This window comes from Jaculus jaculus, chromosome 20 (genome assembly GCF_020740685.1).
Source record: "Jaculus jaculus isolate mJacJac1 chromosome 20, mJacJac1.mat.Y.cur, whole genome shotgun sequence".
NCBI lineage: Eukaryota > Metazoa > Chordata > Mammalia > Rodentia > Dipodidae > Jaculus > Jaculus jaculus.
Window position 1 is genome coordinate 28,428,276 of NC_059121.1, and position 55,766 is coordinate 28,484,041.

The 55,766-nt window shown below is 45.4% G+C and overlaps 2 protein-coding genes and 1 pseudogene across 2 annotated transcripts; all 3 read right to left on the reverse strand.

Annotated features, from left to right (window-relative positions):
• Positions 1-7,419: 7,419 nt before the first annotated feature.
• Positions 7,420-48,193, reverse strand: Nim1k (NIM1 serine/threonine protein kinase). The gene is made up of 3 exons (XM_045139048.1): positions 48,135-48,193; positions 10,403-10,671; positions 7,420-8,291 (listed from the first exon to the last, which is right to left on the reverse strand). Exons 2-3 carry the CDS (start codon positions 10,589-10,591, stop codon positions 7,542-7,544), a joined length of 939 nt encoding a protein of 312 aa, XP_044994983.1. The 5' UTR covers positions 10,592-10,671; positions 48,135-48,193; the 3' UTR covers positions 7,420-7,541.
• On the reverse strand, positions 31,590-32,076 carry LOC101605728 (phosphopantothenate--cysteine ligase-like). Its single transcript, XM_045139049.1, has one exon. It carries the CDS (start codon positions 31,890-31,892, stop codon positions 31,605-31,607), a length of 288 nt encoding a protein of 95 aa, XP_044994984.1. The 5' UTR covers positions 31,893-32,076; the 3' UTR covers positions 31,590-31,604.
• Positions 48,194-49,684: 1,491 nt separating the features above from the next.
• LOC123456340 lies at positions 49,685-49,784 on the reverse strand (annotated as a pseudogene).
• Positions 49,785-55,766: the final 5,982 nt, after the last annotated feature.

Genomic DNA, 55,766 nt, shown 5'->3' on the forward strand with positions numbered 1-55,766 from the left:
AAGCCAGGTACACAAGGTGGTGCATGCACCCTAACCCTAACCCCCACCCTAATAATATATATATAGGGTTTTTTAAAATTTTTTATTTATTTATTTGAGAGCGACAGACACAGAGAGAAAGACAGAGGGAGAGAGAGAGAATGGGCACGTCAAGGCTTCCAGCCTCTGCAAACGAACTCCAGACACGTGCGCCCTCTTGTGCATCTGGCTAACATGGGACCTGGGGAACCGAGCCTCGAACCGGGGTCCTTAGGCTTCACAGACAAGCGCTTAACCGCTAAGCCATCTCTCCAGTCCATATATAGGTTTTTTGAGGTAGGGTCTCAATAGCCCAGGCTGACCTGGAATTCACTATGTAGTCTCAGGCTGGCCTCAAACTCATGGCGATCCTCCTACCTCTCCTGGGATTTTTTTATTTTATTTTATTTAGGTTTTGCTTCATTTTTATTTATTTATTTGAGAGTGACGGGGGGGGGCAGATAGAGAGACAGAGAGAGAATGGGCATGCCAGGGCTTCCAGCCACTGCAAAGGAACTCCAGACGCGTGCGCCCCCTTGTGCATCTGGCTAACGTGGGTCCTGGGGAATCGAGCCTCGAACTGGGGTCCTTAGGCTTCACAGGCAAGCACTTAACCGCTAAGCCATCTCTCCAGCCCTCTCCTGGGATTTAAAGGCATGTGTCACCATGCCCGGCAAATAAATTTTTTTGTTGTTTTTGTTTATTTATTTAAGAGTGACAGAGAAAGAGGCAGAGAGAGAGAATAGGCACACCAGGGCTTCTAGCCACTGCAAACGAACTCCAGACGTGTGCGCCCCCTTGTGCATCTGGGTAACGTGGGTCCTGGGAAATCGAGCCTTGAACCGGGGTCCTTAGGCTTCACAGGCAAGCACTTAACCTATCTCTCCAGCCCAAATAAAATATTTTTTAAAAAACACTGAAGCTGAGTGTGGTGGCACATGCCTTTAACCCCAGCACTTGGGAGGCAGAGGTTGGAGGATTGCCATGAGTTCAAGGCCACCCTGAGACTACATACTGAATCCCCAGTCAGCCTGTGCTAGAGCAAGACCCTACCTTAAAAAGCAAAACAAAACAAAATCACTGAAGTAGAAATTGACAAAGAATGTAGGGTTTTTCTGTGATCTTGACACAAAAGTGAGCTTTTTCTTCAGCATTTACAGAATGGCTCATCAGATTTTTCTTTCCTCCTTAATTGGGGGTAGGAACAAGTAGCTGATGGGCCTGCAATTTTCCCCAAAACTTATTTCTAGAAAGGTAATGTTTTGATGCTAAGGATTATGAATACAAATTGCAATTTTTTTCTTTTAAGCAAGGTGCTAGTTTATTAAAAAGAAAAGGGCTGGACAGATGACTCGGTGGTTAAATGCTCTTGCCTGGCAGCTGTGTTCGATTCCCCAGGACCCACAAAAGGCCTGATGCACCGGTTATTCTCTCTGCTTGCAAGTAAATACAAAGAAATACAGTATCTTTTAAAGCTAATACTTTGTTTCCTAGAATTCTTTACTCAGAAACAGGCCCTTCCCACCATATGTTGCAGGTCTGTTGTTCAGGCCAGTAGACTTCTGTTGCCTCCCACCCCAGAGTTGCCCATAGGAACCCCATTGCTTGCTAGTGGCAGGGTGTCCACAGTTGTCCATTTCTAGAATGTGGTAGATTACCTTATGATAAGACATGATAAAGGTTAAGGATTTAAGATGGGAAGATTAGTCAGGTTATCAGGAGAAGATCAGTCCTACAATTGCAGGGGACCTCAGCTACATTCAGGAAGATGTAACTACAGAAGGTTGAAGGCAGACTATGAGCCAAGACATGGAGGTAGCTTCTAGGAGCTGTACAAGGCAAGGAAAGGGAATTCTAAAACCTCCAGAAAGGAAGAAAGCTCCAGAAACACTTTTTTTTTTAGCCCAGTGAGACATATGAATTCATGTTTCACAAGATCAGTATGTTCTTGCTGCAAATTGAGAGAACATGGATATGTTCGTACACAAGGCAGTGGAAGCCTGGGCATGTGGAGGCATTAGATCCTGTGTATTTGAACAAGATGGTGTCAAGATAGACTTCATTTGGCCAGCTGTTAACTACCTGCCTAGGGAGGCTGAAAATGGCAAAATGACAAGCTCAAATCAGTCAACTGTCAAAAGCACACTGAAAACCAGAGACCTTTAAGGCACAGATTAAGGGGATTCCTATCTCTTGCTGCAGAAGGTAACTACCTCCAACAGGCCCAGGATTTCATTTTAAGGTTCAAGAACGTGGTCACCATCCTTCTTTATGAAAGAGAGGAACTCTTGAGACTCAAGTTAGTACCAGTGGACAATCCTGGAAAGGCTGTGAAACAGGGTTCCCCAGTGGACTGGCAGAAGAGATTCCTTCTTGCCGAGACCCCGCTGTAGGCGTTTGCTTTCGTCAGTGCAAACTTGACACTTGGCTTCCTTTACCTCCTCCTGCTTCCATTGTTTCCAAACCAAGAGTCAAAGTGAAGTTTCAACCCAGCCCAAGGGAAGCATTAAACACCCCCCCCCCCCATCTGTGAAAGTGACGCTGAAGGCATTCTAGAACCTCGTAAGTTCTGTCAAACTGGGCAAGCGTGTAAGGGGATCTTTGGTGGCTGTTGGGTCGGATGTGGAGGGAAAAATACAAGACAAGATATGGAAGAGTTTATGATTATAGGAACATTTACTTATGACTTGGAATGAGACACCTAAGTTGGTCTTAGTTTACTGGTAAGTGGTGACTGAGGTTTAGACTATGACCAGGGCAAACAGTAATTGAGGTAGCAGAATGGTGAAACCACCTTGGCATAGTACTGAAAACACTGAGACTCCAGGAGATGCAAATGTTTGAATTCATTATGTGACACTGAGTAACCACCCATCTGTTCCCTAAATGCCATCTGTGGCAAGCACTGTATTGCATGGCAAGAGAACAGAGCCATGAAGCTATGACCTGGGCATTACCAGATCCAGAGTCAACAATGCAGAAGGCACAGCAGTGACTCATCCTCTTTAGCATGCCAGCTATTCAGGATATGGGTTTGTCGTTCCTGCCTACAGTGTGTCCTCTGATGATCATGCTAAGACCTAGAGAATACTTGATTCATTGTTATGGTATGATGCCATGATAGCTCAGCATTGTGTCAAGAACTTTTTTTTTTTTTTTTTTTTGCTGGGCATGGTGGTGAATGCTTTTAATCCTAGCACTCAAGAGGCAGAATTCCAGGTCACTGGGTTAGAGGGAGACCCTACCTCAAAAAAAACAAAAAAGAAAAAAAGAAAAAGAACAACAACAACAAAAACTTTATTTTCAAGGGGAGAAAGAGAATGAGAGGAGTGTATGTGTGAGAGAGAAATAACGCTAGGGCCTCTTGCTGCAAACAAACTCCAGACACTTGTCACTTTCTGCACCTGGCTTTACATGGGTACTGGGGAATCGAACCCAGGCTCTCAGGCTTTGCAAGCAAGTGCCTTAGCTGCTGAGCGGTCTCCAGCCCAAGGTGGTCAGTGTGTACATGACTGCTGGCCCCTCTTATTTCTGTGTACTTCACCACTAAGCCGTCAGCACAAACAACATGGAGTACCGCAACTAAGGCTCCAGATGCATAAGAAGCCTGCAAGCTGGTGTGGTACGGTCAGGAAAATGCACATGCGTTAGAATGCCACATACATGTCCCTTAGTGTTAAGATAGGTAGGTGCGGGAACCACTACACCACTACAATGACTCACTTGAAGGTTTTGTATTTCCAACAGCTTAGATAAGAGGGTTTGGTTCCCAAAGGGCAGGGCATGCTCCCAGTTAGGGTCCCCCAGAAGGGCCGTGCTTAGTAGGAACCCATGACTATCACATGCCATTGGGGTTGCCCATGCAGGTTTACAAGCAGGCAAAGAATGAAGGTTTTATACTAGTCAGGACTATTGACCCTAAGTATCATGAGGAGCTGAAGATGAATATGTTGGGAGCAAAATTCTGCCCTGACTCTGAAAGGTCTGGGGGTGAGGCCTCTCAGTCTGGTGTAGGAAGCCCTCCAGTTGATTCCCATGGCTAGAACTTGAGAAGCGTTGCTGCACCTCCGTCGTCTACCTTGAGTCCTTCCAGGTCTGACCTCAAGGAAATGCATTTAACAGAGGGATCTAAGGCGGGCCGTGCTGGACATCCTCTGTGTGCCACTTCAGGTCCACTGACACACTATTTTCAGACATGTTTGGACAGCTTCATGAAGTTTTATTTGGCACAATGCTGTGATCTCTTCTTCTTCTTTTTTTTTTTTTTTTTAAGTATTTTGGGGTCTGGAGATACTGCTTAGCACTTAAGGTACTTGTCTGCAAAGCCTGAGGACCCAGGTTAGATTCCCCAGTACTCACATAAGCCAGATGCACAAGGTGTCACATGCATCTGGAGTTCGTTTCCAGTGGCTGGAGGCCTTAGCATGCCCATATTCTATCTCATAAATAAATAAAATTTTTACAGCTGGGGAGGGTAGGCAGGGAATTACACAAAAATTAAGACAGCTTTAAGAATCAGTTTCTGGGCTGAAGAGATGGCTTAGTGGTTAAGGCACTTGCCTGCAAAGCCTAATAACTCATGTTCCAATCTCCAGGTCCCACATAGCCAGATGCAGTGATGCAAGCATGCAGTGTTGTGCATGTGCCACCAGAGGGCGCAGGCGTCTGGAGTTTGTCGCAGTAGCTGAAGGCACTGGCTCGCACATTCTCTCCTTCCCTCCCTCTCTCTCTCTCTCCCTCTGTCTCTCAAAATTATATATATATATGTATATATATATATATAGGCTGGAGAGATGGTTTAGTGGTTAAGTGCTTGCCTGTGAAGCCTAAGGACCCCGTTTCAAGGTTCGATTTCCCAGGATCCATGTTAGCCAGCTGCACAAAGGGGCACAGGCATCTGGAGTTCCTTTGCAGTGGCTGGAGGCCCTGGAGGGCCCATTCTCTATCTGCCTCTTTCTCTCTCTGTCACTCTCAAATAAATAAATAAATAAATAAATGAAAAAACAGTGTCAGTTCCATGGAAACCCTCATTTTGACTAGCATTCTACAAGATATAACCACCCATTAAGAGGGAGAAAGGACAGTCGGGACAGTGGCAAAAGCTTAACCTTATAACCACAGACTCTGGCTGGTAAATCCAGGGCCCCAGATTGGCTTACTCCCCACAGTGAGCTGCTGGCCAAGGAGATCTATGAGGTCCCCAAAACAATGTAGGCCATGGTCAAAACACTTGATTATCTGCCAGAGCTAAAAGGTAAGACCCTATTGCTAAAGACACTGCAGGCTGTGGTTACAGGACATTGAAATAACATGCCGGGACCAAAAGGGAGACCAGCTCCTCCAGGCTAGCCCTCTTGGTGTTGGAGAGTCCCCTTGGAGCCACCAGAGGACAGTGGCCACCCACAGCATGAGTAAGCAGGGGACCCTGCAGACTGTGACATCACCAGCGAGACAAGAAGCGCACACTTGTGCAATCGTGGCACGCAGCCTCTGCAGGTGAACAACTGTTCTCTGAACGTGAGGCTTGCCCAGCGGGATCTGTATTTTTACTTATTTGTGTGTGTGTGTGTGTGTGTGTGTGTGTGTGTGTGTGTGTGTTTGTGTGAGCACTCACCAGGGCCTTTTGCCACTGTGAATGAAACTAGACACATGCTTCACTTTTTGTGCCTGGTTTTACAAGGGTAATGGGAATCAAACCCTGGCCCACAGATTTTGCAAGCAAGTGCCTTTAACCATTGAGCAGTTTCCCCAGCTCTGTGACCTCCACTTTCCTGCCCCCAGGTCTCTGACACAAAGGAAGCACATAGCCCATCTGACACCCACACAGCATAATCTGGCATTGCAGGTCAAATGACGCCACTGGGTGTCCTTGCCCAGTGGTGAGCCGTAGCTAAGAGATCAGTCATTCACACCCTGGGCAGCCCCTTAACTTGTGATGCATATAACTCAGAGGATCCTGGAACACTGGCCATCATTGTTTTCCCTGTCCCTCACTCCTGGGCTGAGGAATCCCTTCCTAAATAAATTACATGGGCCAGGTGTGGTGTTACACACCTTTAATCCCAGCACTGGGAGGCAGAGGTAGGAGGATCACTGTGAGTTCGAGGCCACCCTGAGACTACATAGTGAATTCTAGGTCAGCCTGGGCTAGAGCAAGACCCTACCTCGAAAAAAAAAAATTACATGGAAGACTTTTAGGCTCTTTTGGAAGGCCATTTTCTAAGCAGCAGTGGCTGGGCATGCTCTTAGCATTTTCCTGCTGTTCATTCAGCTTTCTTTCACGTCGTATTCATCTCAAAGACACCCTGTTTGGAGTTTCTGGATTGCATCTATTTGATATTTTTCATTTAAAAATAAATATTTGGGGGCTGGGGAAATGGCATAGCAGTTAAAAGCATTTGTCTGTGAAGCCTAAGGATCCCAGTTTGATTCCCCAGGACCCACATAAGCCAGATTGCACAAGGGGACACACGCATCTGGAGTTCGTTTGCAGTGTCTAGAGGCCCTGGCATGCCCATTCTCTCTTTGTATCTGCCTCTTTCTCTCTCTCAAATAAATAAACAAATAAAATATTTTTTTTTTAAAAATAAATAACTGGGCTGGAGAGATGGCTTAGCAATTAAGGCACTTGTCTGCAAAGCCAAAGGACCCAGGTTTGATTTCCCCAGTTCCCATGTAAGCCAGATGCACAGGATGGCGCATGCATCTGGAATTCAATTGCAGTGGTTGAAGGTCTGGTCCACCCATTCTGTCTCCCTCTGCCTTTCTCTCTCTCGTGCTCTTTTAAAAAAGAAATAGTTAGCAAGTGTGTTTGGTACTAGAATACACTATACAGGAGAGAAGGATCTGTCCTGTCACACTTTACCATTTCATCAGCACCTTTAATAGTGCCTGGCATATAGTAAGCACTGGAGATTATATACGTATATAATTTTTTTTTTTTTTTTTGGTTTTTTAAGGTAGGGTCTCACTCTAGCTCAGGCTGACCTGGAATTCACTATGTAGTTTCAGGGTGGTCTTGAACTCACAGCAATCCTCCTACCTCTGCCTCCTGAGTACTGGGATGAAAGGTGTGCACCACCATACCCAACTGGATAAATACTTCTTTTTAAAAAATATTATTTATTTATTTTACAGAGAAAGAGAGAGAGGGAGAATGGGCATGCCAGGTACTCTAGCCACTGCAAACGAAATCCAGATGCATGAGCCCCCTTGTGCATCTGGCTAACGTGGGTCCCAGGGAATCGAACCTAGGTCCTTTGGCTTTGCAGGCAAACACCTTTACCGCTAAGCCATCCCTCCAGCCCTGGATAAATATTTCTTGACTAAATAAATGAATGTTGGAGTTTAACAAAATTCCAAATCAAGCTAGAATCTGAGCTAACAGATTTTTGGGAAAAGTTCATATCTCAAAGTTAAATTTATTTAAAAATTACAAAAATGTCTCCATCCAAGTTATTCATGAAAAAAATAAAACATAAACTCAGCAGCTTTGATCTCAGCTGATTACCAGCAGATGTCATTTATAAAATGGAACAAAATTTGGAGGTATGTCTTATGCCTTTGCAGACACGGGATCCTTTCTTTAGGTCTCTTTCCTTAGGCTCTGGTAGTGTCGTCACTGGCACACTTTCTGAAGCTCTTTTCCGGTGCACGCGATGTAAAACGATCCGGTAGACCCCAGTGACTGAGCTTCGCGCATCTCTCCCTGGGTTATTTCGGATGTGCTCTTCTGTTATGCCCAAATGTTCCAAAGTGCTTTTCACCTCGTGTTCTTCTTCTTTGAGCATGCTGGTTTCTGACAAATGGTGAGGGTCCAGTTGGAAAGGTTCCAAAGGCACAGGGTAGGGCGCTCCTCGCATCCACTCGTTGTTCATGATACAGTTGACCCCATACCTGTCTGTGGGTACAGGCTGAAGGACCCCTCGGATCAGCCTCTGGCAGGACTCCGACACGTGTGAGGGCACACTATAGGTGCCCTCAAGGATGCTCTTCTTCAGTTTAGCCACTGTCTCTGCCCGAAATGGCATTGTGCCAGTCACCATGAAGTACAAAAGCACTCCCAAGGCCCAGATGTCCACATAGACCCCAACATAGTGCGCATCCCGGAAGAGCTCAGGGGCAGCATAGGGAGGAGAGCCGCAGAAGGTGCTCAGCATTTCGCCCTTTTTACTCACTGTGCTGAATCCGAAGTCACCCACCTTCACACAAGTGCTACTGGTATAAAATACATTTTCTGCTTTCAGGTCTCTGTGAATAATTTGGTTTTCATGCTATGGAAAAAGACATGAAAAATTAGTCAATTTTGAAGTAAAATACAAAGATAAAAATGTAAGCCAGAGCCAGGCATGGTGGCGCATGCCTTTTATCCCAGCACTCAGGAGGCAGAGGTAGGAGGATCACTGTGAGTTCGAGGCTACCCTGAGACTCCATAGTGAATTCCAGGTCAGCCTGGGCTAGAGTGAGACCCTATCTTGAAAAACCAAAAAAAAAAAAAAAAAAAAAAAAAAGTAAGCCAGGTATAGTTGTACGCATCTTTAATCCCAGCACTCTGGAGGCAGAAGAAAGAGGATCACTGTGAGTCCAAGGCCAGCCTGGAACTACAGAGTGGTTTCCAGGTCAGCCTGGGATAAAGCAAGACCCGATCTTGGGAGAGGGGGGGTATCAGTCTCTCTACGGCAGGCCAATGGAGCTCAGCGTAAATCAAGGTAGCAAACCCTGATGTAACCTGGAGTTTAATGTAAATTGGTCAATGGTTCTATGGGGTAAGGACTAGAGTTTATTAACACTCAGGAATTAGCTCCAGAAATGAGGCCCAGATCCTACACAGATATACATTCTGAAATAGCAAGTCTTAATTTTTTTTTTTCAAGGTAGGGTCTCACTCTGGCCCCAGGCTGACCTGGAATTCACTATGTAGTCTCAGGGTAGCCTTGAACTCATGGCGATCCTCCTACCTCTGCCTCCCAAATGCTGGGATTAAAGGTGTGTGCCACCACGCCTGGCTGCAAATCTTAATTTTTGAGGTCTTGTTTTCTTGTTTTTCTCTGAGTTATTTCTTGAGACCAAGCAGGAAGATTGGAGCCTGCTCCAGCCTCCCACCCACGCTTCTTTAGATGGACTCCTTTAGATGGACTCCTTTATACAATTCACGAGGGAGAAGGTTGCATTTGGCAAGTTTCTTGCAACAGCTCCTATGTAGGTAGTAGGTGCCTGTCCCCTTTAGCCCTTACACTGTAGACTTCAGACAGTATTCTCAGAACCCCTGACCTATTCACTGTCAAAGGCTTGGGAAATAGGTTAATGTTACTTTTCCTAATGGGTCCCTGGGGGTTAAAAATCTAAGTTTTGTAAGCCAGACAGCCTGGTCACGCCTACACTCAAATACACCAGTGTATGATACAAATGATACTTCTTAGTAAAATGGGGCACTGATAATTACCTCATAAGGCAATTGTGGGAAAGTTATTTGGTTCAGTGCTCAACATGGTTCTTGCACATAAACTCAGTAAAATTTGCATCTGCCCAGGCATGGTGGCACACCTTTAATCCCAGCACGTGGGAGGCAGAGGAAGGAGGATCGCTGTCAGTTTGAGGCCACCCTGAGACTACATAGTGAATTCCAGGTCAACCTGGGTTAGACTAGGGAGACCTTACCTTGAAAAGACATGTTAAAAAAATGCATCTATAACTATAGTTCACCCCTCCTCCTTGCTGGGAGAAGTGACAGAGCCCCGCTTCTGAGGATTCACACCTGTACCCTCTTCTGCTGGCTCTTCTGCTGCTTGCCTATCCCTTTACTGGCAGTAAGTGTGCAAGTCACATTCCTTCCGTGAATCCAGTGTAATTTGTCTGTTACTAGACAGGGCACAAAAGAATTAGCTCTTGAAGGAGCTAGGCAGAGTGTGGCAGGAATCCAGCGTTTTTTAGCTGAAGAGATAGAGAACTGAGTAATAACTTCTCTCTGCCTTTCTCTCCCCCTTCCCCTGCGCAAATAAAGTAATAAATAAAATATTTTTAAAGGGGTAAAGGGCATCCGGACAGGGTTAGGAAAGCAGGGCCAAGAAGCATAAGCAGTGAGGAGTCAACCATCTGGTCACTGAAACATGAAGCTGCAGAAATGAGCGGCCAGGGAGTGGGGGATGTTCACTCAGCTGCTCTGAGAGGCACCTGCCAACTTCTGGAAAAGCTGGGCCTCTGGGAAACGGAGCTCCCTGGATGTTGTTCTGGAGGTGAGGTGCATGACTCCAGCCAGACTTCTCACTCTTCCAGAAGAGACGACTGTCTGCCCTTGCAGAATAAGTCCCACTATGATAACTAGAGGGGAAACTAAGACCCAGGGCAGGTAGGATGGGAGCAAGGTTCTCCAGTGGCCCCTGCTTACCATGTGCTTCACGGCAGACACAATCTGAGCAAAGATGAGCTTGCTTTCTGGTTCAGAGAGCCTCCCCTCAGTGCTGACCTTTCCAAAGAGCTCCCCTCCCCCTGCGTACTCCATCACCAGGTGCAGCCTGGACAGGGTCTCCACAACTTCGTAAAGGCGGATAATGTTGGGATGGTGGAGTTTCTCCATGCTTGAGATTTCCCGGGAGAGCAGCCTCTGTGTCTTCTGGTCTAACTTGGTCTTGTCTAGAATCTTGATGGCCACCTTTTCTAGAAAAATAGATAGATAGATAAATAAATAAATGTCAAAGAAGTTCCAGAATGTTTTATTTATTTATTTACTTTAGTGGGAGAACCAGCATTTAGAACTGGAAGGGTCCTGAATGGGCCCCTTTATTCAATTAGATACGGAGACAAAGCAATTCTTTTGTTTGTTTGTTGTTGTTGCTTCCAAGGTAGGGTTTCATTCTAGCTCAGGCTGACCTGGAGTTCTCAGGGTGGCCTCAAAGCAATCCTACTATCTCGGCCTCCTGAGTGCTGGGATTAAAGGCGTGTGCCACCACGCCCAGCTGACAAAGCAATTCTTGAGTTCAATATCAGGGTCCATACTCAGGCTTGGGTACCAACTCCAGCCTCCCAAGATAAAGGCAAGCTCCTTTGTTCAGCCCTGAGGAGCTCTTTTCTTCAAACCAGTCCTATCTGTAACATAATACCTACGATCCTGTCCACCATCTCCAACTTCCCACATATGATTTAGTCCAATAATTACAGAACTGCTTTTAGCTCTTTAAAAAGAAAATTCATGCCTGGAGCCATTCCTTTATCTTGATATCCTGTCAGTCCCTCATCATTCTCTACCCTTCAATGCTAACTTCCCCTCTGACGATGACCTACTCCAGGACGCCGCCGGACGCCTCTTGTGCTCTGGGAGTCCACAGCCCCATATCCTGCAGCGTCAGCACACTGACCTGTAAACATCCTCGCCCCACCGTCCCTACTCTCCCTGCATGGACTGTGAACTTGACCTTGTCAGTGCCTGACATGTGCTGTGAAGTCTGGCCCCGCCGTCCTCAGGGTTCATGAAGTGTTGGTGAAGACACAAGGAAATTGGCCCACAGTTGTGCTGCTGGAGGGAGGATTAATGGTTGCAATGGTTCTGAATGTAGTTTGGTATCGTATGTTGAAAAGCAAAGCTACGTACTTTTTCACTTTTTAACAACTAATCTTTAAAAAGAAATAATCTGAAACATGTACAAAGGTGCAAGTATTACTGAGCACTGCGAATAGCCAGAAAGAGATAGATAGAAAAGTAGCTCACCTACTCATACAGGATTTGGGGGGCTCAGGAGGGGTCCCCCAAATTAACCCCAAGTTTGGGTTCTTTCCTACTTTTAAAAAATAATAAAGACAAGCTGGGCATGGTGGCACACGCCTTTAATCCCAGCACTCGGGAGGCAGAGGTAGGAGGATCACCGTGAATTCGAGGCCACCCTGAGACTACATAGTGAATTCCAGGTCAGCCTGAGCTAGAGTGAAACCCTACCTCAGAAAACCAAATAATAATAATAATAATAAAGACAGAGTCAAGAAGGAGAAATTATGAGATATTGTTTATTTAGGGAGCAACCACAACTTGTTGGGTTTATTTAAGCGAGAAATCACAAATGGCAGGGTTATTTAAGGGAGATTGGAGGCTAGAGCAGAGTCACAAACAAGTGGGAAATAGGAAACATGCTGTCATGTGGAAACACTGCATGACTTATAAGGTCCATTTAAGAGAAATTGAGGTTGGGGGGGGGAAACTGGAGTAGAGCTGTAAGCACATGGAATAGGACTTAGGTGTATATATAGGGAGACCTTGAAGGAACACACTTTGCATGCGCCATGTGCTTTCCTGTGGAGGGAAGTTAAGAGGGCAAATTGTTATGCTCAAGAAAAAATTAGAGGGACAATATCAAACCAGGCTGGGCATGGTGGCACACGCCTTTATTCCCAGCACTTAGGCAGAGGTAGGAGGATTGCCATGAATTCAAGGCCACCCTGAGATTACATAGTGACTTCCAGGTCAGCCTGGGCTACAGTGAGATCCTCCAGAGACCAAGAAATCCAGAGGAGAAATGAGTCATGAAGAAAGTTACATTCATGGTTATCCCAAATTTAAAGAAATTATGCAGGTAGCAGATCTAGAGTTAGAGAAAGCACCTGCATGGTAGATCTGGGGTGTAAGGGAAATATACACATGATAGAGTCAGAGACCAGAGGAAAATCATGTACGTAATCAAAGTGAGAAGTGACCCCAAACTATAAAGCAGAGGCAAGCAGAAAAGTTCCCCCCAGAACAAGAGAGAGTGTTACCAAGCTGGGTGAACAGGAAGCTAGACTCATGTGTGTCCCTGTGACAAAGAGAAGAGACAGAACCAAGCAGCACAGCCAATAAAAAACAGAGCAGAAAGCCGGGCATGGTGGCGCACGCCTTTAATCCCAGCACTTGGGAGGCAGAGGTAGGAGTATCACCGAGAGTTCGAGGCCATGTCGAGACTACATAGTGAATTCCAGATCAGCCTGGGCTAGAGTGAGACCTTACCTCGAAAAAACAACAAAAAACAAAAACAGAGCAGAGCTGAGGGACTGGGCTGGAGCTAGCAACAGGAAGACTGCAGCCTTTATAGGCAAGGGGAAGACCCAGCTGGATTTTAGGGTTAGAGGATGGATCCCAGAGCCAGCCCACCTGGACCAGCTCATCTAGGTAGCACACTAGAGCACGGGCAGCAGAGGGCACTGAAGACCAAGCTCTGTCAGACATGAGCTCTACTTCTGCCAAGAATTCTTTTCTTGTGCCAGGACAAGGTGGCATTTGGGAGGGCATCTTCTTATTGGACCTCAACCTCTAACTAAAACTGCCTTTACAAAGGCTAGCTTTCTCTTATCCTCCTTCACTATGTTTATAATGGCACATCCAAAACAACAATGTATGCATAGGAAAAGATGTTAAATATATAAGAAGTGAGAAAAATACAAATATTCATGTATATAGAACAATATGGCAGGGCATTTTATCAAAATGTTTATGAGCTATTTTCTAACTATGGGATCACAGAGGGTTTTATTCTAAATTTATTTATTTGAGAGAGAGAGTAAGGCAGATAGAGGGAGAAAGAGAGAATGGGCATGCTAGGGCCTCCAGCCACTACACCACCTCTGCTTTTCAATCTCAGTATTGATTGCCTTTACCTGTTTCTCTAAACTAAATTCTTTAATATTCTTTTTTAAAGCTTTATTTCATTTTTAAATATTTTTATTTATTTATTTGAGAGAGAGAGAGAGACAGAGAGGAAGAGGTACATAGACAGAAAGAATGGGTGTGCCAGGGCCTCCAGCCACTGCAAACTCCAGACATATGTGCCCCCTTGTGCATCTGGTCTAAGTGGGTCCTGGGGAATCAAACCAGGGTCCTTTGGCTTTGCAGGCAAATGCCTTGACCGCTAAGCCATCTCTCCAGCCCTAAACTGAAGTTTTATACAGCCAGGTGGGTGGGTTGTTCTTGAAGGATGTGACAGTTCTTTTGTCAACTTGATCGGATTTAGGAGTCAAAAGACAAGCCTGTTGGGTGCTCCTGTGAGGTTATCTCCAGGAAGGATTAACTGGGGGAGGAAGTCACTTCTCAAAGTGTGCTACAGATAAAGAATCTCTGAAGGAGCACAGACCTCTTCACCTAGCTACCCAGGCCACTCACTTGGCTGCCCTCACTACTCACTTGCGTATGCATCTACCTGCTTTGAACTATCCTTCGCAGACACCGGAGCCAAATTTCGCCAGCCTTGGAACATGAACTGCAGACGGTAGTTCTCTAGGCATCCAGCCTCGTGGACTGGGCAGATATTGGGCTCCTCCACAATCGAGCCTGTAGACAGCTACTGCTGGACTGCTCAGCTCACGTCCTGAAACTAATCCAACAAATCCCTTTGTAATACATACTTGTTCTACTGGGTTTGTTCCTCCAGAGAACCCTGATTACCACAAAGGACTAGAAGGATGAACTCCACCTTCAATCTCTATAGAAGGCTCTTCCCCTCACTGCCTCAGACTTTTCTGAAGGTGCTGACTTACTCTGTTGCGCTCACCTCTTAGTATTGTGAGTGCTCAAGAATCGAGTGGCTGAGGGGTCACAAAGCTCCCAGACATACAAGGCTCTTCCTTTCGCCCCTCTTCATTTTCATGGCTCTTAACAAAGGCTTTCCTCCTAGGCTAGGACCGTAGTTGGGCAGGACAGGTGCTATGGGAATGAGTGCACCCTTAGATTTTGCTGCCTGCGTACCTTCATTGGCTTGCCCCACATTAAATCACACTGTAAGCATGCTTTTTTTTTTAATTCAAGATAGTATATTGATCTGGAATTCACCATATAATCTCAGGCTGGCCTCAAACTCACAACCATTCTCCTACTTCTGTCTCCCGAGTGCTGGGATTAAAGGCATGCACTATCACACCCAGCTCATGCTTTTTAAAAAATTAAATATTCAGCCGGGTGTAGTGGTGCACGCCTTTAATCCCAGCACTCTGGAGGCAGAGGTAGGAGGATCACCGTGAGCTCGAGGTCACCCTGAGACTCCATAGTGAATTCCAGGTCAGCCTGGGCTAGAGTGACACCCTACCTCATAAAAAAATAAAAATTAAAATTAAATATTCTATATGATTCTACATTTGTGCTATAAGTATTCCAAATTGTTTCAGTGGTAGAAACTGCTATTCTGTGAAGAATTCTGTCTCCTTGTCTCCAAATATACTCTTTCAACACGTTCCATGAGCAGCTACTGTGTAATATACTGCCTGGTTTGTACAACCCAGTGAGAGAGAAAGACGGATCTGATTAATGAATGGGAAAGGTCCTCTGTTATTCAGAGCAAGTTGTGATCATGAGGTGCAGCACTGCCTGAGGTGCTAGAGGACCTCTCTGCTGGAGCCCCAGAATAGGTGCAGTAACCCCTGAGCCAACCTACAGTGCTAAAGAGGCAGCTACCCCAGAGCTTTGGAGGAGGTGTTTTAGGGAAGTACTGCCTTTAGACAGCAGGCTGTACGAAGTGTCATAATGTGACTCCCACTACGGAATGATCACACTGCTGCAGTGTGGGTGCAGGGCAGGAGTAGGCTGGCAAGCAGGACCTGGTTGTCGTCACCCAGACAGGACCCACTTGATGGTGGCCGATTTGAGAAGTCAAACTTCTCTCATGTGGTGAAAAGTGACACAGGCTCCATGTAGTAGCAACAACATCAGTAAACCCAGTCTGGGAAACGGAGTGTCTCTACTGTGTACTCATCTTTTGGGCATATTAATCAATTTTCTTTTTTAAAAAAATATTTATTTATTTAAGAGAGTCAGAGGGAAATAGGGAGTGAGAGAGAGAGAATGGGTGCGCCAGGGCCTCTAGTCATTGCAAACAAACTCCAGATGCATGCGCCACCTTGTGCAGCTGGCTTATGTGGGTCCTGGGGAATCAAACCTGGGTCCTTTGGCTTTGCAGGCAAGTGCCTTAACTGGTATGGTACCCCTCTAGCCCCTGTTATGTTTCTGTATTGCTGCCAACATTCTATTAGATTTAGTAGTGAAACTAAATGTACCTTCTAGAAGTTCATTATCACATCAGGTAACCAGGTTTTTGAAATGCTGTGTCTACATTCTTATGTCTTCTTTCCTCCTCCTTGCGATTTTTTGTTTTTGTTTCTTGAGGCAGGGTCTCACTCTAGCCCAGGCTGACCTGGAATTCACTTTGTAGTCTCAGGGTGGCCTCAAACTCACAGCCATCCTACTTCTGCCTGAGTGCTGGGATTAAAGGCGTGCACCACCACGTCTTGCCACACTTGTGATTTAATTCTATTTAATTCACCACTAATGGAATTGGTGTTGGAAACATTTTTTAGTAATTTTGTCTACTTTTACACCAGTGTCTTATTTGTTAGGACGGAACCTTAGAGCATGGCTGCTGTCATTACCATCGTGGTCATGGACAACACACCTTACCAAAAGCAGCTGATAGGAGGAAACGGTTTATTTTTGGCTTACAGTGTCAGTGGGAAGCCTCATGATGACAAGGGAAAGATGGTGTTGGTAGAGGCTGGATATCACCTCCGTGCTACAGCAGGTGGAAACAGCAGCGGGGGCTGGATAGGAGATATGTGGCCCAGGGAGTATATGGGGAAAGTGTCAATGTAATGGGAGCATAAAACAGGGGTTCGTTCCTAGTTTGGGGGACAGAGAAGCTACTTAATACTTTCCGTAGGGCTTGACTGAGAGTTACCTGGCCGGGCGTGGTGGCGCACGCCTTTAATCCCAGCATTGGGGAGGCAGAGGTGGGAGGATTTCCAAGAGTTTGAGGCCATCTGAGACTCCATTGTTGGGCCTTGAGAGGCCCGGACGCAGGCCTCGTGGAACTTCCTGAGCCTAGCTAAGGTTTGGCGACCTGCCTCCAGCCAGTTAGGACTCAGCAGGGCGCCAAATTGCCTCTGGCCTGCTACTTCTGCAAAAAAACGTTAGAGTTCCTACGCGCATTTAGAACCAACCACTTCAAAAGTCGACTGGCCCTCACACCTCATCCTTTCCTGAGATCTCACCTTCGTTCTCACGCTAAGCACCTGCCTGTTACAAAAAGTGAGATCCTGCTTCAACTGGTCTCCCGACTCCTTGTGTTTCTCTCTGGTGACTAGGAGGGGACTGGGCCCCCAACACTCCCCAGCCCGCTCAGCCCCCAGAGACCAGCGGGATCAGCTCTCCTACAGCCCTCTGCCGGAGGAGGACCCAGCAGACCCCAGCATTTGGGAGGCAGAGGCAGGAGGATTTCCAAGAGTTTGAGGCCACTCTGAGACTCCATAGTGAATTCCAGGTCATCCTGGGTTAGAGGGTAATCTTACCTCAAAAACAAGAAAAAGAGTTAGCTTGAAGAAAGCAGGGAAAAGGCAATAAGGAGAGATTCTAAAAAGACCCTGATATCAGGCTGGAGAGATGGCTCAGCACTTAAAGCCTGTGAAGTGTAAGGACCCAGGTTTGATTCCCCAGGACCCACGTTAGCCAGATGCACAAGGGTGCACACGCGTCTGGAGTTCGTTTGCAGCGGCTGCAGGCCCTGTTGTGCCCATTCGCCCCCCACCTCTTTCTCTCTCTGTCTTAAATAAGAAAACATTTTTAAAATTTTCTTAAAAGGATCCTGGTGCCTTAGGGCAATGGTATATAATCTGTTTTGTTTTGTTTTAGTTTTTTTGAGGGAGGGTCTCACTCTAACCCAGACTTACCTAGAACTCACTCTATAGTCCCAGGGTGACTTCAAACTCACAGTGATCCTCCTACTTCTGCCTCATGAATGCTGGGATTAAAGGCATTAGCCACCATAGCCAGCTCTACAATCTGTTATTTTATTTATTTATTTGAGAGAGAGAAAGAAGCAGAAAGAGGGAGAGAGAATGGGCATGCCAGGGCCTTCAACCACTGCAAATGAACTTAACCACTAAGCCATCTCTTCAGCCCTACAACCGGTTTTGATTAACTTTATCAATAAAACATTTTGAGTACTATTCTACTATGCATACATTTATTTATAACTTAGATGCATGTACTATTTTTTTAATTATTTTTTTTATTTTTATTTATTTATTTGAGAGTGACAGGCATAGAGAGAAAGAGGCAGATAGAGAGAGAGAGAGAGAATGGGTGCACCAGGGCCTCCAGCCACTGCAAACGAACTCCAGAAGTGTGCACCCCCTTGTGCATCTGGCTAGTGTGGGTCCTGGGGAATCAAGCCTCGAACCGGGGTCCTTAGGCTTCACAGGCAAGCGCTTAACCGCTAAGCCTTCTCTCCAGCCTGAGATGCATGTACTATTAAATACACACTTTATGCATAATAGATATTAAAAATATACAATCATAAACTGGATGGAAGTCCCAGTATTTTCTTGCCTCCTAGTGGATCATCTTGGGCATGCCCTGGGATATGTGTGCCCTGCCTTAGAGACTACTGCCTTTGAAGAATTAAAGAAGAGAGCAAGTTACCATATGATAAGGAAGGAAAACTGAAGCCCAGATGAGGTTAGTCAGCCGGGGCTGAGGCCATGTGTACTTAGCCTCATGTTAAGAGGCTATAGGAGGCACAGGGATGGGTGCAGGGAGAACACAGGTGTTTATTTTTTTTTTTGAATATTTTGTTTATTTGAAAAAGAGACGCAGATAGAGTGCATGGGTGCACCAAGGCCTCTAGCCACTGCAAACAAACTCCAGATGCATGCACCACCTTGTGCATCTGGCTTGCATGGGTATTGGGAAATTGAACTTAGGTGCTTAGACTTCACAGGCAAGTGCCTTAACTGCTCAGCCATCGCTCCAGCCCCAAACACAGTTTTGTATAGATAGCACACCTGTCACATGTGGGCAGATCCTGCTGAGCTCTTACCCATGCTTTCTTGGGCCTTACCATTGCAGTGCAGGCGGCCTGGCCTTTGTCTCCCATCTCTTCACTTTTAGGATTCTGTACTTTCAGAAGCCTGCTCTATCTACACATTTAGTAAGAGAGAACTACAGGGTGCTTGTTTTACTGGAGGAAAGTTCTTCAGTAGTAGCAATAACCAATCACTGGTAAGAATTGATATATAAAGACTCCTATTCACTTGATCTGCTTATCATAAAACTTAGGCATAATTCATAGCAGGTTAACTGGTAACTCGCTTAGTAACATATCTCTTATTGGCTGCCTTGGCTTGTGCATCTAACTTCCTCAGTCTAGGAGCATTTTACTAAGATCCCTTTCCTCCTAAAGTACTGCACTTAACCCCTGTCTCAGGATCTGTTTCTGGTAGAGTCTAAACTGAGACAACACCAGAGTACAGTGTATCTGCAATTACCAACGCAGAGAATGTAGAAAAGAAGTCTAGGGACTCTTGTCCACTATCCAACATTTGGAAGCCAAAGAGATGAGAATAGCCAAGGAACTTGGGAAGAGACAGCAAGAGGCAACCCCCGAGGGAATGAAGTCCTGGAAATCAGGAGATGAGGGCACTGGAAGGAGGAACAGGAAGCTTGAATTTAGGAACTCGAAGTCACTGGTAAAGCCGAAAAGAGCAATTTTAGCACCATTTTCTCTGAGTTCAAGAGATAATAAAGGGAAAATCGAGACAGAAATGTATAAAGGAGTTTTACTATGGAGAGTGTCAGAGAACAAAATTTGATGTGGGAAGGGGAGAAAGTTAAGAAAGGCTTTCTTGTAATTGACTTTATGGATGTTTACATCAATTAAAAAGTGTAAAGACTGTAAGTATATCACTTAATGCATTTTCTAACCACCACCAAGAGCAAGAAAGAGGACATTTCTTTTTTTTTTTTTTTTTTTTTAGGTAGGGTCTCACTCTTGTCCAGACTGACCTGGAATTCACTATGGAGTCTCAGGGTGGCCTTGAACTCACTGTGATCCTCCTACCTCTGCCTCCCAAGTGCTGGGATTAAAGGCGTGTGCCACCATGCCCGGCTAGGACATTTCTTTAAAAAAAAAAAAAAAAGTTTATTTTTGAAAGAGAAAGAAAGAGGCACAGTGGGTGGGGGGCACCCAGGACCTTCAGCCCACTGTGAACAAACTACAGATGTGTGTGCCCCTTTGTGGCACATGTGCGAAATTGCATACTTGCTTCATGGTGCATCTGGCTATGTGGGACAGGGAGATTCCAACATGAGCTCTTAGGCTTCACAGGCAAGCGCCTTAACTGCTAAGTCATCTCTCCAGATCTAAGAACCATTTCTTTCTTTCTTTCTTTCTTTCTTTCTTTCTTTCTTTCTTTCTTTCTTCCTTCCTTCCTTCCTTCCTTCCTTCCTTCCTTCCTTCCTTCCTTCCTTCCTTCCTTCCTTCCTTCCTTCCTTCCTTCCTGCCCACCCACCCGCCCGCCCGCCTCTCTCCCTCCCTCCCTCCCTCTCTCCTTCCTTCCTTTCTTTCTTTCTTTTGGTTTTTCAAGGTAGGGTCTCACACTAGTCCAGGCTGACCTGGAACTCACTATGTAGTCTCAGGGTGGCATCAAACTCACAGCAATCCACCTACCTCTGCCTCCCAAATGCTGGGATTAAAGGTGTGTGCCACCATGCCCAGTACCATTTCTTTCTTTTTTTGGAGAGACAGAGAGACAGACAGACAGACAGACAGAATTGATGTGCTAGGGCCTCAGCTGCAGCAATCAAATTCCAGACATTTGCACCACCTAATGGGCATGTGCAACCCTGCGCTTGCCTCACCTTTATGCATCTGGTTTACGTGGGATCTGGAGAGTGGAACCTGGGTCCTTAGGCCTTGCAGGTAAGCGCCTTAACTGCTAAGCCATCTCTCCAGCCAGAAAGAAGACATTTCTAGTTTCTCATAGGTCCTCTCTTTTGCCTTTTCTCTGCTGAGTACCTGGATCTCTTCCTATAGTTACTCTGCGATGATTGCAGGTACATGCATATACCGCCCACGTGACCTTCCGTGTGTACCTTGATTTGTGATTCCTTCCTTCCTTCTTCCCTCCCTCCCTTCTTTCTTTCCTTCCTTTAAAATTTTTTTTTCAAGGTAGGGTTTTGTTCTAGCCCAGGCTGACCTGGAATTCACTACATAGTCTCAGGGTGGCCTCGAATTCATGGTGATCCTCCCACCTCTACCTCCCAAGTGCTGGGATTAAAGGCGTGTGCCACCACACCCAGCTTGTGGTCACTTTCCTAAAAGCAGCAGGCCATTGCCTGTGGTGATACAGGCCTTTAATCCCAGCACTCAGGAGGCTGAGGTGGGAGGACTGATGTCAGTTTGAGGCCATCCTGAGACAACATAGTAAATTACAGGTCAGCCTTGGCTACAGTGAGACACTACTTTGAAAAACAACAGCAGCAGAAAAAAACAAAACAAAACAAGAAAAACAGCAAAACTTCTTCATGAAGCCTTAACGCAGATGAGTTAGTTCCCAATGCCCTCCTCGTGGAGGTGGCAGCTGTGAGTGGCCCCCAGGGAAACTACTGGTGCTGCGCCCTCTGCTGGGTGCGCCTCAGCACCATGGAGCTTCCATGAGAAGCTAGTGTAGTCATCAAATGTTTGTTGTTTATAATGCCTGCAGAAGAACTATAAATTTCAATGTGGGACAGTGTCCGAAGACAAGTAGACTGTAACTAGAAACTCTAAGATCTTCATCACAACTTTGACTTCACCACTCAGCCATGACCTCCATGTATCTTCAAAACAGTACTTCCAACTCTTTACTTTCAGATCTATTTCTTCTCCCAGAATATGCTATCCTATGATAAATCACTACATCTGGAAGTTGAGTCAGCTCCATTTCTACCTCTCCCTTACCCTTACCCTTCCTGCTCTTGCCTATGCAATAGATCACAAGTTTTCAATATTTTAAAGCATTTTCCAAATGCACGCTCTTCCACCCTCGCTGTCAGTTCCTTAGTTACTATGGCTGTTTCATCATTTATTGGAACTTCTACATAAATATATTTTGCTCTCCAACTTCAGTTCACCTTCCTCATTGAAATCAAATCATATTAATCACTTACAGTCTTCAATTCCTCCCCAATAGTTGACAAAATTCAAACACACAAGAAGATTCTTTGTGAGCAAGCCACTGCTTGTCACATGCCTCATCTCCAGCACTTTGCAGGTGCCTCCTGCTACTGCCTCTGCTCCGCTACTTGTCAACACTCTGCCTGTGTCACATTTCCACACACTGTAATCCTGTCTCCAGTCCTAGAACTCCTGCCCCTGTGTCTGGTGAAACAGGTTTCTAAGTGTCAAGACTGGTATAAACTTTCATGCTCAGCATGCTCTTCCTGCACTCTGCCCGGCTTGGGGGGCTCACCCACATAGCCTCACGCTGTGGCTGCAGTGGTCAATCGCTCCTGTTGTCTGTGCTGAGCAGTCATGAGTGCCTACAAGACTGGTATAAACCTTCATGCTCAGCGTGCCCTTCCTGCACTGTGCCCGGCTTGGGGGGCTCACCCACATAGTCTCACGCTGTGACTGCACTGGTCAATAGCTCCTGTAGTCTGTGCTGAGCAGTCATGAGTGCCTACAAGACAAGGGGTGTAGCTTATTATCTCTGTAAAATCCAGAACAGAACATGTGCTTGGGGACGTGTATTATACAGCATTTTAATTTAACATATTGCTTTTCAGAGATAGGGTTTCACTCTAGCTCAAGCTGACCTGGAACTTACTATGTAATATCAGGGTGGCCTCAAACTCACGGCGATCCTACCTCTGCCTCCCAAGTGCTGGCATTAAAGGCGTGCGCCACCATGCCTGTCTTTTTAATATATTGCTTTTGAAAATGAACTAATGAGGGTAGGAGAGGTGGTTTAGTGGTTAAGACATTTGCCTGAAAAGCCAAAGGACCCAGGTTTGATTACCCAGGGCCCACGTAAGCCAGATGCACAAGGTGGCACATGTGACTGGAGTTCGTTTGCAATGGCTGGAGGCCCTGGCGCATCTTCTCTTCCTCATCCACTCTGTCTTATTCTTTCTCTCAAATGAATAAATAAAAGTAAAGTATTTTAATAAATGAATAAATAAAAAGGAAGAGAAGAAGAAATGATTCTGGAAATTTGAGCCTAAAGTAAGCGGGAGGAGGAAAGGCAGCATAGAGAAAAGCACATGTACTTGCAACCTCTTTATTTTTGTTGATGACAGCAGATGGGACATAAAATATTCACAAGCTCAGTGCGTCATCTCTTTTGAAATTTCTAATCAGCCTAAAAGGAGATTCATGAGGGCTCTCAGCTTGCCTATCAGTTTGCAAGACCCAAGAGAATCTGCACTGTTAGCTATAAAAATAAACTCCAGCCAGCAGAGAGACCCATGTCAGTGTCTTATTTCTAGGGAGCAGCTGGTACATTTTATTATTATTTTTTACGTTTTAGCTACTGTCCTGGACGCTGCCCTGCACTGAAGTCTTATTCATGTGTCTTAGAGAGCCTGGTGACAATTCAGGAGAACCTGGCCACTCTCCACTTTTTGGCCCCCTTTCACTTTCCATCCCGTACCAGAGGGCATACGGTGCCTTTGGGAATGGAGCTAGACCCAAGGAGAGCGTGTCTTCAACACAGGGAACTGCTGTGGACTCCAGAACTTGGGACATGGCTGTGTAGTTGTCTTTAAATGGCAACAGTAAAGAAGCCTTGCCACTCAAGTCCCCGTGTACACACAAGTCCCCGTATATACACAAGTCCCCGTGTACACACAAGGCCCCGTGTAGGCACAAGTCCCCGTGTACACACAAGTCCCCATGTACACACAAGTCCCCATATATACACAAGTCCCCGTGTACACACAAGTCCCTGTGTACGCACAAGTCCCCGTATATACACAAGTCCCCGTGTACACACAAGTCCCCGTGTACGCACAAGTCCCCGTATATACACAAGTCTCCGTGTACCAGCGACTGGAAGGCAGAAACAAGGAATTCCTGGGTCTCACTGGTTAGCTACTGTAACAAAATAAATGAGTTCTGAGCTCATTGACAGACCCCACCTCAGAGAACACGATGGGGCTGAGGACAAGACTCAGGGTCAGGCACGTGCTTTGCAAGCAGCAGTTCCTGGCTGTGGATCCTGGAGACCCAGCTAAAGCCAGACTGTCATCCCAGGGCGCCTTTGGTGACAAGAGAGGTGGAGATGGGAGAATCTCCTGGCTCCACAGTGGTGAATGAGAGACGTTGCCTCAAGCTGTAGGGCGAGGACAGATACCAAACGTTGTCCCATAACCTATAACACACACACACGCACAGACACACACACACACAGAACGAACATTAAGGTGAAGAGTGACTGAGGAATATCCCTGATATTGACCTCTGGCATATGCATGCATGCACGCACACTGCACACACATACACTAGATAGATATATAGATGATGGATAGATAGATGGACAGATAGATGATGGATTGGATGCTGGATGATAGATAGATAGATCGATAGACAGACAGATGATTGATAGATGCTAGATAGATAGATGAAGAGATAGATAGATAGATAGATAGATAGATAGATAGATAGATAGATAGATAATGGATGGATGGATGCTAGCTAGCTAGGCAGACAGACAGACATAATAAATAAACGTGAAAAAGAAGTAATAAATTAAGGAGATGAGCGTGGAGGGCAGCTGGCACAAGACCTGGGAGCCTAGCTCTTGCCACCTTCCCACCGAGGCGCAGCTGGGTCTCAGTACCTTGGGGAGTCGGCCCTTACCTCTGGTCAGGGAGTGGACGCCAAGCTTGACTTGGGAAAAGTTCCCACTTCCGATTTCCCCTCGAATTCGGTAGAAGCCTACGCGCTGGCCGAGCGTGATCTCGCGGAGCACCTTCTCATCCCGGGACAGGTCCTGCGCCAGCTTCTCGAAGGGCGTCAGCCGGGGCCGGCCCTCCGCGCTGCCCCCGCTGCCCTCCGCGCTGGCCCCGCCGCCGCCCCGCGCGCTCGTTGGGCTCGCCAGGCCCCCGCCGCCGGCGCGCACGGCGCTCATCGCCCCCGGGCTCACGTCCGCATCGCGGCCCAGAGCCACGGTCACGGCCGGCGGACGCAGGGCCGGGGAAGCACCGCGGGCCGCGCGGAGCCCTGCTTGCCCGCCGCCCCGCCCCGGCCCGGCCCGGCCTCGGCCTGGGAGCGGCGGGCGCGCGGCTGGCCCCGGTGAGCGAGGCGCTGCGGGGTGGGGACTCGGGTCCGCGCCGGGGGCTGCTGCGCCGGGCGGTGGCTGCGGCGCGGCCGAGGTCGGCGCTACTTCTGCAGAAGGCCAAGCAGTGGGGCACCCCGGTGCGCACAGCCCCGCGCCGCCGCGTCCACACTCCTCTCACCTCGCTTTCTGCTTCGGACAATCCGCAGCCCAGAAGGAAGTCTTGCAATCAGCCGCAGAAGGATTAACTCCCTGCAATGTCACTTTAGCCGGCCTTTATTTAGATGAGCCTTCCTCTAAACCCTGAGCTGGCCTGAAAGTTTGGCAGGTGATGGCTTATCCTACGAGCAGAGAAAATCATTAGTGCGCGCTAACGTGCTGCACGGGAATACAGGGAGGGTGCAACCGCACCGTAAACATCTAAATCACTGGTCAAATTTGTGACTCGCATAGGTACTGCACACTTCATCACTTACTATTTAACAAGAACAAAAGCGTACACATGTCCCATTATCGACATTTTAGGAAAGCCCTTATAAATTGTCCATAGATCTTCCAAGCAAAGCAATTCTTCTATTTCTTGAAGTTTAGGAAAATATGCATATTGTATTGGGTTACTTCAAATATTCATGTAATTCTGGTTTTTCAGGGTAGGGTCTCACTCTAGCTCGGTTGACCTGGAATTCACTATGTAGTCTTAAAATGGCCTCGAACTCACAGTAATCCTCATACCTCTACATCCCAAGTGCTGGGATCAAAGGCATGCACCTCCATGCCCAGCTCAAAAGTATATTTTAAAAAGAATATAATAGCAATGATGACAAAGTTTCTTATCAATTTTCAAATTTTCTTATATTTATGCAGACAATATATTATCTTCTTTCATGCCTAAATATTCTTTAGTTTGTTACTAAAGAGAGAGAGATAGGCTGAGAATGGGTATGCCAGGGCCTCTAGCCACTGCCAACAAACTCCAGACGCATGTACCACATGCATCTGGCTTATGTGGGTACTGGGGAATCGAACCAGGATCCTTAGGTTTCACAGTCAAACGCCTTAACCGCTAAGCCATTTATCTAGCCCTTCATATATTAATATCCTTTTTTTCTTTTTCTTCGAGGTAGGGTCTCACTCTAGCCTAGGCTGTCCTGGAACTCATTATATAGTCTCAGGGTGGCCTCGCACTCATGATGATCCTTCTACCTCTGCTTCCCAAGTGTTGGGATTAAAGGCATGTGCCACCACGCCCAGCTATAAATATTCTTATACAACCTTTCATATACTACTTGCTTTCATTCTGTTTTTCTGTTATTCTTTTACAAAGTGCTTTTTTTTTTTTTTTTTTTTTTGCCACAAGCACCACCATCTCACTCTAGCCCAGGCTGACCTGGAACTCACTCTGTAGCCCCAGGCTGGCCCACCTCAGCCTCTCAAGTGCTATGATTAAAGGTGTGCAATACCATGCCAGGCCAGACACATGCTAGTTTTTCTCCTATGCTTTTTTTGGTAAAAAGTTAAAAAATATTTCTGATCAGCTGTCAGCCAATAAGTCCAGCTCACATGGAAATGGAGAGTAAACAGACAGCACCATCAGTGATCAGAAATCCTGCCCATGAAGGCCTTCCCGACCTGCCCTGTACACTTCTCAGCGGCACTAATCTCCACTGGAACCGCCTCCACCCCTTGGTTCATGTTCTGAAGTGTCACTTCTCCATTAAGCAGAAGCTGGTCTGACTGTCTATGCACCCTGCTCTCTCCTCTCTCCCCGGCAGAGTGTGACGTCCTATGAGCAGCGTTTACTAAATGTGCACTTAACTTGGGTTTTTACCTTGTACATTGTACAATTCATGATATTTAAATTCTATTATTTATTTATTAAATTTTATAATTGTGTTAAACTTAGAATTACATCTGTGGCTTTGCATTAGCTCAAACAATTACTGTCTCCTTGCAATTGAGAAGTTTATCATTATTATTATTATTATTTTCATTAGTTAAGAGCGAAAGGATGCTACAAACCTATGCTGTTTACATACTAAATACCTTGTACATTTTTCCTTTGGTTTTCTGAGGTATGATCTCTCTGTAGACCAAGCTGAGTTGGAATTCACTATGTCGTCTCAGAGTGGTCTCAAAATTATGACAATCCTCCTACCTCTGCCTCCTGAGTGCTGGAATTAAAGGCATGCTCCATCACACTCAGCCACCTTGTACATTTTTTGAACCAAAATTTTGGCTGAAAACATGACATTGCCTTGGAAATGAAGATTTGCAACCCTGAGGTCACATTTTTACAGTTAGAAACAGAACAGGGTTGCCTGTAAATTATGATGTTGTCAAATAGACATAAATGAGGAAAATTAGGAGACTGGTGCCCAGTTCCACTCAGATTTTTAGATATGGGGACAGAAAAGTTAAGGAAGGATGAAGGATACAGGTTTTAAAGGGGCAATTTAGCAACAACTAAACTTCTGCAGGTTAGAATTTGAGCTGGGTGTGGTGGCACATGTCTTCAATCCCAGTACTCCGAGGGCCGAGGTAGGAAGAGTGCCATGAGTTCAAGGCCACTGTGAGACTACGTAGTGAAATCCAAGTCAGCATGAGCTAGAGACCCTACCTCAAAAAGCCAAAAAGAAAAAAAAAAATTAAAGATAAATAGTTCTTAATTGGGTCAAGCAAATCTAAGATGTACTTAGTAACTGTCCTGTGAGGTGTTAACAAAACCTAAGATCCTGTCCCCAGGAAAAAGCACACCCACACAATTTGCTCCCAATTGAGAATTTGCAGACACGGAAGCACCATCTCTTTCTCAGGCTAAGTGGCTGTCAAGTAACACCAGATTCCTTCAGACTCAGTCAGAAGAAGATCCACAGTTTCTAGACAGAAGTGGAGTGCGCTGGTCCTAATTCTGAAAGCCTTGACTTCAACCTGTGCACAGGGTTTAGACAGGGCGCACCATGCTGTCGCCTCAACATGCCGCCGGCTCCGGGAGGAACATGCCAGCTTTGCGTCCTCTCAGAGCACCTCCTGTGCACTGACCTCTTGACCTCAACAAGATGAAACCCAGAGGGCAGGAAGCTGTGCTTGGCTCGCCTCTCTGCATACCAGGGCTTGGCACAACGTTTGGCACTCACTTAATAAACTTTGTTGAAGTCGGGCATAGTGGCGCACATCTTTAATCTCGGCACTCGGGAGGCAGAAGTAGGAGGGTGGCTGTGAACTCACAGCAGTCCTAGAGACCACATAATGAATTCCAGGTCAGCCTGGGCTCAAGCAAGACTCTACCACAGGAAAAAAAGTTTGATGAAGAAGTTATCCACTGTTAGATTTTGGTATGATTTAGAAAGTATTTTTATTTGTAAACTAATAACACTGCCCCAACATTTACTTTCAGTTATCTCTGATAACTTACTTTAGTGCACATGTCCAAGGCCTGGGCCATCCTCTACTGTTACAGGCACCAGAGATGGAGTGGAGAATCAGAAAACTTATGCATGTCAACAGGGACTTGGGGATAACTTCCAAAGCCTGAGTACTGAGCTCCGATAGCGCAGGGGGTTTATAGCCAGCACAGCAGGCAGCTTGACATCATCTTGAATTTGTTACACTATTGGTAAGTTACTAGTTTCTAAGGTTACATGATTTTGGGGCATGGACAGAAAATTCCTGAGCAACAAGTCAGTGATAAGAAAGCACCAATGTAGAACAGAAAGCTGCTTGTTCAGGGTGTTTGCGCCTACGACTGCCCTAAGCAGATAACACACAAGCAGGGTGCAGCTGCAGAGGTAGGGGGGAGACTCAAGGTCAGGCTGTCTCCCAGGTACAGTTTGTACAGTAGAAACTGTTTCAGTGTTGTCCAGGCCTGGTTTCTTTGTTGAATTTCTTCTACCACACTACCAGTTGCTAGGACTGTTGAGCCCATCTTTGTATGTGGATGAAAGTTTGATGGAATTCCATCCTCTGAGAATTGCTACAGGACTCGCTAGAAACGCAGCTCTCTATCCTAGCACCTGCCAAAGTGTCAGCTCTCTCCAAGCCCTCAGGCCTCACACATCACAAAACCTGCTCTTTTCCACCTCCTACCCAACATCTGGCCCAGGACTTGTTCTCTGCACTCCTGGTTCCCCAACTCTTCCAATTTTGGTTCTCTATCTTGAATTCAATCCAGGCTATGGCACTTAAAACTGGGATTTTACCCTTGCTGCCCTGATTAACTTCTGGAGCTTTCTAGGAACATCTGCCTCTTCCCAATTCCATGTGTAGGGGAGAGATCAGGTACAACTGCCAAAGGCAATCCCACTGTATGTTGGGTTACATATTGGGCACCCCAAAATTAAATTTCTTATAGAATGTTCTTTTTTAATTTTTAAAAACTTATTTTTTTTCGAGGTAGGGTTTTACTCTATCCCAGGCTGACCTGGAGCTCATCCTAGTCCTAGACTGGTCTTGAACTCAGTGACCCTCCTACTTTTGCCTCCTGAGTGCTGGGATTAAAGGTGTGTACCATCACACCTGGCTCAAAATGTTTTTTTAAAAATCAAACCAAAAAAAAAAGGGAGGGGGAAGGCATAGAATAGAGCAGGAGGAGAAAAGGTAAAAGCCCAAAAGGACAAAGAATAAGAGCAGATAGGGCCGGGCGTGGTGGCGCATGCCTTTAATCCCAGCACTTGGGAGGCAGAGGTAGGAGGATCAAGGTCACCCTGAGACTACGTCAGCCTGAGCTTGAGTGAGACCCTACCTCAAAAAATAAATAAATAAAAGGAAGGCATAGAATAGAGCAGGAGGAGAAAAAGTAAAAGCCCAAAAGGACAAAGAAATAAGAGCAGATAGGGACCACTGTAGAAGAATGGTGGGAAGAATGTAAGAGCCAAAGGATGGGATAGGAGCCTGGGAGCTGTCTTCCTGATACAAAATGGCATTCATGACCTCACAGTGGCTGATACTGAGGGCAAAAAATGATGACATCAAAATAGAAGAACTAATTGGAAAGGAGAAAGGGTTCAGTAGAGACAGGCGATAGAGGAAAGGGAACAAGGAGGGTGTTAGAAGGGGATTATGATCAGGGAACATTGTGAATATGTACAGAGATTGTAAAATGTTAAAAAAGAAAACCTAACAGGGCTGGGGAAATGGCTCAGCAGTTAAAGGCACTTGTTTGCAAAGCCTGCAAGCCAGGTTTGATTCCCCAGCACCCATAAAGAGCCAGACCCAAGGTGGTACCTGTCATATGTAGCAAAAGGAGACCCTGGTGGGTACACACACACACACACACACACACACACACACAGAATATAAATAGTAGATATGAGTTGTCAACACAAGGGCAGATGACAGGGAAATAAAACAGTGGCATTGTGAATGATTCAGGGAAGGTGGATAAAGAGAACTGCATTCTAAATTCCTACATAAGGATGTGACAGTGAAATTCGACTTGCTGGGTGCTCAAAAGTTATCAATTTCGGGGCTGGAGTGATGGCTTAGTGGTTAAGGCTCTTGCCTGCAAGGCCAAAGGACATTGGTTTGATTCACCAGGATCCATGTAAACCAGATGCACAAGGTAATGCATGCATCTAGAGTTTGTTTGCAGTGGCTTCTCTCTCTCTCTCTCTCTTTCTCTTCCTTTTTCTCCCTCTCAAATAAATAAATAAAACTAAAATATTTTTTTAAAGTTATCAATCTCTTAAGAGAACAAGTACTTCAATGGTCGGAGAACGTTGCAGAGCCAGTCCCATGGTAATTGTGCATGGAACACTAAGAGGCCAGGCCTTGACACCCTCAAAGCCACATTGTTACTGACTCTGTCCCCACCACTTAACCCTGCTCAGGAACCTAAGGCACAGAAGAGAGAGCATTAGAAAAAAACTTGGTACCGAATCCCTGTTCCCTTTATCTCCCTGAACTTGGAGTTTCCAGAATGGAGGGAAGCAAGAATATAAACTTCCAGGCAGGAGATTCCCATTTTAGCTAGACTAACTCAGGAGGAAAGGCCACCTGAAATCTACATTTGGAGATCCTCTAACACAAAAGCTTCCTTACCATCTACCACACAATCCTTGGGTGTCCAACACACACATACACCTTCCCATCAGTACACATTAGCCACTAGACGAAGGCTTCAGATGAAAGGAATCTTGTCCAACCCAAACCACCATCACAACCAGACAGAAATTGAAGAAAACCATGCATCCATCCATAATTCTCTATTGTATGGAACTGATTTTCAGCATCCAGCCTCCCACATGCCATTTGTAGGATATATATAATTTCACAATAGGCTTTTTTTTTTCTTCCTGAGATAGTGTTCACTTTAGACAGAGTCCAATTTCCAAATCAAGATGACATTCAGGTGTGTCAGGTGGTTTAGTCATTAAAAGACAAATACCAACCCATTATTTGCCTATACACTGTGAATGTACCCTCCCTTTACTCTCCTGGCTCTTACGAAAGCATTTAGCCTAGTTCTTGCGACCTGTAAAAGGCCTGGTCCACAGGATGCTTTGTGGTCCAGAAGGGCCTTTAGCTCAGCTTTTGTCGCATATAAAAGCTGTGTGTCATGACTGAAGATTTTCTACTATCTTTTCTTCTATTACTATGCCTTTGGCTACTTCATCCTCTGACAGCAATAACTTGGTTTCTGAGTCTTTGGTTACAATAACCACGAAGGACTGTCGTGACTCAAGGATCTTAGCCACCACCACTTGATGTTGATAAACTTCCAAAGCATTCCGAGCACGATTAATTATGATGGAAGGGTCAGTCTCCAACTTAAAGGAAATTATGAATGCTTTCGGAGCCCAATTTTTAACCAAAGGAGAAAGCATTTTTGGCACCATCTTCATTGTTATCTCCACTAGAGCATTTATCACTCTGTATTGTAATTATGTCTGTATCCAGTTTCCTGGCTAGACTGTGAGGTCCTTGAGGGAGGGCGATGTCTTAGTCTCTGTATCCCCAATGCCTGCAGTGGGCCACCAGATAACTGGATCTTGTGTTCAGGCATTTCAGACACAGGAATATAGAAATCTGACATGGCCGCAGCCAGGTAAAACATCGCAGAAGAGCCTCGGCCCAGCGTTTGGCACCCGCAGGCCATGAGAACTCCATGACCAGGTTTGTTTTCACCATCAGCATGCTCTGAAATGTATTTTTTAAAATAATTTTTTTGTTTACTTTTATTTATTTATTTGAGAGCGACAGACAGAGAAATAGAAAGAGGCAGATATATATATAGAAAGAATGGGCACGCCAGGGCCTCCAGCCACTGCAAATGAACTTCGGATACAAGTGCCCCCTTATGCATCTAGCTTACATGGGTCCTGGGGAATCGTGTCTAGAACTGGGGTCCTTAGGCTTCACAGGCAAGAGCTTAACCACTAAGCCATCTCTCCAGCCCTGAAATGTATTTTTTAAAGTTTAAATTTTCCCTGTTTATATGTCTAAATAATCATATTTATAAGAACTGTTAGTATTTTAGAAGTTCTTTGGTTAATGAGATAAAGTTCTTTAAAAGGAAATTAAATAAATTAAGTTACAAAATTAGTTTTAAATCCTTAAACAGGTTTAATTAAGTTTAAAAGGGATCAACTATTAATCCTTAAAATGACCTTTTCTTTTTCGAGGTAGGGTTTTGCTCTAGCACAGGCTGACCTGGAATTCACTCTGTAATCTCAGGGTGGCCTCGAACTCACAGTGATCCTCTTACCTCCACCTCCCCAGTGCTGGGATTAAAGGTGTGGGCCACCATGCCCAGTGATTAGTTTAGAAAATAAATAAGGGCCTGGAGGGGTGGCTTAGCAGTTAAAGTGCTTGCCTGAGAAGTCTAAGGACCCAGGTTCAATTCCCCAGTATCCATGTGTTGTAGTCAGCTTTGTGTTGCTGGTAGAAAACACCTGACCAAGAGAAGCTTATGGGAGAAAAAAGTTTATTTTGGCTTGTAGACTTGAGAGGAAGCTCCATGATGGCAGGGGAGACATTGGCGTGAGTAGGGGTAGACATCACCTTCTGGGCAACATCAGGTGGATAATAGCAGTAGGAGAGTGTGCCAAACACTGGCTATATATAACACCTGTAAACCCGCCACCAACAATGCATCACCTTCAGGAAGTTCCAATTCCCAAACTGCCACCAACTAGGGACCTAGCAGTCAGAAAACATAAGTTTAGGGGGACCTGAATCAAACCACAACGCTGTATAAGCCAGATGCACAAAGTGGCACAGGGGTCTGGAGTTCGTTTGCAGTGGCTGGAGGCCCTGACATGCCCATTCTCTCTCTCTCTCTCAGTCTCTCTGCCTCTTTCTGTCTTAAATAAATAAATAAAAATGAAATATGTAAATGATTTTTACATAAATGTCAAATAAAGTGGCACAACACAATCCCAGCAGATGGGCTAAAAGTGAGACTGAGTGTCAGGCAGCCTAGGCTACATGGTGAGACCCTGTCTCAAAAATAAACAAATAAGGGCTGGAGAGATGGCTTAGCGGTTAAGCGCTTGCCTGTGAAGCCTAAGGACCCCAGTTCGAGGCTCGGTTCCCTAGGTCCCACGTTAGCCAGATGCACAAGGGGGTGCACGTGTCTGGAGTTCGTTTGCAGAGGCTGGAAGCCCTGGCACGCCCATTCTCTCTCTCTCCCTGTATCTGTCTTTCTCTCTGTGTCTGTCGCTCTCAAATAAATAAATTAAAAAAAATAAAAAAAATTAACAAATAAGGGCTGGAGAGATGGCTCAGTGGCTCAGGTGCTTGTATGCTAAGCCTAAAGACTCAGGTCTGATTCCCCAGTACCCACATAAGCCAGACACACAAGTGGTACATGCATCTGGAGTTTGTTTGCAGTGGCTAGAGGCCCTGGTGAACCCATTTTATCTTTCTTTCTCTCTCTCTCTCTCCCTCTCTCTCTCTCTGTCTCTTTCTAGCTGCCTATTTCTTTCTATCAAATAAATAAATGAATAAAATTTAGTAAAAGCAAAAGTAAGTCTGGCATGGTGGCACACACCTTTAATCCCAGCACTCGGGAGACAGAAGTAGAAGGATTGCTGTGAGTTTGAGGCCACCCTGAGACTACACAGTGAATTCCAGGTCAGCCTCAACTAGAGTGAGACCCTACCTTGAAATCACACACACACATACACGCATGTGTGTGTACACATATACTTATGTATATATATTTGGGCTGGAGAGATGGCTGAGTGTTAAGGCACTTGCCTGCAAAGCCTAATGACCCAGGTTGGATTCCCCAGTTTCCCAAACCTTTCTATTTAACTCAAATTCAGAAAAGTCTATCAGGGCTGCATGCTGTGCTGGGTGAACAGAGGCTTACTTTATCATCATAAAAAGTTCAAGTACAGGGCTGGAGAGATGACTTAGTGGTTAAGCGCTTGCCTGTGAAGCCTAAGGACCCCGGTTCAAGGCTCGGTTCCCCAGGTCCCACATTAGCCAGATGCACAAGGGGGCGCACACGTCTGGAGTTCGTTTGCAGAGGCTGGAAGCCCTGGCACGCCCATTCTCTCTCTCTCCCTCTATCTCTCTTTCTCTCTGTGTCTGTCGCTCTCAAATAAATAAATTTAAAAAAAAAAAATTAAAAAAAAAAAGTTCAAGTACAGTTGAGCCCTCATTTTGTCTCCTTTACAATATAACTGATCCCTTCACATAGAATGAGCAGCACTCTTACGATTTTTCATTTTCAGTGTTTAAGATCAAATGCAGGCCTGGAGAGATGGCTTAGTGGTTAAGGCATTTGGCTGCAAAGCCCAAGGATCCTGGTTCGACTCTGCAGGACTTACATAAGCCAGATGCACAAGGGGGCACATGCGTCTAGAGTTCATTTGGAGTGGCTGGAGGCCCTGGCATGCCCATTCTCTCTCTCTCTCAAATAAATAAATAAAATATATATTTAAAAGAAGAAGAAAAAAGGTCAAATGCAGAGACTCAAGTATGCTGGACAAGTGTTCTGCTTCTGAACTAACTCTCCTGTCTTTATTTGTTTGTTTTTAGGTCTTTACATGACTCTGTTGTGCAGCCATCCTTGAAAGCCACTGTTTTATAACAGAAGCTTTAGGTAGTCTTTTGTTACCTGTATTTCCTAGTTTCTGCTATAGTTAGGCTTGGCTATGTGTCTGAGTGAGGGACTGTAAGCAGAAGAAATAAATGAAATTGAAGGGTTATTGCCATAAAGAAAAGAGGCATGCCCTATTCCCTTCCTTCTTGCTGGATGGGCGGACTCTGGACACAGTGGCGTGTGCAACGGAAATAACTATACTAGACCATAATGAAACTGGCGGAGACAAAGAGAGAAGAAGCCTGGTCTCCATCATGCTACACTGGGCTGCCACAAGCCGGAACCAGCATGGGCAATCCACTATGGACTGAAACCTCTGAAACTGTGAGCCAAAATAACGTTTTCTCTTTCAGTTGTACCTCTCCAGAGTCACAGCAAAGGACAGAAGACTGGCAGGTACAGTGTGCACCTGCAGCCCCGGCACCCGGGGCGGAGGGAGAGCCATGAACTTGAAGCCAACACAGTCTGCACAGGAGGACCCTGCCTCAAAAACATAGCAGCAACAGGGCCGGAGGGATGGCTTAGTGGTTAAGGCAATTGCCTGCAAAGCCAAAGGACCCAGTTTGATTCCCCAGGACCCATGTAAGCCAGATGTACAAGGCGGTGCAAGTGTCTGGAGTTCGTTTGCAGCAGCTGGAGGCCCTGGCATGCCCATTCTCTCTTTCTGCATCCCCCAAATAAAATAGAAAGTTGAAAAAAGGCCGGACAGGATTTAAAAAACATACAAACAGCAACAAATAGAAGGATGATTAATAGAGTCTATCTTCTTTAAGTAACCTAATGGTTATATGAGGGGGCTTTCATTTCTTACTCCAAATGTTTCTGTATTGTTTGAACATTTTACAGCATGAATACTTACTTTTGTAATTAAAATATATCTGTCTATATCTATCTAGATGATAGAGTGTAGTGGGCCAGGGACAGAATACCAAAATACTAATTACAGAGATTTCAAATTTTGCTTTTCTGATATTGCAGAATATTTCAAATTATGTATGCTTTAGTGCAAATCACTGAAAGATCTTTATGAAGACTTTAAACTATAGTCTGTTAATGACAAGGGAACTGAGACATGAAATAATCAAATCAAATGAGCTTCTGGGGTCATTCAGGGTGAAGAATCTGGATGGGTTCCTATTTGTGATGAAAGTACTCATCCGTTCACTATCAGCACTATCATTTGTTCATTTAACAAAGATTTGTTAAATGTCTGTGTCACTGATTTCTTCTTCCAAGGATGAGTAACCTTGAGTACCTAATGTCCTGGATATCCAGTGTGAGTAAATAGTTTAAAACAGATAATTTGCTATGAGTTAGAGGCCACCCTGAGACTACATAGTTAATTACAGGTCAGCCTGGACCAGAGTGAGACCAGGCACCGATGTCTAATGTGCGGAGTGTAGTCTATGTTTCTAGTGGGGAAATGGACTAGAAGATACCTATAGTTCTACAGTAAAGTAACTATTTTTTAAATTAATTTATTTGACAGAGAAAAAAGGAGAGAGAATGGGCGAGCCAGGGCCTCCAGCCACTGCAAACAAACTACAGACGCATGCGCCCCCCTTGTGTATTTGGTCAATGTGGGTTCTGGGGAATCGAACCTGGGTCCTTTGGCTTTGCAGGCCAACTGCTAAGCCATCCCTCTAACCCAACTATTTTTTTTTTAATTTTTTTTATTAATTAGTTTAGCCCAACTATCTTCTTAAAGTAGTAATTCTACAAATACATCATACTACAATGTGATTAGGTAATGCAAAATCATGAGTTCTGGGCCAGGCTTGGTTACATATTGAGGGTGGGGAAGGGCTTGGGTCTGGCCGTACCTTAACTTCTCTAAATGCTGGGTATAGGTGGCTGCACAAAGGCCTCGGTGACGGCGACTGGTGAAGAGAGAGGCAAATGTAATTACAAGCTCTTTCTTCCCCATAGTAGGCCACAATTTGGGGCTGATTGAAGAGGCAATTTAAGTGTTGCCCACCACGGAGCCAGTAGGCTCTCCAAGCCAATTCTGAGAATTACACTGCTGTGTAGTGCTTGCTAATTAACTGGTATTTCTGGATGAAAAATTTTCCTCAGGGAGGCAAGTGAGAATAGATAATGAGGATTTGTCACCTCCCGGGGCAACTGGGAGGAAAGCTTGTGCTCTGGAGACTAATCATTACTTACACGCAAAAAGATCGGAGTGAACGTGGAAAGCTCCAGATGTGTGCACTGAGGAGGTTTCTGCAGTGTCTTCCTGCTGGAGACTAATCATTACTTACACGCAAGAAGATCGGAGTGAACGTGGAAAGCTCCAGATGTGTACACTGAGGAGGTTTCTGCCGTGTCTTCCTGCTGGAGACTAATCATTACTTACACGCAAAAAGATCGGAGCGAACATGGAAAGCTCCAGATGTGTGCACTGGAGGAGGTTTCTGCCACGTCTTCCTGATGGCACCGCCTTCTGCCCTGTCCCTGTCCTACTATGGCTTGACTCCTGAGTTTTTCATATTGTGAAGTTAAGGCGTGTGGAAACAACTGTGAGCTTTATGAAATGGGTGATTCCTGCGAGCTGTCGAGCTTCATGACAGCCGTCACTATTCATTTACATGGAAGGAAAGATAACATTGTCTGAAGCGTGCAAGAAAAGTTCCACATAAGTGACCACTAACTGTTGTTAGGGTAGGGAAAATGAGATTGGGGGAAGGGGCCTAACTGTTTCACCTTTGTTATTTGAAAAGGGGTGGTGGCATCTATATACTTTGTTTTGCATGCCAGAAGCAGAGGGGATGCCAGGGCCTCGTACATGGGGTGGTGTTTGAATGAGACAACTCTCATAGCTCACATGTTTTGAATGCTTGGTCTCCAGGTGGTTGCAACTTAGGAAGGTAGTAGAGTTTGGGGCAGGTGGATCCTTGCTGGGGGGATTTGTGTCACCAGGGGTGGGCCTTGGGATTTTGTAATCCAGGCCTCTTGCCCGTGCCAGCGCAGCTCACTCTTGCCAGTGACGAGATGTGACCCTCCAGCTGTTTGCTGTGCCCCGCCTTCCCCTGTCATGATGAAGCTTCCCTTTAAAACTAAACCAATTAAACCTTTTCTTCCTGTAAGTTGCTTCTTGTTGGCGCTTTGTCCCAGCAATGAGAAGGCAACTGCCACACATAGTAGGTGCACTTAACAGGTGAGCTGCCTCCCCACTCCAGCCTGCCAGTGTTTGACCTGCCTTGTACCTAGCTGGCTGAAACAGGCTTCCCTACTTCCCATGGTACTCAGATGGACTTTATTCTCTTGGAAACCACCTATGTGATGATTCCAAAATGCAGATTTCATCTTATTGGTGACCTGTTTCTTGAACTCCCTTAAGTCTATGGTGGTTCCAGAGTATTTTGTCCAGCCCTTCTCGGTTATTGTCTGCGGCATCATGTTTGTGTGGGCATCGCTGTCTAGACGATCAGGGAGTGAGAATAGAGATGATTTTTTTTTAAATTTTTTATTTATTTGAGAGCGACAGACACAGACAGAAAAACAGATAGAGGGAGAGAGAATGGGCGCGCCAGGGCTTCCAGCCTCTGCAAACGAACTCCAGACGCGTGCGCCCCCTTGTGCATCTGGCTAACGTGGGAACAGGGGAACCGAGCCTCGAACTGGGGTCCTTAGGCTTCACGGGCAAGCGCTTAACCGCTAAGCCATCTCTCCAGCCCGAGATGATTTTTTACTCATCTCTGCATCTAAACATACCTGGTGCAGAGGTGATCCAACACATTTATGTAGTTGAAATATGAATACATGAACTAAAGTAGTTTTTGTTTGTTTGTTTGTTTTTGAGGTAGGGTTTCACTCTATTCCAGGCTGACCTGGAATTCACTATGCAGTCTCAGGCTGGCCTTGAACTCATGGTGATCCTTCTACTTCTGCCTCCTGAGTGCTGGGATTAAAGGTGTGTGCCACCATGCCCAGCTAAAGTAGGTTTTTATTTGTTGCTAAGCATAAAATTATTTCAAATTCTCTTTTTCGAGGTAGGGTCTTACTCTGGTCCAGGCTGACCTGACCTGGAATTAACTATGTAGTCTTAGGGTGGCCTCCAACTCACAGCGATCCTCCTACCTCTGCCTCCCGAGTGCTGGGATTAAAGGTGTGTGCCACGCCCAGCTCAAATTCTTATTTTTTACAAAAGATTAGTTTCATTTGTTTTCTTAACCATCTAATGATTGAAGTTGTAATATTGACATCCATTTATGTTTTAGCCTCTCCTCTCTCCTTTCCACCCTTTCCTTCTCTCATATTTTCTCCAGGTACTTCAAGCAGAGGTTAAGCCTTCCTGTCTTAGGTCTCCACGACCTTTTGTGTTCTCCATCTTCTTCCAACCCTCCCCGGTGCTTGAGTTGTGCACATCTTTATGTGGCTCCCTGTCCAGTATGGCTCTCTACAGATAGGCTTCTGGTCGTGGTCATCTCTGCACTCTAGGTGCCCAGTATTCAGAAGTCCATAACTGCTAGTTGAATTGGCTTGAATTGAATTTTTAAAGGTGGCATGAATCGCAGATAATTCAAATAGACATTTCTCACATAAACATCCTTGTTATTGACTGAAAAAAAGCACTACAAACAGCCATTTTATAGTAAAAAAAAATTAAAAGGCAAAAAAATCAAAACAAGAATTTTTTTTTTTCGGGGGGGGGGCTGAAACTTAGGTCTAGCTCTAGCCCGGGCTGACCTGGAATTCACTATGGAGTCTCAGGGTGGCCTCACACTCATGGCAATCCTTCTACCTCTGCCTCCCGAGTGCTGTGATTAAAGGCATGTGCCACCACGCCCAGCTCCTAATTTTTTATTTTTATTTGAGACACAGAGAGAGAGAAAGAAGAAAAAGAAAGAGAAGGGGTATACCAGGGCCTCTAGCCACTGTAAATAAACTCCAGACACTTTTGCCACCTTATGCAACTGGCCTATGTGAGTCTTGGAGAATGGAACCTGGGTCCTTAGGCTTTGTAGGCAAGCGCCTTAATTGCTAAGCCATCTCTCCAGCCCTAAAAAATTTTATTTTAAGCCTCCACAACCCTTTTTGTTTTTCTATGAAACAAGGGCAGGTTTGTTACAAGTGCCCATAAGAGGGCATGTCTGGCCAGAAAATTTCTGAAATACTGGGGTTTGATGTGATGTCCTTTACTTTTTTGTAAGTCATTCTAAGGTTCCTAATGAAGTCTACCACAAATTCAGGTCAACATGCCTAAGAAACCTATTTGAGTTGGGAGTATAAAAATGCTTAGAGACTGGCATTTTGTGCCACAGATAATAAAAACAACCACATTATGGCTTTCCTGCCAAAAGTGAATTTTTCCTGTTTATTTTATTTTTAGGGTGTGATACATAGTAACGTCTAGAAAAATTCTGCTTTATTTAAAAACATGAGAAATAATCTTGGTCTATTTTTAAGGCCTTTTCTGCAGTTTGGAATTCCTCCAAACAGCTCTGCAAATTTACACACTCATGCACTTACCTCATCCCTTTCTCCTGGTCCTTGCCTTCTCCATGTCTACGTTTTCCCCAGGAAGTCAAAAGCAATACCAGTTAGCAATGGCTTCAATCACTTCTAAGGTACTAGGGGTCAGTGTTTACCCAGGATTCTGAGGGATTCCCAGTTGCTTCCCCAAAAAGACCAAAGACTTATGGTTAACTTTATCATCTGATGGAGAATTCTGAGATCTGCTTCAATGATGTGCTTGATTTCTGAAGCTCACCTCCCCATCCAGAAAAGTCCTTTCCTACCAGTACATATCCACTTTCTGTAACTAGAATACACTGCCTTTTTCTTAGCCTTCAAGACATTTAATGGAAGTCACTTTCTTGGAATTTTCTCCTCTCTATTCACTTAAAGCTAATTGATAAATCTCCCATACTCTCAGTAAAGTCTGCTCTCATTTTGATGCTAACTGATAAATTCCCAAAATTCCCACTGAATTCTGCTCTCACCTTGATGCTAATTGATAAATTCCCATTACTCCCACTGAATTCCATTCTTACCTTGATGGTATGAATTATGCTCAGCCTCTCCAAAACTGACCTTCTGCTTCATCAATAATTCAAAGAATCTAATGCAAGCAAGGATGTGGTAGTTGCCAAATAGATATCAGTGAACACAAATGAAAAGAGGTTTAAAATATTATATATAATAAACTCTAGAGAAGAAATACAAATTACTGAGCTGGGCCTGGTGGCGCACACCTTTAATCCCAGCACTCAAGAGGCAGAGGTAGGTGGATTGCCATGAGTTCAAGGCCACCCTGAGACTACATAATGAATTCCAGGCCAGCCTGGACTAGAGTGAGACCCTACCTCAAAAATCTGAAAAGAAAGAAAGAAAGAAAGAAAGAAAGAAAGAAAGAAAGAAAGAAAGAAAGAAAGGGAAATTGCTAACACTTTTAGGCAAATGTTTGGAAGTGCCACTCTTTTAGTGGGGACTAGAATAGTATTGGTAGCATTTTATTCACCATAACAGGGTTAAATAACTAAAAGCTGCTTTTGTTAAGCACTTACTGTAAAGCAGACATTATTTTATTTGAGAGAGAGAAACAGGCAGATATAAGTAGAGAGGGGATGGGCACGCCAGGGCCTCTAGCCACTGCAAACGAACTCCAGACGCAGGCACCACATTGTGCCATGTGGTACATGCCTGTGATTCCAACACAGCAGTATCCCTGGGACACTTGTTGACTAGTGAGTCTAACTGACTCAGTGAGTTCCAAGTTCAGTGAGAGACCTTCTCTCAAGAAAAAAGGAAGAAAGGAAGTGAGGAGAGCAATCAAGGAAGACAACAGACACCAACCTCTGACTCCCAGGAGTATGTGCACATGGCACATGTATACACACAGACAGATGCACCCATACATATACAATATACACATACACATGTGCACACAATACACATACAAAAATCCCTTGAACAAGCATTAAAAAATTTTGTTTATTATTATTTATTTGAGAACGACAGACAGAAAGAGGCAGAGAGAGAGAGAGAAAATGGGTGCACCAAGGCCTCCAGCCACTGCAAATGAACTCCAGACACATGTGCCCCCTTGTGCATCTGGCTAACGTGGGTCCTGGGGAATCGAACTTCAAACCAGGGTCCTTAGGCTTCACAAGCAAGCGCTTAACTGCTAAGCCATTTCTCCAGCCCTGAACATACATTTTAAGTGGTGAACTATGACATTCTCTGTGAAGTCAAGAAGACAAGGGTATCTGATCACAGTGCCTTCTGTTCAAGGTTTTTGGAGCATCCAGCCAATAAAACAAGAAAGTAACCAAATATCGAAAGGAAGAAATCAAAACCAGGCATGGTGGCATATATCTTTAATCCCAGCACTCAGGAGGCCAAGATAGGAAGATCACTATGATTCAAGGCCATCCTGAGACTACATAGTGAATTCCAGGTCAGCATGGGCTAGAGTGAGACTCTACCTAAAAAAGAAAAAGAAAGAAAGAAAGAAAAAGGATAAAAGGAATAAGACTTTTGAACACAGAAAACAGGAAATGCACTAATAAAACATGTTTCAGTCACATCAGTGGTAATAAAATTCAAGACACCTAAGAGTAAATCTCATTAAGGACCAGAGAAATAGAGAAAATTATGAATGGCAATATTTAGTAAAAATATCTAAGGAGGGCTGGAGGGATGGCTTAGCAGTTAAGGCATTTGCCTGCAAAGCCAAAGGACCCAGGTTCAATTCCCCAGGACCCACATAAGCCAGATGCAGAAGGTGGCGCATGCATCTGGAGTTCCTTTGCAGTGGCTGGAGGCTCTGGCATGCCCATTCTCTCTGTCTGTCTGCCTGATGGTCTCTCTCTTTCTCTCTCTCTCAAATAAATATATAAATAAATAATTTTTAAAAATATCTAAGGACCTGGGTGTGGTGGTGCATGTCTTTAATTTCAGTACTTGGGAGGCAAAGGTAGGAGGATCACTGTGAGTTCAAGGCCAGTCTGAGATTACATAGTGAATTCCAGGTCAGCCTGACCTAGAGTGAGACTCTACCTCAAAAAAAAAAAAAAAAAATCTAATAGGGGTTGAGGGGATGGCTGAGCGGTTAAAGGTTCTTGCTCCCACAAGCCTGCAGACCTGAGTTCAATCCATAGCACCAATGGAAAGCCAGAGGCTAAGTGATGCACAGGTCTGTGACCCTAGTCACGCCTGGCAAAGGGAGATACACATACATGCACATGCACAAATAAAAATATTCAAATCTAATAATAGATCTGCTTCTACTTCTAGCTGTACATTAGTATATTAGTATAACTACTCTCATTTCCAAGTTTCAAAACTACAAACATCACCGGGTGTGATGACGTACACCTTTAGTTGCAGCACTGGGGAGGCAGAGGTCGATGGATTGCCATGAGTTTGAGGCCAGCCTGAGACTACACAATGAATTCCAGGTCATCTTAGTAGAGTGAGACCCTAACTTAAAAAAAACCTAGCTGGGCGTGGTGGCTCATACCTTTAATTCCAGCACTCAGGAGGCAGAGGTAGGAGAATAGCTTTAAATTCAAGGCCACCCTGAGACTCCATAGTGAATTCCAGGTCAGCCTGGGCTAGAGTGAGACCCTACCTTGAAAAACCAAAAAATAAAATAAAAAAATAACCCCCTAAAACAACAAAAACCATGCAAACATCTTTGTATCTTCTAAGCAATGTGTCAGCAAAGCTGTCACAACATGCGTCATTCAGAACAGATACAGGATCAGAGTTGGAAACACCTTTTTCTCACAAGGTAGCAAGTGGGCCTTGGGTATGAAGGACTCTTACCTGACATTTCTATCAGTTAGCTGATACAGGAAGTGCTTAGCAGATGATTCTGTTCCGATAAGACAAAGTTGAGGAAATAAAAAGAAATCTATGTGAAAATTTTTATAAAAATAAATGGGTATTAGAAACGAGGAGGGTGGGTTATCAGAAGATAAAGAAGAGAGCAATCCCTCAAAAGTAGAAAGCACATTTACAATGATCAGGAATCGGGTCCCGGAATGGGTCAGAAATGGGATCACTGGTACATTGGAGATATTCATTGCCATCTCACAGGCAATTTAACCCTCCATAGCCAAAGCCTGGAGAGTTCCTGAAGTGCTAGTCAGTCACTGGAACGCTACTAGAACCCTATTTGATATGTTGATTCCTAAGGGAAAATCTAAACAGAAACTGGCTGGAATGAACCATTCTCTCTTTATCTCTCTCAGCTTACAAATAAATAAATAAATAAATAAATATGTTTTAAAGTGACAGAGAAATAAGGCCGTCAAACAGGAGAATGTCTTTTAGAAAGGAGAGATGTATTTTATTATCTTAATTACTTGGCTATTTTGAGACAGGCTCTCACTCTAGCCAGGGCTGACCCGGAACTCACTAAAGCGCAGCTCCTCTTACCTCAGCCCCCTCAAGTGTGAGCCACCATGCCTGGCTTAGAAAGGAGAGATTTTATTTGTTTATTTATTTTGGTCTTTTTTGAGGCAGGGTTTCACTGTAGCCCAGTCTGACCTGAAACTCACTCTGTATATCCAGGATGGCCTTGAACTCATGGTGATCCTCCTACCTCAGTGCTGGGATTATAGGCATGTTTGTGCTGGAGAAAAGGATTTATTTTTATTTTATTTTTTTTTTTTTTAGTTTTTCTGAGGTAGGTTTTCACTCTAGCCCTGGCTGACCTTGAATTCACTATGTAACCTCAGTGTGGCCTTGACCTCATGGTGATCCTTCTATCTCTGCCTCCTGAGTGCTGGGCTTAAAAGTGAGTGCAGCCACCATGCCCAGTTTGAAAGGAAGTATTTTAAAAAATTCCTTCACACACACACACACACATACACAGAGAGAGAGAGAGAGAGAGAGAGAGAGAGAGAGACAGACAGACAGACAGACAGACAGACGGACAGAATGGTCATGCCAGGGCCTCTAGCCACTGTAAATGAACTCCCTTGTGAATCTGGCTTACATGGGTACTGGGGAATCAAACCTGGGTCCTTAGGCTTCATAGGCAAGTGCCTTAACCTCTAAGCCAACACTCCAGCCCATAAAGGAGTTTTTTTGTTTTGTTTTGTTTTGTTTTGCTTGTTTTTCTAAGGTAGGGGTCTCACTCTAGCTCAGGCTGACCTGAAATTCACTATGTAGTCTCAGAGTGATCCTCCTACCTCTGCCTCCAAGTGCTGGGATTAAAGGGATGTGCCACCACGCCTGGCTTCTACAAAGGATTTTAAAGGAAAGTTAAGACCAGCTCTGATAATGTCACTATAGTTCTCTGAAGAAATACTATAGATTAGTATACATATACAGGCATATATGCAGTAAAATGTTGACAGTGGCAACACAAATTCAGTCCCAGAGTACCAAGGACTGCTGCTCTCTGGGGGAACTGAAAGGAGAAGAGAAAGCAGACATCTTTTAGATGAACAGTTTAAAAAAAAAACAAAAAACAACCCTAGGCAGGGACAGTCAGAAGCAAATCTAAAAGCCAATAGCCTTTGAATTTTTTTATTTTTTATTTTTCGAGGTAGAGTCTCACTCTAGCTCAGGCTGATCTGGAATTCACTATGTAGTCTCAGGGTGGCCTTGAACTCATGGCGATCCTCCTACCTCTGCCTCGGGAGTGCTGGGATTAAAGACGAGTGCCACCACACCCGGCTAGCCACCAGCTTTTTACTCAACAAAGTAAAATGGAGTCTGGGGAGGAATGAGGATGAAAACCAGTCAGCTGCAGACTGCCAACCTCATTAGGCCAGTGAGGTATCATTAGAAAAAATCTCAAGGCACAAATCCAGCAACAGATAATGAACCTGGCCTTTGGCTTTCTAGATATTGCTCTTTGAACCAGACATGTTATCAATATTTAAAATTGATTTATAGAATTTAAAGTCCAGGAATTGTGGAAGCAAAAATAATTATGTTCTGTAAAGTTACCCAAAACTTGCTGATATAAGTATTTAAAATGGTACCACTGCTTGTCCTAAATTAAGCCTTCTAAACCAAAACCTAAAGCTAAATGAGAGTACAGAGTATAAATTGTGTTTATGACCAAGAAATTTAGATTTTATACAAACCTGCCATTATTTTAAGTGCAGTTGAATTGTTAGGAAAAAAAAAAGCCCAGACTTCAAATATTCCAGCCACATTTATTCCTGAAACAGAAGGAGGCTTCTCTGAAGGTTTTTTTTCCAGGTTTACCAGTTAATAGTGGTCAATCCAAAAATAAATGCATGAGGTCTTTACTAAGCACACTCAACAGCATGCCAAACAGCAGTTGGTGTAAGGCGGGGCTCCGCCTTTTCCCAAACCGTTTCTCAAATGGCCCCCACCCACATTCTCCATCTCCCAACTAGAAAACTAATTAGGATTCCAAATTTGACCGTTAAATGGGGAGGGAGATCTGGTCCTAGGCCAGGATTTCTTGAACATCAAACGGCTCCTCTGTCGTGCTAGTGAAGCCGGTGGAAGAGCGGCCCTTCAGGACTGTTTGGTCCTTTGACTTGCTAGGGGATAGTGTTTGGTCTCATTTGTCTGAGAGGGAAGGCGGCTTGCACAAATTACAAACTCTGAAAAGATAAAACTTTTTTTAAAACAAACCAAAACATGGCTTGGAATCTGAATACTTTGTTTTGTTTTGTTTTTTGTTTTCCGAGCTAGGGTCTCACTCTGGTTCAGGCTGACCTAGAATTAACTATGTAGTTTCAGGGTGGCTTCGAACTCACGGCGATCCTCCTACCTCTGCCTCCCAAGTGCTGGGATTAAAGGCGTGCGCCATCTAGCCCAGCTCCGAAGCAAATATCTTTATATGAACTGTTATTACCATGGTGACACGAGGGTACTTGAGTGCTTCCCTTCAAGACTCTTGGTTGCAGCTAGGCAACAGTGCAGGGTGCCTTCTTTAGTTACCATGACAACCAGAATCAGAAGGGCTTTTATAACAGAAACCAGCTTCTGAAAATGCTTCTGTGAATCGCACTGAATGTTGATGATGCAAGCTTGTGTGTGCAGATTCTCAAACATCGCCCCCCCCCAATCATTTTAGTATAAGCACTTTGACACGCTCATTTAAAATCTTAACTTGGGACATAATTTTTGTTCGGTTGGTTTTGTTTGTTTTCCTTTTGCCTGGGAGTGCAAACGCGATTTGTTTAATTTCCCAACGTGTTCTGATTACACAGCGCTTGTTATTTTGAAACGGGATGCGGCCGGGATGGAGGAGGGAGGGCCGCAGAGCGGGGGAGCCGGCCGGAGGGAGGGAGGGACGGCAGTCTCGGGTCAGGCCACCGGCGCGGCCGCGGCCGAGGTGGACGCTCAGCAAAGGCTCCTCCCGCAGCCCTCGCCGGCACTGCCTGGAAGGCCACCTGGAAGAGGAGTCCTCACTGCTGGAATGCCCAGGGCCGCGTCCTTCTCCAGGAGGGCGTGCGTGCCAGGTCTCAGCGCTGGCCCCGCCACGCAGGAGGTCAGCCGTGGTCACGAACCCAGGCTGAGCGTGCGCGGGACAGGATCCGGGCCGCCCACCCCGGCCCCGGCCCCGGATCACCACACCTCCTCTGGTCCCCGGACCCCGGCCCCGGCCCCGGCTCACCACACCTCCTCTGGTCCCCGGACCCCGGCCCCGGCCCCGGATCACCACACCTCCTCTGGTCCCCGGACCCCGGCCCCGGTCCCGGATCACCACACCTCCTCTGGTCCCCGGACCCCGGCCCCGGCTCACCACACTTCCTCTGCTCCCCGGACCCCGACCCCGGGTCACCACACCTCCTCTGGTGCCCGAACCCCGTACCCCGAGCCCCGGACCACACCTCCTCTGGTCCCTGAACCCGGACCCTGAGCCCCGGATCACACCTCCTCTGGTCCCCGGACCCCGGATCACACCTCCTCTGGTCCCCGAGCCCCGGATCACACCTCCTCTGGTCCCCGAGCCCCGGCCCCCGAGCCCAGCCCCCGGCTCTCGGTGGGCGCTCCGGGCGCGCGGCCGGGACCGCGTGCTGGCGGTGGGCTGCAGCCCCGGCGGCGCCTAACCCCCAGGCCCGCGTCGCTCGCCGCCTACCTGGGAGCGGCTGGCTGCTGGGTCGGCGGTCCGGGCGCGCACGTCCGCGGTCCGGCGCCTTCTCCCCGGGTTCGGCGCCCTGCCGCGGGTCCCGGCGGGCCAATCCGCAGCCGGGGGCTGGCCGGGGGCGGAGCCGCGCCGGGCGGCCGCAGGGAGGCGAGGGCGGCCGGGCTTCCCGGTCCTCCGGCGGCGGTGCCCGGGCCTACCCGCTCCGGAGCCGGGCGCTCCCCGGCGAGTCCGCAGGCCCCGCCGCGCGGGCGGAGGAGCGATCGCCACCCTCTCTCGGCCTGGCGCGGCTCGCAGCGGCCGGAGCCGGAGCCGGAGCTCGGGCCGCGGGATCCCGGCTCCCGGCTGCTCCTGCTCCCCGCTGTGACCTGGCTAACGGGAGGTGCCCGGCGCGTTCCTCCCGTTTACCGGCAAGGAAGCCAGACCTCTGCACTGAATGCAGAGGGGGGAGCTTGATTCACAGAATACAAAGCCTAGGGGGTATTGTTGAAACCAAGCCCCCGTTTGCAGAGAAGGAAGCTTGCGACCGGGGAGATCAGTTGCCTTAGGCAGGCTCACACAGCTGGTTAGTGGCAGAGTCAGATCTAGACATAAGCTCCGTGGACATCTTCCTTCTCTTACCCCCAGCCGGTGCTTTCAAGCGTGCCTGGACGCTATGTACACAAGAAAAACAGCCTATATCTAAAACGCATTGACGGTAAACATCAGGAGAGCCAGTGACGCCTATATTCTACTTGCCAGGCACTGTAACAAATACTTTTACAGACTAAATCTGAGCTGGGGGGTCTGTCATGACCACCCATTTTAGCAGATGGGGAAACTGAGGCAGAGACCAGGTATGTGATGTGCTCCAGGTCACACAGCAACAGAATGCTTGTGCTGGGACCCAGATTCAAGTGTGACACCAGACTCCACTCTTGTGCATCCCGGCCTGCCTGCTGACTGAGCTTTGCAGGGCTCCGAGCATGCAGGGCTAGACATAGCCCTTGCACGGCGCCGTGCCCGGACCCTGAGTAGGAGAGCCACAGGTGTCTCCTGCTTTGTGAGTGATCGTCTACTAGCGAATGATACGGGCTCTCTGAGAAAACGATTTGTATGTAAGGAGAAAGACAATTTTCTTTAAAAAAATTTGTGTGAGAGGGAGAGAGAGAGGGAGGGAGGAGAGAGACAGTGAGAGACTGGGTGCGCCAGGGCCTCTAGTCATTGCAAATGAACTCCAGACGCATGCGCCACCTTGTGCATCTGGCTTTACGTGGTTCCTGGGGAATCAAACATCAAACCCCTGTCCTTAGGCTTTGCAGGCAAGCGTCTCAACCGCTGAGCCAGCTCTCCAGCCCCAAATTTTCATTCATTCATTCATTCTTTTTTTTTTTTTTCTAAGTAGGGTCTCACTCTAGCCCCAGCTGACCTGGAATTCACTGTGGAGTCTCAGGGTGGCCTCGAACTCACAGCAATCCTCCTACCTCTGCCTCCCGAGCGTGCTAGGATTAAAGGAGTGCGCCACCATGCCCCACAATCTTTTCTTTTTCTTCTTCTTTTTTTTTTTTAATATGAAACGCTTCACGAATTTGAGTATCGTCCTTATGCAGGGGCCATGCTAATATCAGTATCATTCAAATTTTAGTATATGTGCTGCTTATTTATTTGAGAGTGAGAGAGAAAGAGGCAAGTATATATGGACAGAATGGGCACACCAGGGCCTCTAGCCACTACAAATAAATTCCAGATGCATGCGTCACCTTGGGCATCTGGCTTACATGGAAATTGAACCTGGGTCCTTAGGCTTTGCAGGCAAGTACCTTATCTACTAAGCCATCTCTCCGGCCATTTCTTTCTTTCTTTTTTTCTATTTATTTCAACAGAAGCTACAGTCTTTGTTTGTTTTCATTTTTTTAAATATTTATTTATTTTGGTGATTTTTTTTTTCTTTTTTGGTTTTTCGAGGTAGGGTCTCACTCCAGCCCAGGCTGACCTGGAATTCACTATGGAGTCTCAGGGTGGCCTCGAACTCACGGTAATCCTCCTACCTCTGCCTCCAGGGTGCTGGGATTAAAGGTGTGTGCGCCACCATGCCTGGCTTTATCTTTTTTTTTTTTTTTTTTTTTTTGAGGTAGGGTCTCACTCTAGCCCAGGGTGACCTGGAAGTCACTTGGTAGTCTCAGAGTGGCCTTGAACTCATGGCAATCCTCCTACCTCTGCCTCCCAAGAGCTGGGATAAAAGGCCTGTGCCATAGCACCCAGCTTGTTTTGATGTGTGTGTTGTGGTGTATGTACATGTATGTGCAGAGAATGTGTAACCCCTGCTCATGTATGCAGAGGCCAAAGGGAGACATCAAGTGTCCTGTCATGTTTCTACTTTACTTCCATGAGACAGAGTCTCTCACTGAGCCTGGAGCTGCTGTTTCTCAGTTGGACTGGTTGGCCCCAAAGCCCCAGCAATCTTCATGTCTCTGGGCCCCTCAGCACTAGAGTGACAAGTGGGTGTGGCCATGCCTGACTTTTACATGGTTAAACTCAGATCCTCCTGTGTGTTCAACAAGCACTCCTAACCACTCAGTTATCTCCCCAGCCCCAATAGGATTTTCTTAAAACAAAAATAAAACAAACAAACAAACAAAAGCGGTTAGTTCCAGTTCCTAGCTACTGTGAAACTTAATTCTTTGTACAGTTTTTAAATAAAAATTTTGTCTATGTGCTAAAATAATATAAAATACAGGGTAAAGGCAGTGAATGGGATAAAATTTAATAGGAAAATTGTTCAGAAACCTAGAACCCCAAACCCCCAACCTGACATGAAGTCTTAGTAGTAAAGGCCCTCACCTCACATCCTCACAGAGCAAGGAAAACAACCGTATTTATCGAAAATCACTTCTCCTAAAGCCCATTGCCAGGACCCCTCCCACACCAGTCCTCTGGGCTGCTGCTAGAATTTCTATCCATCACAACTCTTCCTTCCTGCCTGCCTGCCTTCCCCTCGGGCCTTAGGAATCCTGCCAGCCATAGAAGATTGAGCCACATTCAATTCCTTTCATTTGAGAAAGTGCTACTTTTTTTTTTTTTTTCTACAAAAATCCATTCAAAGCTGGGTGTGGTGCATGCCTTTAATCCCAGCACTCAGAGGCAAAGGTTAGGAGGATTGCTGTGAGTTTGAGGCCACTCTGAGACTACATAGTGAATTCCAGGTCAGCCTGGGCCAGAATGAGACCCTACCTCGAAAAACCAAAATCCAATCAGCAATAGGTTGACTAGAATGTAACACTATAGAGAGGTATTTAAAAAAAGTTTTTATAAAGACCAAGCCTTGCTATGTAGTACAGGTTGACCTTGAGCTTGCGTCAGTCCTCCTGCCCCGGGAGCAGTTATTACAAATATGTACCACCGTGTTCACCTTGAAAAATATCTTGATTTGCATCCAGGCATGGTGGCACATGCTGGACTAGAATGAGACCCTACGTTGAAAACCAAAACAATAAATTAAAAATATCTTGACCTTTCGGGGTTGGGGGCACACACCTTTAATCCCAGCACTCAGGAGTCAGAGGTAGGATTGCTGTGAGTTCAAGCCACCCCGTGACTACAGAGTGAATTCCAGGTCAGCCTGGGCTAGATTGAGACGCTACCTCAGGAAAAAAAAAAAAAAATCTTGATTTGCATAGTACGAGGAAATACTTTCTACATTGAAGTGAAAACAAAAGTTTCAAACTTTTAGTTTGAAGTACAAGTATGATACATATGGCTAAAAGGAAATACTAGAAAATGTGTTTCATTACCTGACATGATTTAAAAGGACTTAATAGAGCTGGAGAGATGGCTTACCGGTTAAGCGCTTGCCTGTGAAGCCTAAGGATCCGGCTCAAGGCTTGATTCTCCAGGACCCACGTTAGCCAGATGCACAAGGGGGAGCACACGTCTGGAGTTCGTTTGCAGTGGTGGAGGCCCTGGCACGCCTATGTCTCTCTATCTGCCTCTTTCTGTCTGTCGCTTTCAAATAAATAAAAATAAACAAAAACTTTAAAAGGACTTAATACCTCCACATATTTTCAGTTTTCGACAATACATATGTGTGTAGGAAAAATATTTTAATGCCACAAAATTTTTTTAAAGGAATTTATGAAAATGTTAGGAAGTTCCATGATTATTGAGAAGCTAAGGGAGACTTAGTTTTCTAACTCCTGCTCCTCTGTATTGGCTGAGAGGAAGTCAATGCTTCATCACCAAGTGGTTTTTTGAAAATATTTTTTTTATGAGAGAGAGAGAGGAAGGGAGGGAGGGAGGGAGAGAGAGAGAGGGAGGGAGGGAGAGAGGGAGGAGGGGAGGGAGGGAGGGAGAGAGAGAGAATATATTATGGGAGCGCTGGGGCCTGCAAAATCCAGATGCACGTGCCACTTTATGTATCTGGCTTCTATATGTGTATTGGGTAATCAGACCCAGGCCATTAGACTTTGCAAGCAAGCACCTTTAAACTGCTGAGCCAGGTCTCCAGCCCAGGTGATTATTTTTATTTATTTGAGAGAAACAGAGAAAGAGGGAGAGAATGGGTGTGCCAGGGTCTGGGACTACAAAGACCTTGTCTTTAAAAAACAAAAAACAACTCAAAAAAGGAGAGAAAGCCCCAAACTCATAATCTGTTAACTTGAGAGCTGGGCGTGGTGGCACTCACCTTGAATCCTAGCATAGATTAAATACCATGCTGAGGTAGGGTGAGTTCAAATACAGCGTGACTAGAGTTCCAGGTCAGCCTGGGAGACAGCTGAGACCCTGACCCCCCCCCCCCCAAAAAAATAAAAACTTGAGTTTTAAGTCCCTTTTGTTAGTTTGTATAACATGGATGTCTTTTTTTTTTAAGTTACTTGAGAGAGGGAGGGAGAATGGGTACGCCAAGGCCTCCAGCTGTTGCAAACTACAGAAGCATCTGGCTTATGTGGGTCCTGGGGAATTTATGTGGGTCCTTTAGCTTTGCAGGCAAGTGCCTTAACCACTAAGACATCTCTCCAGCCCCAGGTGACTTTTTGTGAGGCAAGGTCTTAATTCTAACCCAGGTTTACCTAGAACTCAACTCTGTAGCCCCAGGGTGGCCTCAAACTCGTGGCAATATGCCAAAGCAGCCTCTAGAGTGCTGGGATTAAAGGTGTGTACCACACTAGGCTTCCAGCCTAGATGACTTTTAAAATTTTTATTTGAGACACAGAGAGGGAGAGACAATGGGCACCCCAGAGCCTCCAGCCACTGCAAATGAACTCCAGACACATGTGCCACCTTGTGCAGCTGGCTTACATGGGGCTTAGAGAATTGAACCTGGATCCTTAGGCTTCACAGGCCTTAACCACTAAGCCCCCATGTGATTTTAATGTAAGAGAAATTTGTGCTTTGCTTTGATATTGTTAATGGCTAAAAGTTCAGAATTCTGAGTCAGAATTTCATCTTGCTATAGTTGTATGAGTCTTGATTCAGGCTGCTTTTCGTTTCAGTTCCCTCACCTGTAAGAGGAGCTGTTGGGATAATAAATGCAATGAAGTTCCCAACAATGGTAGATTTTTAGTCTGAAGAGGATGGATAACTGAAATGTGATCCTTTTATCCTGTGACTGAGGAATTGGAGCCCTGGTGTGGTCAGAACACCTCTAGGATTCTCTCATTTTCTGGTTAAGACAACTTTCTGGATGTTGGTACTCACCTTCCACCTCCTTTTTAAGGACATGAGCATCTTGAAGCCCTCCAGGCTCTACCTCCCATCACAGGGCTGGAGTTCTGGAAGCCTTACCATGGGGCCTGGGGATACAAACTAGCCCTCATGATCAAGCAGCAAACACTTAGCTTTATCCACTGAACGATCTCCTCACCCCCTGAATCACTTTGAAAACGGTATTTATCAAAACCTTTTTGTTCTTTACTCCAAATTTTTTATATAAAAATATTTTATTTGCAAGCACAGACAAACAGAGATATTGTCAGGGACCCTACAAGAACCTTTTTAAGGTGCTGGGGAGATGGTTCACTGGTTAAAGCACTTGCTTGCAAAAGCCTGAAGGTCAGGGTTCAATTCCCCAATAACCACATTAAGCAAAATGCACATAGTAGTGCATCCCTCTGGGGTTTGTTTTGAGGTAGTGAGAGGTCCTGGCACACCCATCCTCCTCCCCCCTCCTTAAATAAGAATATTTATAAAAGAACCTAGGCTGGGCATGGTGGCACATGCCCTTAATCCCAGCACTCCAAAGGCATAGGAAGATCAGAGTTCGAAGACAGCCTGGGACTAGAGAAAGTATCAGATCAGCCTAGGCATGAGTGAGAATATTTTCAGCACTCAAAATTCATTAGAGGGCTGAAGGGATGGGTTAGTGCTTAAGGTGCTTGCCTACAAAACCAAAGGACAGGTTCAATTCCTCAGGACCCACATAAGCCAGATGCAGAAAGTGGCACATGTGGCTGGAGGTCCTGGCACGCCCATTCTCTCCTTTCACAATAAATAAAAATTAAAAGAATATTCAAAATTCATTAGATACTAGCTGGCATTTTACATGTCTGAGGTCACTATCTGCAATGATTAAAAGAAAATCTACATCCAGGTATGGTGGTGCACACCTTTAATCCCAGCACTGGGGAAGCAGAGGTAGGAGGAGCGCCATGAGTTCGAGGCCACTCTGAGACTATACAGTGACTTCCAGGTCAGCCTGAGACCTTGCCTTAAAAAAACAAACAAACAAACGATATATATATATATATAATTTAAATTTACTTATTCTATTTGAGAAAGAAGCAGAGAAAGGCAGAGTGGTTTCTAGCCACTGCAAACGAACTCCAGACACACGTGCCCCCTTGTACATCTGGCTTATGTGGGTCCTGGGGAATCGAATTTAGGTCCTTTTGGCTTTGCAGGCAAACACCTTAATCACTAAACCACTTTTCCAGCCCCACAACCTTCTACTTTTCCCAGCCCCTTTTTATTCCTTGATGTGTCTTAACCAACTTCCAAGTGTATTATGAGATGTGATACTGATTAATATCAGACGTACCAAAAGATGTTAGTTACAGTTTATGCAAGAAATGAACTGACTTTTTAAGTGTGATATAAGTGGAGAAGGCACTTGTTTAAAAGAAACAGGCTCTGCTCCAAGTACTCCACTTGCTGTTGTGTTCACCATGGAAGCACCACAAAACATATGAACAACGTCCCTTTGATGAGTTACTTTTTAAGAGTAAGAGGTGTATTAAGCAATTTTTTGAAATTCACAAATGAATCATGTTAATACAGATGCAAAAATAAATAAAATAACTCCAATACATACCAAGTTTCACACTGGCAATTAAAAAAAATGAGCCATGAACACATAACTTTAAAATTTACTTTAAAAATGTAAAATATCTACCAATATTTAACAGGTAAAGAAAATAGCATATTGATTGTATGCGGTTATATTTTATTTTCCAAATAATACTGATTAAAAATATTTACACACCTACTTTTAAATCCACAGTTTAGCACTCTTATTTGTATGGCTTTAAAAATTATAGCACAAGATCTTTTAATATTAAGGATGGGGAAAAAAAAAAGAGTCCATTCAAAACAAAGCCTGATATATTATATACATGTTTTTCTCTGTACTTTATTTTAAATACATTAATTTTA

What these genes read in the sequence shown, in the direction of transcription:
- Nim1k (XM_045139048.1), bottom strand. Translation starts at nt 10,591, where the DNA reads ATGGAGAAACTCCACCATCCCAACATTATCCGCCTTTACGAAGTTGTG. An exon ending in TGTCTGCCGTGAAGCACATG is followed by an intron (nt 8,292 to 10,402) that starts GTAAGCAGGGGC and finishes CTTTTTCCATAG; the next exon opens with CATGAAAACCAAATTATTCA.
- LOC101605728 (XM_045139049.1), bottom strand. Translation starts at nt 31,892, where the DNA reads ATGAAGATGGTGCCAAAAATGCTTTCTCCTTTGGTTAAAAATTGGGCT.